The sequence below is a fragment of the Malania oleifera genome, chromosome 12 (assembly GCF_029873635.1).
Source record: "Malania oleifera isolate guangnan ecotype guangnan chromosome 12, ASM2987363v1, whole genome shotgun sequence".
Lineage (NCBI taxonomy): Eukaryota > Viridiplantae > Streptophyta > Magnoliopsida > Santalales > Ximeniaceae > Malania > Malania oleifera.
The window spans coordinates 86,129,646-86,190,593 of NC_080428.1; the positions used below are offsets into that span (position 1 = coordinate 86,129,646).

The 60,948-nt window shown below is 35.1% G+C and overlaps 3 protein-coding genes across 4 annotated transcripts; 1 reads left to right on the forward strand and 2 right to left on the reverse strand.

Moving 5' to 3' along the window:
* Window positions 1-7,959: 7,959 nt before the first annotated feature.
* Window positions 7,960-11,884, reverse strand: LOC131144803 (zinc finger protein CONSTANS-LIKE 15). Its single transcript, XM_058093674.1, has 4 exons — window positions 10,759-11,884; window positions 9,092-9,295; window positions 8,253-8,518; window positions 7,960-8,164 (listed from the first exon to the last, which is right to left on the reverse strand). Exons 1-4 carry the CDS (start codon window positions 11,623-11,625, stop codon window positions 8,056-8,058), a joined length of 1,446 nt encoding a protein of 481 aa, XP_057949657.1. The 5' UTR covers window positions 11,626-11,884; the 3' UTR covers window positions 7,960-8,055.
* Window positions 11,885-31,273: 19,389 nt separating this feature from the next.
* LOC131144826 (GSH-induced LITAF domain protein) lies at window positions 31,274-41,944 on the reverse strand. 2 transcript variants are annotated; one of them, XM_058093712.1, is made up of 4 exons: window positions 41,841-41,944; window positions 41,452-41,746; window positions 31,931-32,057; window positions 31,274-31,548 (listed from the first exon to the last, which is right to left on the reverse strand). In XM_058093712.1, exons 2-4 carry the CDS (start codon window positions 41,685-41,687, stop codon window positions 31,465-31,467), a joined length of 447 nt encoding a protein of 148 aa, XP_057949695.1. In that variant the 5' UTR covers window positions 41,688-41,746; window positions 41,841-41,944; the 3' UTR covers window positions 31,274-31,464. The 2 variants fall into 2 exon arrangements, with proteins under 2 accessions (XP_057949695.1, XP_057949694.1); XM_058093711.1 differs by having other exon boundaries at window positions 41,452-41,937.
* Window positions 41,945-47,178: 5,234 nt separating this feature from the next.
* LOC131144054 (uncharacterized) lies at window positions 47,179-48,848 on the forward strand. Its single transcript, XM_058092400.1, has 3 exons — window positions 47,179-47,325; window positions 47,829-48,596; window positions 48,677-48,848. Exons 1-3 carry the CDS (start codon window positions 47,179-47,181, stop codon window positions 48,707-48,709), a joined length of 948 nt encoding a protein of 315 aa, XP_057948383.1. The 3' UTR covers window positions 48,710-48,848.
* Window positions 48,849-60,948: the final 12,100 nt, after the last annotated feature.

The window sequence follows — 60,948 nt, forward strand, 5'->3', positions numbered from 1 at the left end:
TGGTACCTAGTGCGGGTCAAGTCGTATGAATGATAATAGGATTGTTGACGTGGTCGATTTGTGGATGTTGTTTATAATAAATGAATATTTATTTATTATTGTTGTTTTGAAAAAAATTGTATGAAAATCGGGGCGTCACAGCAGGTTATCACCAATTTTATCCTACAACGATGACAAAATGAAAAACAATTTAGGGCTCATTCTCGAATTAGATATAATAAATAACTCAATGCTCTAAAATAATTTATTAAATTCTATAGTGGCATTTTCATAAGATATTAATGGGAATCTAATAATCTAATATTGTTTATTTAAATTAGAATCCAAATAAATAAAATTATTTATAAAATAGTAAATTAGTTCCAAATCTTGTTTTTTAACATTTAGATATTGATGCACCCAAAATTGATAGGAACACTTGTAGGGTTGGACAGTTAGAGTTTTTTATGAAAATATTAAAAAAAAAAGCAAAAAACAAAAATATAAAGGAAAGGAAGAAAAAAAATACAAAAATGTGCGTCAACCGACTTTGCAAAAGTCGGTTGGGGTTAAAAAAAATTTGTTGCGGGATGGGATGGCGCACGACCATCAGCGCAAGGGAGAGAGAGGAGAGAGGAGATGTGATATTTGTCAGGATTAAAAAAAAAAAACAGAGGATGGGATGGGTGGGCCATGCGTCCAGGGAGAGGGCTTGTGGCAGAAAGATTTTTTTTTTTTGGTTGCATGCATGCATGGGAAATGAAAAATGTGAATTAAATTTTAATAAGTAATAATTTTTTTTTTTTACAAAATTAGTTATTTTTTTATTTAAAATTCGTAATACATAAATTTTATTTTAATTTTTTATTAGTAGTTTTAATTTATTTAAAATACGTATAAACATAGGTCAAAAGCAATTTCAACAAAATAAAAATAAAAATAAAAATAAAAATAAATAATATTGATTATTTTTGTTTTACTTCAAATTCAAGCACAATGCACAATTTTTTTAAAAAATATTTTTAATTTACACATAAAGTATAGTTAGTGTGATGGGCCAGTTTCGTCATGACACCGTGTAATGCCTCGAACCCACCACGTGGGGCCAAGAGTGTTATGAGACCAACATACGTCTCTAATACCTTTCACGTAGCGGAAATAATTAAATAACCTCAAACATAATACTAGAGTTCTATAATTACATAAGCAAACCCAAAAAAAAAAATACATTCACATACACCATATTACATGACCAGAATAATTAAATATAAAACTATACATATTTGTTCTTTTTATTTACTCCAAAACTACCCCGCCTTGGAACTTTCTAAACTCGATCACCTGATAAACCTGAAAAGATTAAATTGTCATCTGGGTGAGACATCTCTCAGTAAGGAAGAAATAATTTACAATAGTGTGTGACTGAAATGTTTAATATATAATTAAAATATTCATACAATTGCATTTCACCACCAATAGCATCCGAGATAACGCATTCATATGCCATGGTCAACTTCTTTATCATCTAATCACATGCTCACATACATAATTATTTTTTTATATTGATAATTCCCGAGAATAGAGAAGTCTACCCACCCATACAAGTAGATTCCCTTTGCTATAGCGCTAACACCAGGGTACTCACCTTTCTCAGTAAGCCCTCGGGTTTTGTATCCAGGTAAAGTCTCCGAGATTAGAGAAGATCACTTGCCCATACATGTGGCTACCCTTTACCCTGATATCCACAAATAATTACCAGGATACTCGCCTTCCTCAGCAAGCCCTCGGGTGGAGTAATCTACTTTACCATAAATACTTAATTAATTAAAATCACACGCAACCAATAATAATTGCTTCACAGAACTCCACACATATATGCATACCACAATCAATCCACATAGGATAATCCACACAGTCTTCAATCATACCCACACTAGGTCCATAACCATGTAGAATACAACGTTCACACAGGACTATCAAACATATAGCATACATGTCCACACAGGACTATCAACACACACAAATTACAGTACAAACCACCTTATTCATGCTAAATAGGTAAACAAACTCCTCATACTACTGTCAATGTTTACCCCCAATATAAATGCTCATATAACGACCTTCTCATACCACTGCCAACGTTATATCACAATTTACATGAACCATAACACAAATCAATAACAAATCTGACCATTTAAACACATCCACATAATTACCATAGTATACACAAACAACCAGTATTTTCAACCAACCAGAATTCGCAACTCAACAATATTCGCAATCACAATAATTCATCATTCCATAGTACTCGCAATCATTTAATTAGCAAAGTTGGTTTCATGCCACACGGTTTTTCCCAATATAATATATAATCAAAACCATATTTTCATTTCCTTCACCATTCAGTATAATTTACCTAAATATATAAAATTTTATACCCAAAAATTATTTATTTAAAAATTAATAAAAATCTGTTATAAAGTATTTTCCCTTACCTACTCCTCGGGATTCAGCCTAAATCAACAAAACGAGACCATGTATTCCAAAAATTCCAACTTTCTCAAATCTTAGAAAAATATCCATTTAATACTTCCTAGTATTATAATATAACTGTTGTTATTCTGTAAATCTGTATACATATAAATAACTGTGAAAGCTTTCCTGAAAAATTGTATGTCATGATTTACCCCACTTGATTGGTTGTGCAGCCCGTAAGCGGGACTATACACTGGTTGGCCTACTAGTGCTAGTCTAACTGTATGCATAAACATGCCTGTAGCACGAAAGGCTCACTCCACCTGGTCCAAACTCCAGAGAGCACTCTACACTACTCGTGGCACAATCGACTATTCTATACTCTATCTGAGATGTATGGTTGCACTCTGAACTAAAATAACTACGGTACCGTGCTCCGATGCTAATATGATTAATTAGGATCTGATACTGTATAATATTATTCTCTCTATATATATCTTATTGTTTCATCATGATTCTGTATAACCATAACACAGTAAAACTGATCTGAATAAATTGTATTATCTGAGCTAAAATATCTGTAATATCTGATATGTATGATCTGTAATATATGAACTGAATAAACTGTAATATCTGAGTGTTATAGTTTTGTACTTCTGAGAATCATGGTATTCTGTGAATACTGTAAAATATCTGTCTATATAAATACTGTAAATCATAATTTTATAAATTCGGTAAAACATATTTCTGTACATAAATATCGTAGATTATGATATTTTGAAAACTGCATAAATTTTTATACTGTACAATACTTACTCAAGCCACACAATTAATGCATATAACTCATGTATTGAAATTTATATAACTGTATAATATATACTCTTTATCTCATAATCAAATACTATAATTTATTGATAAAATTTCCGAATTTACTAGCATAACATAATTTCCTTACCTAACTAGTTAGGAGATCTGACTCCAATTATAATCCTATGCCCACCGCGCCAAACACAGAATCCTGTAATAATATACATTTCCTAATTCAATTAACCTATCTCAAAATAATAATCATATCTGCCTTTTCCCGAGGCTCACATTTATCTTTTATTCACAAATTTTTGAACTACTAATCATTTATCAATATTACTTGAATTATTGGGAAAACACCTGGTGGAATCCTCAACCCATGCCTGCAGTGTTTGGAAACCCAAATCCTGAAATCACAATACCTTACTTTAATCATCTCAAACACCAGTATATCAACACCTAATACAAAATATGGGTTCAGAAATACCATATAACTATGAAAACCTAAAATATCTTACTTACCCTGATTTTGGGATGGTGTCCAAATTCCTCAAACTAAAATTCTGCTCCAGTTAAGTTGTAGAGAATCTCCCCAGGATAATTGTGGAAGTTCTGATTGTCGAATCGGGGAGAAACGTGGCTGGAATCTTAGAGAGAAGGTGAGAGGGCCGAATTTTAGAGGGAGAGAGTGGAAGGAAACTGATTTCTTTGTTGAAAATCCGATTTTCACATATATATATATATATATATATATATATATATATATATATATATATATAGGTGACTTGCCACGTGGCTTCGTCGACAAGCCACATGTACTCGTCAACGAACCAATGGGTCTGAATTACCCCCTCTCAGTATCTCTTTATCGACGAAATACTGAACTTTGTCCACGAATCCCACAGGGAGTTCATCGATGAAACCAGGGCGTTTGTTGACGAACCCTACTTTGTCTTTTCTTAAAATTTTTCCTCCTTTCTATTATTTAATAATTATAATTTTCAAGTCTCTAGATGGGATGCTGACTTCATATATGGTAGTTGATACAAGCACCTTTCACGATCTCGTCATGGTCAGTATTGTTGGGGCCTCTTTAATAAATCCCAACAATATATCTCTAATTATCATTTCTTCCCCTATTGTTTAGATTCAAATTGTTATTCTGTAGCTTAAAGATATTTTTTTTTCAGGTTTTTTTATCTTGATGGAGAAAATTTTCAGGCTGATCAAAATTAGTAATTTGGTGATGGTTATAGGCTTAGAAGGAATTATTTTTGCTGAGAAATTCATTTTAACAGATTTATTTATTATTGTTTATTGTTTATACCTCCTTTAATTTTATTATTATTATTGTTGAACAGTTTTGATTACAAGATATATGGATGGTGACAAATTACGTAATCATCGTCAAATTAAATGGTGTCTTAAAAAATGAAACTATTTTTTTTATAAATTATTATATTCTTATTTTATTCAATATTAATTAAAATAAAATATCTGTGCTAATAATTTATAGTTCACATCAAATTACGATATAATAAAATAATTGTATCCACTAAAATTAATTATGAATTTTTTATGGTCAAATTTCTAAAATATTAATAGAATTATAATAATCTAATCTTATTTATTTAAATTAACCTCAAATAAAATAAAATAAAAACTCAAAAGAAATTTTAGCCCCTCGCCCAACAAAAAAAATCTTTTTGGCTGGCTCCACAGTAATTGAGTACAATCCACAACCACTCTAAATCTATTATATACATTATAAGAGGGTGTTTGGCCCACGGCATGAAAAATGTTCCCATGAAATAACCTACTTAGAAATTTCATTTTTAGATTAGGATGTCAGTCTCATGAAAATATTTTTTTTTGATTCGTGTTCAACGATTCATAAGAATGTACAAAGAATTTTTCATGTCAATATTTGGTTCAACATGACAATCCTGATATGTATATTTAATAAAATGACCATTATACCCAGACATGCGTCTGAATATATGAAAAAGAACTATAACTTTTTTTACACAAAAACCTACTAAGAGTACATACTTTAAATCTATATCTCAAACTTTTCAATAATTATAAATTTCAAATATTTTACACTTCATAAGATGTGCTTAAACTGTCTAACCTAATGATTTTTTTGCCATGTCATATTTCTATACTCAAACAAATGTGAAAATGACATGTCATAAGCATAACATTCTCAAGAATCTTGAAAGATATCGCTAACCAAATGACCCCTAAGAGGTTTTTTTTTTCTTTTTTTAATTTTTTTTATAAATTGAGTAGAGACTATAGTTTACACTCGAGTCAATATGGATTCACCTTTGATTATCACCTCAAAACAAGCATAAATATTATTTGTCAAATCTCAACTATTCAAAAACAATCTCAAAAACAATTTTATTTTAACCAACATTGAATAAAATACCATTATATAAGAATATATTAATGTATAAAAAATATTTTTCATTTAAAGGCATATTAGAGATTAGTGTTTTTTATCTTAACTAACATTGAAAAAGTATAATTATTTCTAAATTCTCTTTGCATTACAATGCACTTATTTCTTCCCCCCCCCCCCCCCCCAATTAGGGATGATTTTGTAGTGTTTTGAAAATTTTGGTTTCACTGTAAGTTTAGGCTTTGTTTGAAATTCAAAAAATATTGAAAAAAAGAAATGAAAATATATAAGGAATCCACATTTTCATATTTGATTATTGAGGAAAGTGAGAAAAAAAATAAAAATACATGCCAAATCCATAAACAAAATTTCTATTTTATACATCATTAATGTTTAATCATATTAAAATAAACTTTTTTTTTATAGTATTTAATAGAAAAAGAAAATACAAGGGAAAATATGTTTTTTTTTTTTCTTTTTTCTAAATAAAATCCTTAATCCAAACGAACCCTTAAGAATAGGTAAATTTAAGAACTCTCCTCTCTCCTAAAATTGTGATTCTTTTCATTATTATCTTCACAACATTCACATGTTTCTCAGGTAAACTTTACAATGCTAAGGTTTAATTTTCATACTTATATTTTATATCCTTAATAAAATTAACACCAATTATTTGTCATCCATAATGGCACTTAATTTTGATACTTATATTTTTAGAAAAATGTAAAATTAACACAATCATTTCAATTATTCTAAAACTCCAAATGACATCGTAACAAATTCTTATACAAAATGTGAAATAGAAGTGTGTTAAGGATTAACTATATAAACTTTTTTTATTGAATTATTTCCCATCTCAAGTTTTGAATATGAAATCTTCCATGATCAAACCACTAGGGTGTTTCACATAATCTTAAGTAATATATGAGAGCAGAGCATGAATTGAACTTAAATTTGTGCAAATTTATAAAAAACTAGAAATGGATACACACTATAAAGCATTTTGCAAACTAAAGGAAAATATTGAAGGGTAGAAAAACAACTTTCCATTTTTTCAAGAATGGATAAACATAGCCCCCAGGGCGTGGCTCAGGTGGTCGAGCGGATGCCGGGAGTGCCTTTCACTTGGTCAGGGATTTCTCCCCTCCCGGGTTCGATTCCTCCCCTGGGCTCCTGCTTTACCCTCCTCGTGGTGATGTGGGGCCGGATCCACGGGGCGTGGGATTAGTCACGACCGGTGCGGTGGACCGTAAAACGGACGTCGTTAACGGTTGTGGACACCCGGCGATATTCAAAAAAAAAAAAAAAAGAATGTATAAACATAGACTCTTGAATTTTCCCTCTCTTTAGAGTTGTGAGATTAACTTTAAAGGTTATGTGGACCGTAAAACGGACACATGAAATCGTGAATACCCGGTGCATAATCCAAAAAAAAAAAAATGGATAGACATAGATTGTATTGTATTCTTTTACATTTATACCCTTGAATGTTCATTTTTTTTTTAACAAATGTAGGTTTTAGAAAGATGGCACCAAATATGAAAATCCATTTTATAGTAATTTTTTTATTTTTTAAATTGAATATAATTTTATATTACATTTTATTTAGATCTACATAAATCCAAAGGCCCAAATCTCTATTGCTAAACATAAAATTAAAGATAATATGCTTGAAATGTCTTTTATGACCTCAAAGAATTGCACAATATATGAAAAAGTGTGTTAAAATATTTTGGGCACTTGCGTATCATGCGCTCACAATTACCTGCACAAACAGGAACCAACACCTAGTTTATAAGTTGCAGAATCATTTGGACCTCTATTCAATTTTCTGCGAGTAAATAGCATAGAAGCCTCAGAAGGGGAGAAAAACTTTCGGAAAGAAGAATGGTTAGAAAAGACGACTTCGGAGAAATCGAAGAAAAGAAGACTTCGGAGAAATCAAATCATTTGCTTAGAAAGTCTTGCCCTTACGTAACATGCGCACAAGCCGCACCCAAAGAGGGAAGAAGTGACGCCAGGCACTCACCCATTTATCCACCTCAGCTACTTCAATATTAAATTAAACTAACCATATCATGTTTTAACTTTTCCGCGACAATTGGCATCATTAGATTGCGAGTTTGGTGGTTCTCTATTCCTATTACCGCTTGAGATTTCAAAATCTGATTGTCTAACATCAGATGGGTATAGAATTATTAACCTAATAATCTCTCAAGCCAAACACAAAGGCCACTAACATCTGCATTCGTGGGAGGGGGGAAGGGGTAATTGTTGATGCCATACTATTAGGGCTAATCAAATTATAAATTCAACGTGGAGACATGTAAGAAATATATACAGGCAGATAAAGCAAGATCAAGAATTGAAGGTTATCTCAGCAGTCAGCACAAACCATCTGGAGCCTCACAAGCCTTCACAAAGCGACCTTTCACTCGCTTCCTGGTATCAGCTCTTGCCTTCCTCGACTCGTACCGAATGTGTTTCTCATATCTGTGCAAAATTACTCTCAAAAATTCAGAAAATACATATTTTGAGGGGATAAATTATGCAAACTCGAGTGAAAGATGAAAAGAAATACCGTCGAGTTTTTTTCTTTTCCCTGTAACGTAGCATCGCGCTGCCTCTTTTCTGTGCCATAAGCTCCATATCGGCCTTCGTCGTTACTGCTGTCATAGCATTTTCACCAGTCGCCTGAGCAGACTGATCTATGAACAGAACATTTTTTGAGCTGCCATAGCCTTTAGGTTTACTGAGGGAAGAACCCACTGATGGCCTTGCTGTGGGCTCGTTGTTGCTCTCAGATGTGGCTGGTCCCTGGCTCAATGTTGGGTGGTTCAAGTTATTCTGCATTAATCATTACAACATGTCAAATAGTATTTGAGCATGCCTATAAAAGACAAGCACATTTTAAGTGCAAGCAATAAGATAAGTGGTACTACACAGCATGTTCATTGTAAATGTGCAACAAATCAGATGGTTCAAATTCAATCATCAAATCCTGCTTTGCAAATGTACCAAACGCACACAGTAGTTACACCTACACACACACTATAAGCATTGCTTTTTCTCAGTATTACCTGGATTTCAATCACTATACATGATACCACAACCAGTAGCTATTACACAGTAAAGTGATAACTGCTTAAAATATTGTACCATTGTGTTGCACCTCAAGTTAACTGGAACGTAATTAGCTAATTTGGTTGAAGTGGTTTGACCAACAGAAGACACAATCTTAAAAATGCAAAGATGCGTTTCATTATGCTTGAGTTATTATTTTTTATATGTTAATTACGGAAAAGGTAAAAAAGCAAGAGGAAGAATATTAGGAAATCTCCCGGATTGTTAATGATGTGGCAATTAATTGCTTTAGATGGGTTTTAAACAATAGACAGCAACACAACACAAACTGCTTACATTAAATGATGCAAAATCCTCATGGGCCATGGAGTAATTCATCTCATATATTTCTCGTAGTGCTTTTGAAGTTGGTGAGGATGCCTCTTTGATAAGTTCACTATAATTCTTGATCATGAATCCTGCATCCCCGGCATCATATCCAACTTTCAATGGATCAGATTCTTCATGACATCTCGACTGTCCTAAATAGAAATCCCATATCTACAAGGAAGCAAGTAACCATGATAATTAGTGATAAATGCTATCAAATTGATACCAGCATTAAATAAAATAGAATCAATGAAAAAGCAAGAGAAAAAACAAAGATGAATCAAGGAGGCCGGCAATTTTTAAAAACCTCCTACATAGCATTTCCATTTTTTTAAGGTTTAGATAGAACAAGTTTTATGGCCAAACAATCTTGATATAAGTATACTTGAGGATAACCATGAGAAACAGGGGGATCACCAGGCATCAACTCTCCAACTCAGAGATCCTCAAAAAGAATTTTCCCTCACCATTAAATGCCTATAATAATTTCAAATCCGCCTGTGTTCATCACTGCATTGAATACACAAATGCTGAGAGACAGTAAGATCTCTCTCTCTCTCTCTCTCTGGATGCACGATCATGAGAATCTCTTAATAAAAAATTGGCCACGGCCTAAACCTTCTTAAGATAAACAGGGAAAACTCCGACGCGTCTGATTGTAAAAAAGGCCCTTTCAGAGGTCACATCCATTACAAGAATGCAATGGAATTACATGGTCTTACCAGATCATTTTCTAGTGCACCTTCATAATTGGAAGTCATCTTCATTAGCAATCTCCACGGAGGCAGTTGACACATTGAATGAACCAAAAAAATAAGAACTAAGAGATGTCAAGGTAACATTGACTACCATGCTGCTGTCAAACTAAAACATGCACATTCAAGATCTCGGTTGATGATTAAGAGAAATAAATGGACAGCCTATGCATTGGAGGTAAAATTATGTTCCGAAATTTAAAAGGGAGGAAGTGAAAGAGCTCTTAAAGGGCAGGCATTGAAGGGGAAGGAATGGAAGAGTAGGATGATTACCTTGGACATTTTAATAAAAAACAGAAGGAAATAAGATGGTGACTGTTAAGTTTACTCTTGAATTCCCTCAGGAAATCGAAAACCAGCTTAGTATTCTAGCGATTTCGTACATAAGGGGAGGGAAAAAGTAGGCCAAGGATTATCTCTTAAGCAAGGATGCAGAATCTGCATATTTATGCCCATAATTATTCATATGACAAGCGTCTACCATGGATGATGGGCCAACAAATGATAAACCACATTATCGTTGTCATATTTTTACAAATTTATCACTGTCCATTCAATTACTCATGACAAAGGCATGACATATGAATACGTTTGCAGAGGACCTTCCCCCGCGCCCATGCCAAGAGATAACTCTTTAGCCAGAGTGACTAACCATCAGATCCTAAACTTACCTTCCTAATAAACTATAGAACTGCCAAATGAAGGTATTTCTAAAACCCTCACCCCCATTCTCTTTCCTTCCGTCCCTTTCCCTCCTGCCAAACAAACATTGCACACAGACGAGCACAGAACGACACTTAAAAAGTTAAAACCAGAACAAGAGAAAGCATCTCAATTCTCAAAGCCCAAAACAGGAAGACAAGGTGTTTGAAACAATACCAGACTGGGAGGCTGATCACTCGGCTTCTTGTCTCTGTCCCACAATACGTCCGCTTCAGCGATGCCACCATCCTCTTTCGAATCCACATGGGTTGGCAACATAAGCAAAGACATGAACGGCGCTTGCTGCTGCATTACCTCATCCCCATCGCCCGAATTTCCCAAACCAAATGACTCTTCCACCGCATTCCTCTTCCAAACACTCTGATTCGGAGTCCCAGGCACCGAACTTCCGCCGCCGCCGCCATCTTCACCCACCAAACCCCTCTTGAACAGCTCCACCAGCTGCTTCAGTATCACCTGCTTCTGCTTCCCGCATCCCGCACCGTGTCTCTTCAAAACCCCCCCAATCTCACTCGAATAAACCGTCGCGCTCTCATTCGGCACCATAAAGTCCTGAATCGCCCCCGCGGACCTGCACACCCAGGAATCGATGTCCTGAGAAGCCCAATTCGGCGGAGCCGTCGCCTGGATGATGTTATTACTCTGAGATTTCTTGTCTTCGAGATCGAGTCCCCAGAGGTCGGCGAGCTCGGAGGGCGACGGGCAGCCGGAGAAGCCCTCGACGGAGGTCCGGTCATGCGCGGCAGAGACGGAGCAGCTGCCGTGGGCGTCCCAGTCGCACTCCTGGCATAGCACGAGGTTGTCGGTGGCGCACCGGACGGAGACCGGCTCGGAGCCACAGTTGTCGCAGATCTGCGACCGAAGGTGCTTCCGGGAGAGGGCGTTGGCGGAGTGCACGTGCTGGTCGCAGAACAAGCAGAGCTTGGCGGAATCAGCTCGGCAGTAGAGAACCGCAACCTGGTCGCTGCAAAAATCGCAGGGAAGGGTCTTGCCGTGTGCGGACTTGGGACTGAGGGTGGCCATGGCGACGGAACTAGCCTTCTCTGTTTCAACTTCGGGAAGAAACTCTAAGCCCTCTGGGAATTAGATTAAGAACCCTAGCTACGACAGTAGGACAGGGAAGAGAGGACGTGAGGTTTTGGGAGCGAGAGAGGGCAAGAGCGTGGTCTGTCACTTCTCTGGTCTGAAACTTGAAGAGAGTGAAAGAGGAAAAACAACTCTTCAGAGCAGTACAGGGACACTTTCAACCTTTTGAATATTAAACACAAATTGAATGCATGACAAATGTTTTTCAATATTTATTTTTCTAATTATTTACTGATATTCTTAATTTTCTTTTTTATTTTATTTTTTTGCCTCTCCTATAAATTTATTTTCCCTCGGCTCACAACTTCTCAGGCAAACGAATTATAGAAAACTTTAACTATAAGAAAACACATGAAAAAAATGGATATTTTTTACAAAACGAATAAATTTTTTTGAACATAAACCATTATGGAGAGTAATTATACAAATAGTTTATAATTAAAAATATTATTAATCTTTCCGCAGGAGTTTGAATTTTATGTTTTAAATCTAAATTTGAATAGATTTATAAAAAATTTAATATAATTTTGCATTATATTTTATTTAAATTTTTATAAATTTTAATTTTAATTTTAAATTTTAAATCTAAAATTATAATTAACTTAAAAATTAATAAAGTGCTCTAAGAAGAAGTATAAATATACATGCTTTAAGCAACGAATTTAAAATTAATATTTTAGACAAAAGCGGCTAATTTTTTTATGTTTGATTAAAAAACTCATAATTGTTATAAAACTTTAATTATAGGGACCAATTTAGACATTTATATTTTTATATAGTTATATATCATTCATTATGAGGAGAAATTATATAGGGGACCTCATTCTCTACGTGACAAATAGGTGTTTTATTTACTAATATTATACATGTGAAAGTAAGACTCATTCTCAATATATATATAATTTAGGAAACAATCATACAAACATGTGAATGAAAGGTTCTCTGTATAAATTCTTAACATTAAAGATAAAATAAGAAATAAACATATACGCAATAATTTAAGTATAACACTGGTTGAAAAACAAGATAAGGAAGATGTGACTTCGATGGTTGGGGCATTTGAAATACAGGTCTAATAGAGTACCTGTGAAGATGTGTGAGTTAATTATTATTCTTAACATTAAAAGAGGTAAGAGGATACGGGTAGATCTACAATAACTTTGAATGAGATAGTGAGAAAGGATTTAGTAAACTTACTCTAATAGAGGAAAATGCTCTGAATAAGGTAAATCAGCAGAAAATGATTGAACTAGTCAACCCCCGCCTTGTGGACTTAAAACTTATTGTTGTTGTTGTATATCTCTTCTATTAATTTATGTCAAGTTTAAGAAATGAATCAAAGTATCTTAAACAATCAAATGTCGCAACCTATGGTAAAATTTTTTAAACTTTAAGATGGTATTTAGTTTATGATAGAGAAAATATTTTCATAAAATAATATTATTGAATTTTTTTTTTTTTGAAGAATATGATGTCTATCATATAGGAACATTTTTATTTAGTTTGTATTGTAAATATTGTAGGAATGCACATAAGATTTTCATGTCAATGTTTAGTTCAACATGATATGTAATTTAAGAAGGTTATCATTATACTCTTAACGTCTGTGTGGAAAGCATATAGAGAATAATTATATTTTCCAACACAAAAACCTACTAAGAATACGTATTTAATTAAATATATATACTAAATTTTTTCAACAAGTATAAATTTAAAATATGCAAACAGTTAATAATGGATTAATTTACCTAAATAATTAAGACCAATATAGTGTCTAAATATTAACTGAAAATAATAATATAACTTTTGTTTAATAAGTCAATTTAAAGGTTAATTAACATAAATATTAAGATTTCTAATAGAAAATTTAAATATTATATAATTAAAAATTAATTAATATTTTTAGATTAACATTTGCAATTGGCATTTTTAATATTTTATAATTAATGAACTAACTAATGTTTATGTTACTTGAAATTTATAATTACTATTTAATATTTTTAATTAAAATTTGTAATTAATATCTCTCATTAACATATTTATATATTTTATAATTTAAAAATGTTAAATTTAAAATTTTTAAAATTTTGTTTTATTAATTATTTATTAATTTAAATATAATAATAGATTATGATTATATTATATTGTAGGAACATTACTATTCAAAAGTCAAAATTGTAAGCGTGATTTGTTATAAAAAGTAAGATTCCTAGAGAATAACATTTTCATCATATGGAAAGTAAGAATAATATGTGTATATTCTTGAAAATCCTTTCATTCTTAAGATATGTTTGCACCAAGAATTTTTGTTGAAATGGGTGTATTTCAAGAGGGGGGTGAATTGGATTTTAAGATTTTTTTTTTCTAAATATAACTATTCCAACAACAGTATACCACAACCTAGGGTTTGTCTAGAACATATATCAATTCAATATAAAAACTACTGAGCAAATATTTAAACTAATAAATCAATTTCAGTATTACCAATCATTCAATGCATATAAACAGTATAATCAGAATAATGAAAAATATCATACAGGGGCGCAAAATAAATTGCAGATAAATAAAACTAACACTAGATATGATATCGGGGTTTGGTCAATACTACCTACGTCCCCGCCTCTAATTTGCAAGTCCGAGAATTCCACTAAAACTCACTTGCGGGTAGAGCGATACTGATTACAACTTCCCTATTTTTACTGGGCAAGGGAAACCTCAAGTCAGATTAACAGGGTTGACCCCAACCTTTAGAATTCACTCGTTCACAGGGTAGAGTACACCATCTTCAGGCCACGCCTGGAGTATAATAATCAATACAAATTTTATGTATAATTTATGTGCTTCTCCAATAAGCAAATATGTACCAATACGCACAACACAACTAATGCACTCACAGATGATAAGTATTTATGCTCAAAGTGAGATTGGTCAAGTTATATATCAGCTCTCAATACTATGTGTATATATGTATGTGCAAGAGAGTGTGTTCTTTGATACAATAGAATATTATAATATATTAACAATTAAAGGAATGTTGAAACCCTAATTAGATATCTCAAAAAATATATTTTCAGTATTCAAGCACAATAGAGATTAGGATCAAACTTGCAAAAATATATTTTATCAAATAGCACAAGCAAGCACTTGAATCTGGCAATAAGGATGCCAAGACTCAGAAATAAGAATGAGTTCCTCCCAAATGATATTTATCAATCAAATACAATAGGAATAACTTTAGCTTACTCTCTAAAAATAAATTTCAGATAATGCAAAATGAGAGAGTTGTAAGCTTCAAGAAGATGTATGAAATGTGCACAATAATCAAAAATCAAACTCCCTTTCAAGTTGCAATTAGCTTGCAACCAAGGAGTATAACAAATGATTCTCTTCAAAAATAATTTTTCAAATCAAAGTGTAAAGAGAATGAGTAGTATGCTTTGAAAGATTTGAAGAATTTAAGCAATAAGAGGAGTATGAGTATCAAAAAATTTCAAAAAAAAAATGCTTAATGATTTTTTTTATCTATGGCCAATTAAGACAAATGAGAGAGTGTATATAGATATTCATAAAAAAAATAACCGTTGGGGACACAGAGGTCTTTTTGAAAAAGATTAATGATATTTAATTAAAATTAACCTCCTTTATCTACGGTAAAAATATTCCAACCCGAGAGTTTCGGTCGTCCGACGCCTAGGGTCGGTCGCCCGAACACTCACATAAATTCACAACCACTTTTCAAGTTTGGTCGATCATAGACATACTTGGTCGGCTGAGCCTAAGTGAATTTCCAAAGTTATGTGGTTTTGGTCGCCCGATGAGTGGTTTGGTTTGCTGAGTTTTGAACTTCGGTCGACCGGGGTCAATTTAAACTTACAATTCTGTCGGCTGAGAAAGATGAAGAAAGACACATCTCTGCTTCGATCGACAGAGGAAGATAAGTTCAAATCATGTTTAGTCGACTGAGGAAGATGGAGAAAGTCACATCTCAACTTTGATCGGCTAAGGCATATTCAAACTATTGACCTTTAACCTATTTGGTCAACCGAGACATTTATAATGTCAAAGGGTTCAGTTGACTGAGACCGCTTAAAATTTGCGTTTAAGTTTTGTTTGGTCTTTGTGCTATTTCAACCCTGTATGGATAAGCATATGACATTTAAGTTCGAAAGGTGTAGTTCCTATGGTCATTCTAAAGTCTCATTGAGCATAAACCTATCATGTATGCAATGCATTATTACAATCCATTATTATAGACTCAAAATATAAAATCCAAATGCATTTACAATTAAAATTAAATGTTTTCAATCTTCTTGCTTGTGTGTCTTCATGGAATGTGCTAGATACATATGATCTTGGAGTTTCTTTTGGCCTCAAAGTCCCTTGATCTTATGTGTGTTATAATTCAGACTTGTTCACATACTTTAAACACACTTAAGATATTGGCGCTTTGTCAACATTAAAATAAAGATCAGATTAAAAAAAGTCAACAATTTTACTTGCAAAAAGAAAAGGAAAAAAGAATTTTTTTTTTCATTTTTCATTATATTTTTTTATTAAATACTATAAAATGAAATTTTATTTTAATATAACTAAAAATTAAGAAAATATATATATTAATGTTGTAAAAAATCAAATTTTTGTTTATAATTTTAGTATATTTTTTAAAATAGAAATTATTTGACATTTCCTTTTCCTTTTTCTAATATTTTTTTTAAGTTCCAAATGGAGACTTATGACTCATTTGGAACTCGAAAAATATTGGGAAAAAGGAAGGAAAATTAGAAGGATTTTACTTTTCATTATCAAGGAAAGTGAGAAATAAAATACAAAATATATATCAAATCCATGAACAAAATTATAATTTTACACATCCTTAACATTTGATCTTTCTTAATTCTTGATCATATTGGAATAATTTTTTATTTTAAATGATATTTGATATAGAGAGAAAATATAGTAAAAAATAAATTTTCTTCATATTTTTCTTTCGTTTTGCTTTTTTCAAATAAAATTCTTGATCCAAACTAGTCATTAGGAATGATTGCATTCTTGTTATATTTTTTATTCTCAATTCTCAAACAAATTTAAGAAAAAGATATCATGAATATCATATTACCGACAATTTTAGAAGATAACTAAACAAAACAATTCTTAAATAAAAATCTTATCTTTTTATCAAATTTATCAAAAATTACATAAATAATTAATTTAAAATTACTAAAATCCTTTCCAATAAGATAATCCTAATGCTCTTCAAAAAATTAGAATTCTTAATTTTATTATTTTTATATATTTATTTTTTGCGATTTAAGTTATATGACAACCTTGTACTTATGAACTGTAATTTTTTTTTTTTTTTACAAAAAAAAACACAGACAAATACGCTGACGACAGTAGTTTTTAAGGTAAAACAGACATGCATGGTGAAGTAGCGCGTGATAAGCATGGGTAAGTTAAGACTTCAGAAAGAGTGGAGCCCACTTTCATGTGGGAAAATATCTTTCACCTTTTAGGCTGAGCTGGCACCTTCCCTCAGGTAGGCCCCACCTCCTTTCCTTTTCTTTACTCGAATCTCCAATAATATTGTCCCTCGTCCCATTGGGCCGGCTCAGGTGGCAACCGCGAAGGTGCATCGGCGCTCCATCATGGACGGTGCTGATGGGAGATCCCTCCCTTGGTTTGGCAGACTTCTCTGACTTTGATGTAGGCTTTGGGTTGGCCAGTGTGTCGGCCGTGTTTGCGTGTCAGTGTGAACGTGGATCGATGGGGCCCACAGGTGTTGGGCGTTGTGGTGGTCCAGTCCACTGCTAGAGTCCGGCTTCTATTATGAAGTATGATGGGCAGTGGGACTTTGATTTGAATGGGCTCGATTGACATGCTTCGTCAGCCGAAAGGCCAGATCCATATCTTCATGTGGGTCCCTTTGAGTTTGACCTAAAAGGTAGGTTTGATTTAATATTTTTCTCTGATATATTTGAAAATAATTTTTAGAAAAAAATTATTTTGAAAATTTGAAAATGCTAAAATATATTATTCATTTTTTATTTTATATGTTTTTATGTAAATATTTTAAAACTATGGGACACTAATGATTTCTCTTTTTTTTTTTTTAAATCAAATTACATATCTTTAATGCAATAGTTAAGAGTTTAAGCTCTTTCACTCATGCTTAAAAAAAAATGAGACAAAAAAATTAACTCAAATACTTAACTTCTTGTTGGACAAACTTTTTAAGAGGTATCTTAAGTTGTTTTCGGTTTTGAAAAAGATAAGCATGACTGATTGTAAAATCGTAATAGAAATTTTTTTTTTAAACAAAAAATTAACATTATGTCCGAGAGCATGAATATTATACCTTAAATTTGGATTTAAATAAATTTAGATAAATTTTAATATAATTTTGTATTATATCTCATCCAAATTTAATACAACTCTAAGTTCAAGACCTCTTCAATCAATAGGTAAATGAGTTTTAAAGGGAATTGTTATATGTAGACAGATTGTCATTAATGAAATTTGCATTACATGTTAATAATTTGATTACTTAATGAGGTGATCAAATATCTTGGAAAAAAGTTCAAAATTTTTTCATGAAAGGGCAATTAATTTGAATACTAGATCATGCAAAGTTAAATGGGAAGAGGTTTGCAAGCCAATTGATGAACAAGGTTTGGGTTTGAAGCTGATTGTGTTGGGTTTCCCTCCTTGTGGGGGACATGCATTAAATGGGTTACTTTTTTCAATTGGTTTTTTTTGGCTTCTCAAGGTGCATGCCTTGTCTCCTATTAATTTTTCAAATTCTTTCGGGTGAGTTCCCCTCCAGCTGTAGTATTGAGCACATATAGCAAGCAGTTGGCCCTTCATCATTTTCTCTCTATTTTTGGATTATTTCTACTCACACAGAACCTCATAGCTCCTTACGCCCACGCCTGCAGCGGAGAAGCCAATGCGGGTCGCCTTCTCCGTTGTAGGCTGCTGCTCTTATCTACTCTGGCAGTGTATTATTTACAGCATATTAGTATTTTTTTCTAATTGTGCTCTACTTTGGCTGGTTGGTTTTCTTGGAGCTTTGTTCAGAATATTTGGTGAGACTTTTTCATCTTACTATATTTGTTTATACACTCTTATGTATTAGTAAGACTTATGCCTTTTGTATCCACTTTGTATAACATATTTGGTGATAGTGGATTTGGATCGTCATGTCCCGTGGACGTATCTCAACATTTGAGGGAACCACGTTAAATTTCTTCTGTTTCATTTTTTTTTATTATTATTTGCGTTACTCCATTGATTTACTTGTGGGAATTGTTCGTATATATTATATTTTTCCCAACAAGTGGTATTAGAGCCTTGTTATTTGTACGCATTAAATTTATGTAAATCATGGATGGTAATGTTGGCCGTATGATTAGTTTCAATGGAAGCAATTGGGTAACTTGGAAAACAAAAATGTTAGATCTTTTATTTTGCAAAGATTTGGATAGGCCTATTGAGGGTGATAGCCGAAAGTCTAAAGACATGAGTGATGATGAGTGGAATAGGCTTAATAGGAAAACAGTTGGTGTTATCTGACAATGGATTGATGATAGTGTTTTTCATCATGTTTCTACCGAAACTTCGGCACATGAATTGTGGAAAAAATTAAAAGGTCTTTATGATAGAAAGTCAGCTACAAATAAAGTTTTTCTTTTCTGAAAATTGATGAATTTGAAATATAAAGATGGTGGTCTTATTACTGAACATTTGAATGAGATGAAAAATATTATCAATCAGTTTGCTACTATGAAAATAGTTTTTGATGATAAATTGCAGGCCTTAATGCTTCTTAACTCTTTGCCGGAAAGTTGGGAAACTTTGGTTATGACAGTTAGTAATTCGGCTCCCGATGGAATTGTTATTATGAACCAAGTACCTAGCAGCTTGTTGAATGAAGAAATTAGAAGAAAATCAGTCGGCTCTTCTCATTCAGAGGCACTTGTGACAGAAAACGGGGGAGAGGCAGAAGCAAAAGTAGATATTCTCACCGCAATGATAAATCAAGAGGCTGGTCCAGCTCAGTTTTGAAAAAAGATATTGAGTGCCACTATTGTCATAAAAAGGGGCATATAAAGTGTAAGAACCCGAACCGTAGTATATGGATTTAATATTTGAAAAAAGGGTAAAAAGGTAATTGCGTAGACTTCGTCGATGAGGTCATCATTCGTCGACGAAGGCTGAAGGCTCCTTGTTGATGAATTTCATAGGCTCGTCGACGAGGGAATGCCGAGAGGTTCAGAAAAAAAATGGAAATATCTAACTGGTCGACGAGGCCTCCGTTTCTTCGACGAAGGTAATGGCGGACTCGTCGACAAGGACGCCAATTCGTCGACGAATCCACCCGAGTCAAGGGCTATAAATATTTGTTCCATTGGTTCTAAGCTAAGTAATCTTAAATATCCTCTCCCTCTCTTTCTAGAACTCTCTCTCTCTCTGTCTCTCTCTCTCTCTCTCTCTCTCTCTCTCTCTCTCTCTCTCTCTCTCTCTCCTTGATTTCTTCGCCGTTCGTCACTTGATTCGTAAATCGGATGTTACCATGAGGATCAGGGAAGGATTCTCTATGTTTCTAGCGGATCGGAATTTCGTTTCGAGCAATTTCGGGTTTCAGGCTAAAATCGAGGTAAGACTCGATTTTCGTTTCTGATTCAGAATATGTGTAGTAGTACGAATTGTAAGCATGTATTGTACTATGGTTTGTAGGTTTTGGAGTCTCGATTCGTAATTTTGGAGACCGTAGAGTTCGTAGTTGAAATTTGGGTTAAGGTAAGGGGATTCAGTCTATATTAGTTTATTTTTGAAATTGGGATCGGTAAGCTTGTAGGCTATGATCGTATGTATGTTTTGACTACTTGTTTGGGGAAATCTATTGGGTAAAAATGCAGGATTTTTGGGTTACAGTTTTCGAAAAAATTGGGGATTTCGGGTATCATCTCTACTTTGGTTGGAAAACTGTTGGTTATGTTGATATTGTATTATTGAGGTGACCATAATCCATATTTGCATAAACTGTATACTTGAATTTGAAAATGATATGATTTGCCATAAACCAAATAAGTGTGGTATGTATGGTTGTATGAAATTGTTCCAGATATTTTGTAAAACAGCTATGTGGCGGCTAATTACCATACGCTAATATGTATAGGAGTGTGAGCTCCAAAATGATTCCAGGTTTTGTGAAATCGGCTAGTGGCGGCTAATTACCGTACACTGCGCCATGTACCGATGTGAAAACCATGGGCGAGAGTTTCTGACTCTATATCTGAGGGTGTGAAATATCACTATGTCATCTGGCTGGTTACCAAAGGGTGTGAGCCACCCTGTATGGCAATGTAATCGCTGTGAAACTTGAGTTCATGGAGTAGTTCCAAAGGAAATTATGGAGTTGTTCAGATGGGAAATAAAGGTTTGTAAAAAATTGTTGGCATGAGAAATGTTTGTTTGGAAACAAATTTGGGATGCAAGTTGGTGTTCAAAGATGTGAAACATGTACCCAATATTCGACTAAATTTGACATCTATCAGAAAGCTTGATGATGAAGGGTTTGACAACCATTTTGGTGATAAAAAATGGAAGCTCACAAAGGGTAATTTGGTGGTAGCTAAAAGCAAGAAGACTGGTACACTTTCTATGATGCAAGGTAAAATTGGTAATGGTGTTGTGAATGCAATTGAAAGCCACTCTTCCATTGATTTGCGGCATAAGCGGCTTGGGCACATGAGTGAAAAAGGAATGCAATTTTTGTTAAAAAAGAAGCTCCAACCCGGAATGAAAGGTATTTCTCTTAAAGCTTGTGTTCACAGTTTGGCCGGTAAGCAACATAGAGCTCCTTTTCATACAAAGTTTGTTACTAAAAAGTCTAATTGTAGTGACCCGAAAAATAATAGTATTTAAATAATAAGAGAGAGAGATATAGATACAGAAATAGAAGGAGGCCGTAGACTTCGTCGACGACATTGCATTTTGAGGGAAATAAAAATTTTAGAAATTTCCAGGACTTCGTTGACGAACACAGGGTTTCGTCTACGAAGGTATAAAGGATTTCGTCGACGAACATAGGGCTTCGTCGAAGAGAAAATACCGAGAGACGATTAGGGCTGCTTTGAATTTTGTCGACGAATACAGGGTTTCATCGACGAATTTTATGAAAGACTCGTCGACGAGGTGACACGTCTCCTTGACGAACCTGACCCTATAAATAGAGGAAACTCGAGATTTTTATTATTTTCACTGCACCTCTCTCTCTCTACGTCTCCCTCTCCCTTCTCTCTTCGATTCCGGCCCCACCAGTCACCGGAACGACGATCCGAAGTTACCACAACGCTCCTGGCAGAGTTCTCTACAAATCTGCTAGAGCGGATCGTCAGGAAAATAGAGTTGGAATTCATCCCAAATTCAGGGTAAGATCTTTTAGTCCCTTTTTGGCCTTATGGTAGTTATAGAAAATAATGTAGGCGGAGAAATACTGATATTATGTTCTAGCGAATATTATTTTCAGGGTGTTTTGTAGGAGGCCCTGCGGGTGTTAGGCTAATATTCCGTAGGGGCTTTCCAGTAGTCAGGTAAGGGAAATATGCTATGTTAGGCATTTCTTAAAATATGATACAATTTATGTAATTACGAAAATTATGTATTTAGTATGGTGTGACTTGTGAATATGTATATGGTACCGGGATATGTTTTACGAATTTCAGTATCATGATTATGCGAATTTCAGTACCATGATTTTATGGATTTTAATACCATGATTATACAAATCTCAGTACCATGATTACACGAATATCAGTATTATGACTATGTAGTTTCAGTGTTATGATTATTCAGTTCTCAATATTACGATATATGAATTACAGTACAGTTTATGCAGCATCATGGTTATTACGATTACTTCAGAATCATGTTAAATCAGATAGATATGTATAGAAATATATTAATATGATATCAGACCCTGTTGGACTTGCAGTTACAGAGCACGGTACCATTGCTACAGATATTATGTTACTTTATTAGTGCAACCACCTATTTAGATACGTGGTAAGGTCGATCACCTAGGCCCTTGAAGAAGTTAGGCTCCCCATCCAGATATGGGTTAAGGTGGGCAGATTGACTGACGGAGTTCAGTGATTTATTCCTGGTTGGCCAGTCAGGGTAAATCCAGTCTACGGGCCGTACAACCTTGTCATGATTGGGGCAAGTCATGACACACAGATAGCCATAGGAAACAGTTTCAGTTATTATTACATACGTACGGATTTACAGAAACAAAGATTATATTTATGTACACTAGAAGTACTTTGAATTATAATCATAATACTGTTATGTTAAGCAATAGGGAAAAGGGGAGATGTATTTTATTATTAGTACGGTATTTTCGTATTCAGTTAATCATGTTTATATGGAAACAGATTTCATGATATATAGTAGTTCATTTGCCACACACTAGTAATAACATATTTTGTCTTACTGAGCGTTGGCTCATCCCAGTGTTCAAATATTTTTTTCAGGTGATCCAGGTAGGTGAGCAGATCAGGCTCGCAGATAGAGGGGCTTCAGTAGTGCCCTGCTAGAGAGTGAGTATCATTTTTGGGAGCGTTTTTGTATAGCCCTCACCAGTGAGGTTATTTTGGGAACAGCGATATGTGTATATTTTTAGGAACATGTAGTACTTTGGTATTGGTTTTTGTATTGTATATATATTTATATATGGATATGGTTATTTAGTTATGCTTCTTGCTGCTTAGGTTTATGGTTGGGTTATCCCAGTATTGTATCAGAGTATGTTGAATGTTATGGTATATAAAATAAAAAAAAAAGGTTTATTTAGCAGGTCGTTACACTAATATTTTAGATTTGATACATTCAGATGTATGTGGTCCTTTGAAAGTTAAATCTCATGGGGGTGCACTTTACTTTGTTACCTTTATTGATGTTTGTTCAAGAAAAGTTTGGGCTTACACTTTGAAAACTAAAGATCAAGTTTTGGATGTGTTTAAGCATTTTCAGGTTAAAGTTGAAAGGGAGACTGGAAAGAAGGTGAAATGTGTGCGTTCGGATAATGGTGGAGAGTACATTGGCCCATTTGATGAATATTGTTATAGCCAAGGCATTAGACATCAAAAGACCGTCAAGAAAACCACACAACAAAATGGAATTGCTGAAAGGATGAACCGCAACCATACTGGAGAGAATGAGATGTATGCTCTCTCATGCAAAGTTGTCAAAATCATTTTGGGGTGAAGCAATGAGGACGGCGGTGGACTTGATTAATTTGTCTCCTTCAACCTTTACTTGGTGAAGTTCCTGAAAAAATTTGGAAAGGTAAGGATGTCACTTATGATCACTTGAAAGTGTTTGGTTGTCATGCATTTGTTCACATTCCAAAAGATGAATGATCCAAACTTGATGACAAGACAATGCAATGTATTTTTCTTGGCTATGGGCATGATGAATTTGGATACAGATTGTAGGATCCGGTTGACAAGAAAATTGTTAGAAGCTAAGATGTTGTATTTTTTGAAGATCAAATAATTGAAGATTTTGGCATGGTTGAGCAACCACAATCTAATGGGAATGATTTTGTTGATTTAGACTTACCTTCTTCACCTTTGGCATATGATGAAAATTTAGAAGATGTTCTTCCACCTCTTGAAGATGTTGGAAATGATGAAATTCTTAGTGATGTTGAAGATGAAAATGAAGGGGAGCAACAAGTTCAAGAGCAAGTTCCGTTGAGAAGATCTTCGAGAGAGCCAAGACCTTCAACGAAATATCCATCAAGTGATTATGTTACTCTAACGGATCAAGGGGAACCCGAAAGCTAAGCCATGAATCATGAAAACAAAGTTGAATGGATGAAGGCTATGCAAAAGGAAATGAATTCCATTGTTGACAATCATACTTATGATTTGGTTAAAATTCCTCCTAGAAAGAAAGTTTTGAAAAATAAATGGGTGTTTGGGTTGAAAAATGATGGAAAGAATCTTCGGTACAAGGTTAGGCTTGTGGTAAAAGGCTTTGGTCAAAAAAAGGGAATTGACTTTGATGAAATATTCTCACTGATTGTGAAGATGTCATCTATTCGTGTTGTTCTTGGCATGACAACATACTTGAATTTAGAAGTTGAGCAATTAGATGTGAAAACCACTTTCTTACACGGTGACTTGGAAAATGAAATTTACATAGAACAATCGGAAGGCTTCAAACAAAAAGGGAAAGAGAATTTAGTGTGCAAATTAAAGAAAAATTTGTATGGGTTGAAGCAAGCACCACAGAGATGGTACAAGAAATTTGATTCTTTCATGATTGATCATGGTTACTCAAAAACCTCTTCGGATGATTGTGTGTTTGTGAAAAAATTTTCAGATGGAACTTATATTATTCTCTTACTCTATGTTGATGATATGCTTATTGTAGGATAGGACTTCTCCAAGATTGACAAGTTGAAGTTGGAGTTGAGTAAGTCTTTTGCTATGCAAGACTTGGGACCAACAAAGCAAATTCTTGGCATGAGAATTGTTCGTGATGTGAAAAAGGGCAAATTTGGTTGTCTCAAGAAAGTTACATTGAAAAAGTGCTTGAGAGGTTCAATATGGATAAGGCAGAACCCGTTGGTTGCCCACTTGCTAGTCACTTCAAATTTAGTACAAAACAAAGTCCTACAAGTGAGAAAGACAAGGAAGAGATGAAGAAAATTCCTTATGTTTCGGCCGTTGGTTCCTTAATGTATGCAATGGTTTGCACAAGACCGAATTTAACTTATGTTGTTGGAGATGTTAATCGGTTTCTCTCTAATCCAGCAAAGCAACATTGGTTAGTGGTAAAATGGATTCTCCGATACCTTAGAAGCACTTCAAAGGTGTGTTTGTGTTTTGGAAATGGTAAATCTACGCTCCATGTATTCATGAATGCCGATATGGCCAGTGATGTTGATTCTAGAAAATCCACTTTGGGTTATTTGATGACTTTTGTAAGGGGAGTTGTGGCATGGCAATCAAAATTACATAAATGTGTTGCTCTATCTACTATGGAAGCCGAGTTTATTACTATTATGGAAGCTTGCAAAGAATTGCTTTGGTTGAAGAGATTCTTGAAAGAGTTGGGGATGGAACAGGAAATGTATGTTCTTTATTGTGATAACCAAAGTGCAATTCATTTGAGTAAGAATTCTATCTTTCATTCAAAGTCAAAACATATTGATGTTAGATTCGGGATGTGTTGGATAAGAAATTATTGCAGCTGGACAAAGTTCACACAAATGATAATGGTTCGGATATAATGACAAAAAACATTATCTAGAGATATGCATGTGAAGTGTCGAATTTTGGCTGGATTAGTGGAGTCGTTTCCATAAGTCGAGAGGGGGAGATTTGTTGGGTTTCCCTCCTTGTGGGGGACATGCATTAAATGGGTTACTTTTTCCAATTGTTTTTTTTTTGGCTTCTCAAGGTGCATGCCTTGTCTCCTAATAATTTTTTAAATTCTTCTGGGTGAGTTCCCCTCCAGCCGTAGTATTGAGCGCATATAGCAAGCAGCTGGACCTTCATCATTTTCTCTCTAGTTTTGGATTATTTCTACTCACACAGAACCTCACAACTCCTTACGCCCACGCCTGCAGCCAGTGCGGGTCATCTTCTCCATTGCAAGCTGCTGCTCTTCTCTACTCTGGCAGTGTATTATTTACAGTATATTGCTATTTTTTTCTAGTTATGCTCTACTTTGGCTGGTTGGTTTTCTTAAAGTTTTGTTCATAATATTTGGTGAGGTCTTTCATCTTATTACATTTGTTTATACACTCTTGTGTATTTGTAAGATTTATACCTTTTGTACCACTTTGTACAACATATTTGGTGATAGTGGATTTGGGCCGCTGTGCTCTGTGGACGTACCTCAATATTTGAGGGAATCACGTTAAATTTCTTATGTCTCATTTTTATTTATTTATTGTTTGCATTACTCCATTGATTTACTTGTGGGAATTGTTTGTATATATTATATTTTTCCCAACAGATTGCTGGTTATGGTAAAATTAAATTAATCTGATGAAACTTATGGCAAATATGTATATCAAAGCAATTCTTATGAATTATTTGGGTTCATGCTTATAAGATCAAAGGGAGAATATTTGAAAAACATAAAAACTATCGTATGATACATGGCTATGGAAGAAACTTCTAAGATTCAAAACTGTGATGTGTCCTTAATAAAATACCAAGTTAATTCAAGTTGTTCTGTATGTTTTTCATATGACAATTGACATCCTCAAAATCCCCTAATTCAGTAATATCAAATTCAACTCTAATATGATATTGGTACTCTTAAATTTGATAAGTTAGATAATTTCATACATTGTGGTGTTTGGATAATGATTGAGGAGAATATTACGATATGCTCGGGCAATTATCAAAAGTATTGATTTTTGTCTTTCTATAGCAGATGTTTTAAATTTAGCATGACAAATAATATGAAATTCATTGTTGCTTTAACACATGAATTCATTAGAGAATAATGAAAAAAATGGTATTTTGGATCAAACATGAAACTACTAAACACGATTTTGAACAGACTGTCAAAGTCGAAAATACTTAGGAAATGGGGAAAATAAATAAAAGTTGCTGCCAATTATGTAATTCTAATTTGGAATTAAGAGATCACTTGTTTTTTGAGTGCGAGTAAAAATATGTTATAGTTTACAGCCTATACTTGATTAATTATAAGAGGGCCTATTGAGAGTTGGGGTGAAAATTTGGACAAACTAAAAATAGTTGATAAATTTATGAAGCTCATATTTAAAAACTCACATGGTCTATGATATAAATTCAATAGTGAAATTTATAGTAGACGACATTTAGCTAAATTGTATTAATAGATCTGGTTTTGAATTTTTAAATTTTTTATTTTGTAGAAATTATTTTCTGTTGGTTCTTTGTTGTAAACTATACTTATCTTGGTACTTGTATTCTCCTCTTTGATAATATATGATGCTTATTTATTTAAAAAAATTCTTTAAAAACTAAAAAGCAAGAACAATTTTTGTAATTCTTAAAATTTAGATATAAAAAATTATATGTGAAAACTATTTCTCTTTTGGGCTTAGTTTTATATATAATTTGAAAAAAATTTATTTGTGTTGTAGTATGTAATTCATATCGAGTGGAACATGTGTACAGAGAAAGCAGGTTGGGGGTGCGGTTTGCCCCCATAGTACGGTACATGGGTCTTTGAAGAATTTTTCTAATACCTTTGCATGGTTAGGATTAGTATAAATACATATGATGTAACCCTACTTTTGACAATAGTGAATATCCGCCGCCGCTCACTCTTGTGGATGTAAGTATACTACCGAACTACGTTATATCCATATATTTTTCTTACTTTCTTTATTTCTATATTTTTTCATAATATTCATCATAATTGTAGCACTTTTCACACCAATTTGTCAATTATCTCTTTTCATAATTAAAAATCTAATTCTCAAATGCAAAAAACCATTTAAAATATATCAAAACATTAATTATTGAGAACGATATATATTCACTATGGCTTTATAATTATTACTTTTATTTTAAATTACATACTAATTTTAAGCACGAGCCCTTTATCAGACTCAAATGAGAGACATTGAAAAGATCGGCTCTCGATTCATAAATCAAGACAATATTTAAAAGTAAATTTAAAAAATTAATAGATTGAAAATTAATTTGGCTTTCTCCTTTCTTTATTCCTATGGATAAGAAAAAGGACCTAAGGAGCTCACCACATTGAACAAATCATTTTCCATCTAAGATTCTCCTATCAATCAAAACAACATGTAGATTAATTAATTTCTCATGTTTAATTTGTAATATTTATATTTTTAAGATTAACTTTCGTTAATTCTAAAATCCAACAAAAATGTATTTTTTTATTAGTTCACAATAGTAAATGCATATTTTAAAAACTTTTACTTGTTTTCTAATTACTCCATATAAATACTAATTTTTTTTAAAAAAAACTGATATAATTTTATAATTATTTAAAATATTTAAAAATTAGTACAAAATAATTTTAAAATTGCATAGATCTTCAAAAATTATTTCTATATTTTATTATATAATTTTTTATTTTATGTTATTTTATATAAAATAAAATAAGTTTTTTATATTTTTATAATTTTGTTTACTCCACAGTAAAAATATTTCTCATCTTAGATTTTAACCAGGAGGAGAGGAGAGGAGCGACAGGATAGCCCCAGCATATCGGATATTTTTATTTTCTTTTAGGATAAAAAAGAAGATTGTGATAAAGGTTGGGGGTACGGGGGAAAAGCAGTGGGGCCCACAGGACATGTGATGCCGGACAACTCCTCCCTCCTGGAAAGCTTTTAAGGGGGAGAAAAGTGAAATTATTGTTTAATGAGGTCAACCCTCACACGTGCTTAACGCCTGCACGTGATCTGAATATATTTTTTTTATTCTCTTTTGTTTTTGTTTTTTTTTTTGGTTTACAATTGTGCACCTAAAAACTATTTAAAGTAATTTTAATTGTGCAGGTTTAAACAAAATTTATTATAATATTAAATAAAATTTCATTTAAACTCTCTGCATTTTAAATTCAAACTTTCGAATTCAATTTTCCTTTTTATTGAGATGTATTGATACTCATTACAAGCACAAGTAAGGAACCAAATTGCTTTTTTGTTAGGTATGTTTAGTTTTGCTGTCCTAATTAGGTTGGTTACTAGTGTTGGTTTTTTGGGAGAATTTTTCTGTACTCTCCCTTTTGTTTTATCTTGTAATCATGGTATTTCTTCGCTAAAAGTGAGGGTTTATTAATAAATAAAAGGATGTGCCGCCCTCTTTTAGTAAAAAATAAATAAATAAAAATTACTTACAAGTGAATTAGGAATTTAGTTTGGTAGTAAGATTCACTTATTATATAAGTAAATGATTTTCAAGTTCAGTTTTGGAACTCATTTGATAAGTTGAACCTGAACATAAATGAACATGATTCATTTTGACTCGTGAGTAGTTCAATTAGAGGCTTGGTTAGCCTTGTTTAATATACTTAATTAATATCGTTTATAGCCTTGTTTAATAATGTTGAAATAGGTTTGATAGGCTACAATAGGCTTAAAAAGTTTATTTAACCAAACTTTATCACCTGAATTTAGTGATAGGAACCAAGGCCAATAGATTGAATTGATAGGGGGAAGAAACTAATAGGCAATATTAGTGAGAGCCCCTCTGCACCTTTCGCCTAACAAAAGTACAAGCGTCTCTTGTCTCTCGTAGTGAGACTCATGAGCATCTTAATAGTTTGATTCAGGAAAGGCTCATCAATTCATTCATTTGCATAATAAACAAGTTTGAGTAAGTATATACAAAACCATTTATGCACGACTATAACTGAGATTGAGTTCAATTAAAAATATATTAAATTTATTTGAGTGCGGTAGAGTTCAGTTTGACTAAACTCTTATGCAGCTTTTATTACAATTGTGTGAGCATCATTATTTATGCGAAGCAATTATGAAATATTTGTAATATATATGATTACATTTTAAGCAAATAAGATGTGCATGTTTTTAATTCATAATTGAGATAATTCATATGAGACAATACCTGACCAAGAAACTGTCTAGGGATGTCTTTAATCTCTTCCGGAGCCTCTTTAACCCTAACTCTATGTTTGGTATACTACAATGGAAGGACTGAGAGAGTAGAATGAAATAAAAAACTGTACGATGAATTTGCAAAATTATAAAGATCAATTCCATTCCGTTTTATTCCATTAACAAAATAAAATGCAGGTAGAAGTTGGGATATAATGAACATGCTTTCTCCCTACTTAAATAATGAGTTTGTGAGTTTGTAAAGACTATTGCTTAAGCAATTAAATTATAAAAAATACTTGCAAACAACATATTCTCTTTGCAAAATTTAGTTGTTGCAACCATTTACGACTTCAATGGTATCTTTCGTCTCCCAAAACATTGACAGCGATCTGCTAGATATAAATGTTTCTTTTGTTTACATATAGAATTTTCCCTTCTTTTCTTATAATCCTTCATTTAAATCTTTACAAATTTGGTTTTTGTGTGTGTATATTCAATTAGTATTTTCGAAATGTGTCTCGAGAGTCGAGAGTCGCCCAGACATGCACATTTTCGGATTGAGATCCACATCAGAGTACAGCGAGGGTCCAATCTGAATAATCTCGGGATTATTTTCATGTGTTCGCATGTTAATCAGTTAATATATTTAGCTTAAAGAAAGGTTTTTTTTTTTTTTCAAAAAGAAATATCTTCTGCATGAGAGAGAACAAACAAGAAACGCATTGGTTTGTACAGACCCTGAAATGAAATATCAACGAGAAGTCTGCCAAACAACTTTATAAATATTGTAGAAGATGAGGCCCAAAAGAGTATTATGTGAAACTCGAGATGCAATGGCGCTTGAGAAGGCTAACATTTGTCGTGAAATATTGGGTACATGTATATATATATATATATATATATATTCAAGAATGATTTACAAACAAGTAAAGAGGCATTGAAGAATCATTTACAAACTAGTTTAGTTGAAAGGTATAAACAGCCATTATTATATAGTAATGAAATATCTGTGGTAAAGCTTTTAAAAAACAAACAACTTTCAACATTATATATGCATGTTCACTCCATTTACATATAAAAGAGGATAGTTGATTTGGTTTCCATAAAAGAGAGCCTAAAATCAAACAGCAGTATGAGAAATTAAAAACTTATCATGCAGGCAATGCAAAGCTCTCTTGTGTCCAGTGTGGAGGATCCATCACTGCACATGCATCTGATTTCTCAAAATCAGCAACCTAGCAACCGAAAAAGAAAAAGAAAAAAGAAAAAAGTGCATTAGAACACGATCTGTATTCTTCAATTACAAATTCTATGGAGATTTTAGTCCCTTCAAGCCAAAGATATGCCCTGTGGATCAATGCAAAGACTAGTTTTTAAAATTGGCTTGATATAGGCTCTGATGTTTGCATGTAATCAGTTCAACCCATTCAGGCAATTTGAACTCGGGTTAAACCGATCACAACATTCTGAATAATAGTGGCTATATTGCATCAATTGAAAGACTACTGGTTTTTACCGATCCACGAGGCATAATCAGGAGGATTTGAAGGACTTAATCTACACACACATATATCAAGCATATAATCAAAAAGGATTATTTGAGAGAATGATTTCAACCTTTTGACTGCAGCTTGGACAATAGTGATATTTATGCCAAAGGCAGTCCATTGAAGGGCAGAGAAAACAGACTCCAAGCATAAATGGCATCATGCAGCCAACAACAGCTGCTAGGCTTGGTTTTGATCTGGATTGCACAAGAAAACAAATAATATTAAAGATGGAGAAAACGAGAGGTGCACTGTGCACCGAGAAAAAAAAATTTTCAGAATGTTGCAGCAGATACTCAGCAACCAAATTTGTGTGATTTAATTAACTGGTGGAGAAACAGAACTTACCCTTTTATGATTATAATAAAAAGATTGCATAAGAATTAGAAACAGTAACAAGTTCTCAAAAAACCAACTTACCATGCTAGGTCAGAATAATGAAATTATCATAATGATGGGCCAACCACAGAATTCTGTAAATATTGAAATATAAACCAAAATAACTAAATTGAGATCTCTTTGTGAGCGAAGTGAGCATTGTGAACATCATTGGCCACTTAAATCAGTTTTGCTGCCTCAGTCTTGAACCATATGAATCTTGCCCAAAAATAAACATGACAAAAAGAAGAAAGAAACGTAAATCGAGCTTAACTGCAACAAGTCTTATGACAAGCCCCAAATCACAAGCTCCCCACTACTATTCCCACCAGGCATAATAGCTTTCCACCAATGTAGGGCATTACTCAACTTTTCTTCATTTTCTATATCATAAACAGTTCAATATGACGATACAATGTAGCTGGAAGAAACAGAAGGAAAAATTGCAAATTTGAGAATCCACAGAGATGAGACCTGTTTAAGCCGAGATTCACAAAACAGATGGCAGAAGCATTAAATTTCTTAAAATTTATTGCGGCCAGCATCAACTCAAACAAGAGTTCAAATCATATCCTACAACTAAATTTTAGTCATAGTGATGTCTTAAAAGCCATGTAAAATGGGAAAAATTCCACCTTATTTCTAACAGCATTCAAAGTGATTTCATTTTTCGTTCTTAATTGGAAAAAATCAGGATTCTACAATTTAGTTTCAGTATTACTCTTCTTGAAAATAGAACAATTTTATTTCCTTGATAATTGCTGAATATAGGATCAATTTAAAACATGCCATAAGGTCACAAACCTAAGAAGTTGAAGGCTGTGAAGTTAAAAGTTAAAGTCATTTCAATGGGTACAATGTGAAGATAATAATGAAAGACCAGAGGTGGGGGGTGGTGGGGGAAGAACTCTGAGTTGACTCAATGGCAGTCGATGGTTCTATCACAAAGAAATTGCAATCCATCCTGACTAAATCATAAGCCTCACAAACTTTTAAGTCAAGTAAATAATCAGATTCCAAAGCAAAAATGACCACTACTAAGCCAAGCACGGTGGTACTCTAGATGTACAATTGAGACTTCGTGCCAACAGCATGTCCCAGAATGCTTTTTATTTGTAGAATGTAGACAATAAAATTTTTAAAAATTTTAAGATGATTATTTCCTATTAAAATCATGTGCTGTTGACTTTTTGAGTTTGATCTCTGTTTTGATGCTAACAAAACACTAGTTTTTTATGTGTGTATTTAGCATGTGAACAGGTTTATAATTCAGATCACACATACGAGAAAAGGGAAGATGGAAACCAGGACGAAACTTAAAGCGATACAGTCTGGCGTATTCCATGGAAGACAGAAGAGCAAAGAAAAATGAAGACATTTGATTATTTCATTTGTAATTGCTTTTTTAGTTTTGGTCTATAATAATGCATTTCATGCATAATGTGATTGAAAACTTAGGATGACCATAGACCGACAGTACGGAATCAAACAAAGACCATAGAAAAACCTTAGGGGATCAAATCTTTAATCAAAAACCCTTTTCATAAAAGTTAAAATCATATAAGGTTTTTGAAATTATCTTGAAAAATGGGGGTAAAATTCATTCTTGCAAAGGCCTTGGTCGACTGGCCTTCTCAAGCTTTAATTGCTTCAGTCACCGACCATTCCTCGAGGGCAATACTGTATTTTTATTCAAGCTTGGCCGACCGACCATTTTTATAACCGATAAGCCCAGCCGATTGACCCTTCATATTTGGCTTATTTTAAAGTGCCTCGGCCGGCCGACCGACCCTTTAGAGCTTTTATATACTCAGCCGACCGGCCTTGCCCTTTTGGCTAGATTCACATGCCTCAGCCGATCGGCCTTTTAGTTCAAAATAAGCCACAGCCGACCAGTCACCAAGACCGGCAAACCGGCCTTAAGCCTCGGCCAACCGAACTCACGAAGCCCTGGAGAATAGCCCGAGGTCAGCCGATCGGCGATGCCCACGGTCGACCAAACCTCTCGGGTTGGTCCAATTTTCAACGCTAAAACAGGCTTAATTTTTTATTAAACATTTTTGATAATCCCCAACGTGTCCCAAACGGTCATATTTCTCTCAGACTCTATAAATATCCCTTCATAACCTAATTTTCAAATTAATGCTCATATTGAAAACTCTCCCAAAACATTTTTGTATTTTATACTCCCTTACACTTCTCACTTCATAAATACTTTTGAGAGAGCATTCATTTTTCTTTCATCTCTTTCATTTGTAAATTGATTGCACTTGAAGGTTATTGAAAGGAGCATATATTTTGGGCATTCACTCTATCATTTTAAGGCACTTACTCTCACTTAAGCTTTTATTTTTAAAAATCATTTTGAGAGTAAGCTTAAAGTTTCTCCCAGCTATTTCCTTGATAAATATTTGTTTTGGGAGAACTTGTTTTATTGCTTGTTAATCTTTGCACATCTATTGCAAGATTCAAAAGTTCACTTGGTCTTCATTGCAAAAATCTATTTGAGCTAAAAACCCTAGCTTCCCTTAAACTTTATTTTTAAATATCACTATTTGGGAAAATTTCTTAAAGATTTAAGATCTTTGAAGTATTCATTGCATACTCCATTTTATATCAAAGATCATATACTTTTCTTTGGGCAAAAATTATTTGAAAACAAAATCCTAGGTCCTCCTGCACCTTTCATTGAAAAATATTTTGGAGAAATATTTATTAGGGTTAAATCTTTGAATGCTTATTATATATATCATTTTCAAAGATTGCAGAATTATTTTGAGAAAAACACACATACTCACTTGAGCTTAAATTCATATGTTGTGTGAGTGCATTCTAGAGCTTCAAATTGTACATCTTTGCTTATTTTAGAAGCAATTTATTTGTACAAAAATATTATTTGTTGTATTCGAGGCGTAGTCTGAAGAGGGAGACTTGCCCTATGAAGAGTCTTAGTTTGGCTCAAACCCGGTTAGGTGAGCTAGGATTTGCACCATCCTGTAAAGTGTGCACAGTTTGACTCAGCTTGGTAATTGAGTTGAGGTGTCTCCGTCTCGTAAGGAGAATTGGTTGTAACTCAGCCCTATAATTGAGCTGGGGAGTCTTCGCCCCGTAAGGAGAGTGTAAGTGGCATCGCTCCGCCCAGTTAAAGTGAGCACTTAGTGAATCCTTGAACTGCTGGCTCAAGGCGGGAACGTAGGCAGGATTGGCCAAATCTCGATAAAAAATTGTGTCGGCTCTTTAGTTTTCGCACTTTAAATTTCTGCACATGTATGTTTAATTACTTATTATCTTGATCGTTTTATATACATGCTTTAAATATCAACGAAATTGGTATCTTCTTAGAAAGACCCTAGGTTGTGTAATACCGATTGTGATTTGAACCTAACCTAGGAAGAAATTTTTAAATACCCAATTCACCCCCCTCTTGGGAATACACCATTCCTACCATGTGCATCTTTCTTTAATGTATTTTTAGCTTGCTTAGAGTTTGATGCATTATGCAAGCAAGATGAAGTGTTTTTTCAAAAAAAAATTTATTTCCATTTTCTTTATTTCAGTTAATTAATTACATAATAATCTTAAGATTTTGGATATATTCTTAATATTCTAGGATAGTACTATTTAAGAAACTCAGTATTTTAGTTTATTTCTTAAAATAGTTACCTCTTCCAAGCATTATAAGCCTATAAAAGGCCCCTATGTATTTTTTATCCATTATCTTTGTGTTTACGGATTTACATCCACATTAAATGCACCGATAATAGCCATAGTTCTCATAAAAAATTTTGTTCATATATGCCACGCCATGTCTATGCCAAAGCAAGGCCATGGAATACTCAATTTAAATACTGAAACAAAAAACAGAGAGTGCCCCACATTCAAGGTTAAGCAAAATATTTTTCATTTTAATGCAAAGAAATAAAAAAAACAGAAAAAGAAAGCAACATAAAATTGAAATTGTTGCTTTGGCATCTGAAAGACACGCCCAAGATTCAAAACTTTCATCCCAATTCCCAAGGCAACAAGTTCTTTTGGTGAATAAAGTTGGGATATTCTAGTTCAAAGAGAAGCTCCAAAACTCATATTGTATTGCAACTATTCTTGCGTAGCATGAGAACAAACATATACCGTCAAGGACAAGAAGTTAATGTCTCCAAGAGAGATGGTCCATGGCAAAAATCTCTTACCACTCACCTATTGCTTTCGTCATAAATTTTGGTTTAGGTGACAAAGTTGAAATGTTAGGCCTGGGATAACTAACTTATGGAAGGGAACTAACTTCAGATAAAACATCCCAAAGAACCAAAAACATTATTCTAACCAGCTCTACCCATCCACTGCCAACACTGCTGCCACCATCGCTATCGTCCCTCTCACCAAAAAACTGCAGTTGTACATATAACTGCCGTTACAGTCCATCCTTAAGTTGATTCTACACATGCCAAACAAGCAAATGTTATGTTTCCATCCTTCCCAAACTATCCCTTGACTACTTTCGTCCATTTTATATGGAACTTTCTCTTCCAACAACTAAAAGTTTTCAACGGTCTAAATTTGCACCATTCTCAGTCTATGAGAGTATTCCTTTGCTCAAGGCTGTCACTTGTCTGACTTGACATTCAGAATGTTGATTTTTGGGGGGGGCTGCGGCATCAAATTGAAGCCTGTGAATGTGTGCTTCTACAAACCAACAGATGTATGTGTACTTGTGTAATGCAACACAAAATACATGTAACCTTTTGACCTACATGTGTAATTTGGGATTCAAGTCACAGGTTGAGTTAATTTTGGTAGTCTGTGCTATGATAAAGAAAATAGTTTTTTAAAAAAATCAAGTCAACAATAAATAACAACAAATTGTTGCATAAATAAGTCAAATGAGATTTTTTTTGACATCACAAATATGCCGCAAAGGCGCAAAGCCAACATTGAGGATTGAAGTTCCTCTAATGCTATTCTACCACTACAATCACCCTGACATAGAACATTAGGGGGTATACAGGGGAGAGAGAGAGAGAGAGAAGAGAAGAGAATAGAAGCGAAGGGAAGAAGAAGAAGAAGGAAGAATAAGAAGGTGGAGAAGGCTATACCCAGAGAGAGAGAGAGAGAAGGAAAACACAATTTCTGAATTCAAATTGATAACTGTCAAATCATCTTATAAAACACAAAGAATTGGCACATCCAACACTAAATTACAAAATAACCCACAAGGTTCTTGATAAAATTTAAACTACTGATTGTTTATACAAGAAGAAGCACTAATAAGATCTTATCACCACACCAATTTTCAAATAAAAGAAAAAAAAAATAATATTAAGATAAAGAAGCAATTAAGAGGTGCAGAGGAGTAGATGTCCTCCCAAAGAATTGAAAATCAGAAAACAGAGTTTTTTTTTTGGGAAAGTGGGCCCGGGGGGGAGGGGGGACGCTCTCTGATCTTGTTGCACATCAAACAGCTTATTCTTGATATTTGTGCTTTGTGCAAACAAAATCAAAATCTTCTGCGTGGCCTCGTTGCTTCAGGATAAGGGAACTATTCAGCAATCCTAAGAAAAGTTAGGTAAGTCGAGCTAGAGATATGTTTCTTTTGAACCCTTATGGTTTCCAACACACGAAATGCAGGATCATCTGGAGTTGTGCTTTGTTCAGCAATGTTCAAAGATGAATTTCTTACTTCTAATCTGTTATGAATATTTTTTTTATGAGTTTTAGTTCTTCTTCCTCCTACTTAACTATGATTTTGGGCATTTGGAAGGGGGGGGGGGGGTAACCGAGCTATATGCTCTAAACATATAGTCGCAGGCACATGCAATGCACGTGCTCCGCAGGTTTTGAGTGATAATTGTTTATTATCTATAAATATAATAAAATAAAATAAATTAATAAATAATATTTCAAAAATAAATAAATAAATAAATAAATAAATTTATATATCAATATATGAAATTAATAGAGAACTATTAAATATTAATTTAAAAAAAAAAAACTATTTACAGTAGTTATGGATAGTTATATGATATCTTTGGAATATCTGTGTGTAATTATAAAAATATTTTTAGAATATTTAGGGGTAGTTATAGTGGCATTTTGAAAATTTTAAAAACAAAACCAAGAAAGGGAGAATCCCCTTCCAATAGTAGAATTATATTGCTGAAAATATGTAATGGGATACTAAGGTGTTTTTAAATCTAGAAGAGAACAGTGTTCATGAAATAGATTAATAATTATTTAAACTAGAATTATAATGTAGTAATTCTCTACTTTAACTCATAAAAAATATGCTATGTAAAAAACATGTAAAAATATTGAATTAAACTTTTTGAATCATTAGATTTAACGATCTGGAACAAAAGAGTATCACATTTTGAAACTTTGTAGAAGTACCAATTCATCATCTACTAAGGTGTTAGCGGTTTTGGGTGACAATGGGTTGGGTGTGTTGAGTTGCAGTGAAGATCGGCAGCCACCAACCCCAGCCGCTTATGCTGAATTGTTGAGTTGTAGTAAAGATCGGCAGCCACCAACCCCAGTTGCTTATGCTGAATTGTTGATTTCCAGTGGAGACCGGCAGCCGCCTTCACCAACCCAGTCCACCTTTGTTGAAATTAAGCCAACTACTCTTGAATTACACCCTCCATCCATGACTATATATAGGAGATGTGTGTGTGTAATCTATGCGAGGAACAGAGTGAAATTGTGTTGAAGGTGCGAGAGAAAGGTGTGTGTGAGAGAGAGAGTTGAGTTGAGCGGTGCCTCCTCCTCTTTGTAATTTTTTCTCCTAATTTTTAGTGAGATTGGTGTGTTCCGTGGACGTAGGTCAAATTGGACCGAACCACGTTAAATCTAGTGTTCCATTTTTTGTTTGTCTATGTTTTACTTGTGTGTGATTGTTGTTTCTAAATTCCCAACAATTGGTATCAAAGCTAGATCAAAGCAAAATCGCCATATCGAATCCTCGCCAGATTGTTGAAATTGTTCAGATGTCTACTAAAACTTTCACCTGCAGACATGTTCATGGTAAATAACCTTTTCATTAAGTGTACCTTATTGGCAGTTGATGGCTGCTTGTACATGTTGGAAAGCGCATTCATAAGAAACTTGGTGATTGTCATGTGCTTGATATTGAAGGCAACAGACTTTGCCAACGTCATCCTGATAGCTCCAAGAGTTTTTCGATCAAGCAACTCCCACTTGCCCTCCTTCATGGATTCTGTCTTTCCCATCAATGGTAAGTGTAACTCCTTACCAAACAAGTAGTCCTCAATCTGCATCTTCCAGAAACTGAAATTGGTGCCGTCAAACATCTCGATCTTTGAGCTCTTTTCGTTCGACATCTTGATTTGCCTATCTAGAGTTGGAATCAGCTCAAACGGACAGCATAGTTGGATCCGGAACGACTGAAAACCTTAGAAATTGTTCAAGTTGTTCGAAAAATGAACATGAAATGGCTTCGAAAACCTGGTCAAACTCTATTAAACTTAATGGAATATTCTCCTCCTTAACGAAATATGCCTGACGCCGTTACTGACGTCGTTTGCTGACGTGGCAATGTGAGGCCCACCTGCTGACGTGGCAAATGTGGGTGCCGATGTTGACGTGGCACCTGGTATGGTAGTGGGTCTCGGCTACTGACGTAGCAGCTGACAGCGTTGACGTGGCGCGTGAGGTGGCCAAATGACTGGGCTGCTAACAGGGTGCTGACGTGGCGCTACTGTGGTGCTGACACAGGCATTGATGTCACGCTGACGTCAGCTCTTTTTCAACCTTCAACTCTTGCCGTGAGCTCGCCGGTGCGTGAGGTCACATGCCAACTACTGGGACAAGCATGAAGGTGCGTGACAACGACGGCGGACTACTGGAGGCGCTTGTAGGGGTGTACACAGTTCGGTTCGGTTCGGTTTTGGCCAAAACTGAAAACTAAACCGAAATTTTCGGTTTTGGGATTTCCGAACCGAAACCGAAACCGAACCGAAAATATGCTTTAATTGAAAACCAAAAATTTGGCGGTTCGGTTGCGGTTTTTTGGTTTTAAACAGATTTTTTTTTACAAAAAAAAAAAAAAACCTTTATTTTTTATAAAGTTGTTAAAAATTTATTGAGCATTTTAATTTTTTATAGGGACTCATAATTTTAACAAAATAAAATATGTGGGACACTTTTAACAAAAATAACCTTTATTTTTCATAAAATTCTTAAAAATTTATTGAGGATTTTTTTTTTTTCTATCGTGGCTATATGGCTATATTGCATGCTATATTTTTACTAGCCATATTATATATATCGTATATAAATCAGTTTTTCGGTTTTTTTCGGTTCGGTTTCAACATAAAACCAAAACCGAAACCAAACCTTTTTATTTTTGAAAACCGAAACCAAAATCGAAAACCGAAAAACCGAACCGTTTATGGTTTCGGTTCGGTTTCGGTCCGGTTTTCGGTAATTTTTGTACACCCCTAGGCGCTTGTGTGCGCGTGCAGCGTCGTGGGACCTCCGTTCGAGCTCTGATTTGCACCATTGGTTTCGTCTCGTTGAGAGGAACACGTTGATGGGCTCAAAACTCAGTTTTGAGTTACTGAGTAGAGGCTCCGATCTAGCCATTTTGCTCTAACCTAACTCTAATACAAATTATTGGGGATCTAGGAACAACAATCCCACACAAGCAAAATATAAACAAGCAAAAAATGGAGCACCAGATTTAACATGGTTCGGTCCAATTTGACCTACGTCCACAGAGCACACCAATCCCAAAAAAAATTGGAAGAAAAAATTACGAGGAGGCGGCATTGCTCAACTCGTGGTGGAGGACTTCATGTCCTCGTCAATCTATTCTTAAATTGTCATAAACCATCTTACCACTTATATATAGAGGTTAAACAAATTTGGCGTCACAAAGCTAGCTTGAACTCAAAAGAACAATCCAAGCCTCTAGTATTGTAAAGGACTTCAGTATCCAGGCAAGACTACTGCCAATATATTTGCTTTCAAACAGGAATAAAATGATAAGGAAACAGTTGCCATAACCCATAAATAGTATTTTAGGTATTATGAATTGTGAGCCTCTGAATTATACGTAATGTCAAAATCAATAATAAATGAATCAAGATTTCTCTATAAATATTTACAGAAACAAAGCATCAATCTTCATCGGCTCATGGAAGAAAATTAAAAACAAAAGAAATAATAAACCAAGCATTGGTGTTTAATATTTAGTACCTCACAGTTGTGACTCCGGAATTACCACAGTACAAACAATTAAAAGGAGCGGGGGTATCTCTGTAGATCGTCTGCTGTAGGGGAATCCCCTTTGGATCGCCGACGACGGCATTTGGGGGTACGGCTCCGACTTGGTAGGGGTTCTCTCCGACGTAGTACTGAGCGGGCGGCGGAGGAACCTGGTAGGCCGCGGCGTAGGGAATCCCCACCGCTGGTTCCTGATCAGTCTTCGACATCTCACGGGCGCTAAAAACGATCGGCTATTGACCGGCACAAAAAAAAAAAAAAGGGTCTCCTGCAATTTCAATGGCCGATTATCGGAAACGATCACGAGCAGATTGAGAAGGGCAGGGGATCAAGAAGAATTATTGATGAAAAAATATAAAGACCTGGAAGCCGGCAGGAAGTAGGAACACGATCTGACCAAGACGCAGCGGTCGCCTATGGTAATGCTGGCATTGGTAGGTACGGTCCATGATGTACAAATAGTAAAACTCTTTTCTTTTCTTTTTTTAAATTAGTAAATTAAATTTTTTTCCCAAACGACTTCTATCATAATTATCCTAAAAATTTATCCAAATTTTAATATAATTTTATGCTATATTTTTTTTTCTAAACTTAATACAAGTTTAAGAAGGTAATTTGGTTAATTACAACTACTAAACCTTCCTTATTTTCAAAAGTGAATTAAATCATAATTTTATTAATTTTATTATTGATAAAACACCCGTGCAAAAATTAATCAAATTAGGCTAATAATTAATTTAATTAATATTCATAAAAAGTGAAAGATTTAATTCTTTTTTACCAACAATCGTATCAATGTTCATATCCAACCTACAAGCTCTCTCTCTTTTTTTTAATGACCCGACAACTCTAGCTGTTATTGTGACACATTGGACACCTTGGTACGGCACCAAATCCGAAGATATTTAGCAAACCCCACCACACCAACATCCTGTTAATATCTTAAGTATGATCTCAGGGGCAGTGGGCTCGAACCCTCGACCATGTGGTAGATAAGACCCTCAAATCCTACGCACTCATGTTATGATTAAATAAAAATGCATATGATAAAGAAGGTTGAGTAGAGATAAGGGAAATTAATTTATAAAAAATAGTAATCCTTGCCCTCATTCCATCTCAAAATTTCTCTAAGTTTTACTTTTGGGTGGAATTTAGGATGCATTTGCTATTATTTGTGAAAATTATTTATGAAAATTATATGCAAACTAAAAAAAATAAAATTAACAAACCATTTTGTTACTCAAAATTAACCTATTTTACTAAATTATTATATTTTAAAGATCATGTGATAATTTTGTGTAGGTTGAAATATAGTGAAAGTTATTTTTAAAAAAAATTAAAATAAAATTTATCAATATTTTATTTACATTTTTAGTTTACAAAAATAATATCCACAATGATTGTCTTCCCCAAAAAAAATAAAATAAAATATTGTGGCTTGCTTGCTAGCATGAAAAGTAAAATTGAAATAATATTTCAGAAACTAAAAATCAATAATGTTGACAAATATGTTGTTTCAACTTCTTTATCATGATGAATATGACCTCCAACAATTATCTTTTTTAAAAGTAAAATTTGAATATAACATATTTAAAAAAACAAATTTTTTAACTAAAAAAAAAGGTTAATTTTTAACTTTTTTTTTTTTAAGTTAATAAATTATGACTTTGAAACTTTTAAAAACTAAAAAGCTCAATTTTTTATTCTTTCAATCTAATTTATTCATGGTGGTCAACATACTCCACCATCTAGAAGATGACTATTCTAGGCTTGTATTTCAAGCCCACTTTTTCATGTTTTTGACCTCTCTCTCTCTCTCACACACACACACACACACACACACACACATTTTAAAAAATATATCTTTTAAAGTCAAAAAATAATTTATAGTACATATACAAACGCCTCATTTGAAAGCAAAATTTTGAGCCTTAAATTAAAATTTAAATAAATTTTAATATGACTTTTGTTAAAATTTATTAACTAACACATACCTCTTCTAAACTTTTTTAAAAAACTATATAAAATTTCCTCCAATATTTATCTTTTGAAACACTTTTAACTCTTAACCAAATATGAAGGGAGTTTTACGTCTTCCTAAAAAATTTCAAAGGAAGTATATATAACTTCTTAAACTTCATGGCAGGGTTTTAAAATTTTTAAAATTTTAGAAGAAATGCTTATCTTTAATTTTTACCATAACAAAAGAAAGACCAATATCTTCTATTCTAAAATTAAATTTTTATTAATGTAAAATAATTAAATTAGGAAGTGGCAATATTATAAATTTTGAGAAAGCTTCTATCAAAAATAAAAACACCAATAAAAATAAACTCGTATATATATACAAACACACACATTGTAGTGATTCGAAAATTATAATAATGAAAGAAATTAAAAAAGAGATTTTTGGCTAAGGCATCAGAAAATCGACGACAGTTTTATGAAGGAATCAAAAAACCAACGACGGTTTTGAGTTTTTACCGCGGTCGGGTGAAGGTAAAATGGTAAATTCTAAAGCCGGTTAATAGAAAATCAGCGATGATTTTTTGAGAAGCACAGAAAATCGTCAACGATTTTCTGGCCAGTGCTAAAAATTATAAAGAATCGAGAGCTTCATTTTGTTTAACCCAAATAAAATTACTCTCTTTCTCTCTCTCTCCAGAAACCCATTATGACGACCTGCTTAATTTCCCCATATATTTTTTTTTCAAAATATAATAAAATCAATATCACAAATCTCGACAGATCATAATCCACCTGGACCCGTGAATACCAGGGATACATCAGAACACATAACGAAAGCCTAAACAGTAAGAAACATACAATCACAATATTATAAAGACAAAAACATCCATCACATTACCATAAATACCAAAGTCACTATATTCACTGTATTTCAGTATACACATCCCAAAAATAAGATCTAGGGACACTTCCCAAAAAATCCAACTGTTCCTACTAAAACTTACCCTTCAAATAGGGTAGACAAACAACACTAGATCAGCGGGGCTTTCCCGCTCTCCTATCTAGGGCTCCTGAAAAATTTATAAAATTTTGGGGTAAGATACCTTTCAGTAAGGGAAATAAACTAATACTAATGTGTGGCAACATGAGTATTCCATGTTATATATATACCATACAAAACATATTCAGTAAATTATTATGTCAAATATGGGAAAACATATATATCATCAAAACATGGTAGAACATACTGTATTTTCATAAACATATACCATCTCATATAATAATAATACAAAAACGTTCTTGGTAGGTTAGTTGACTATTGTCATGTATTACCCCTATATAATTGGGTTGTGTGGCCCGAAAACGAGACCTGACAATGGTTAGCCGACCACTGTCAAGTCAAGTCAAAAGTACAGCCTGTAAGTCTGATGGGTCTGCCAGACCTGGTCTGTACACTAGAGGCGCTCACACCTTCTTAAAAACCACATTGACCATCCAATCTCACACCACTCCGTACAGCGGCGTTAACACAGATATCATGATCATGAAGACCATAGACACATAGCAACGGTACCGTGCAAGTGCTAGTTTAGACCAAGCCAACCAGGTTCTGATATCATATAACATATACTGAAACTGTGATACATGGATATTTTATATCATTAATTATCAAATCAATCATATCATTTTGCATATACGTATATCATGAAAATCATTGGCCCGTACGCCGACAAATCATATACATAACTTAGTCCGTACGCTGGCAAATCACATTCATAGCATGGACCGTACGTCGACAAAATTTATCCATAATTCAGCTCGTACGCTGTCAAATGATACACATAGCACGACCCATACGCCGGCAAAACATATAAAAATCTCGGTCTGTATGCCGATTTTTCATTATAAAAATCCGTATCATTAATACATTCCCAGAAAACAGTATTTCATAACAATTTCTACTCATGCCACACTAATAGGTTTTCCATATATTTAACATACCATCATTTTTAACAGTATTTTTTCAAATATAAATTATATATATATATATATATTTATTTTCCTGAAATCAAATGCTATAACAATATACATATTTTTCATAAAATACTAGTTTAGTTTATCCCCTTACCTGATTCTTGAAAAACCCTTAAGAAAATCTGTCCCACACTCATACGGTTCCCAACTCAACACCCTGGAAATAGCATTCCCCATAACTAAAGTTTAGTATTTTTACGCGTATAACAATTCCTACAACTGTTAAACAACCAAATACTGAGTAGAAGGTCTTACCCTGGAGTTGGGATGGTTTCCAACTCAGTCCCACCGATGATCCGTTCTGATAGACTTGCAGAGAACTTTCCCAGGAGCGTTGTGGTGGCTTCAGATCGTCAAACCAGCGAAAATCTGGCCCAAAATCTTAGTGAGAAAGAGGAGAAACCGTGTAAGGAGAGAGAGAGAGAGAGAGAGAGAGAGAGAGAGAGAGAGAGAGAGAGAGAAAGAGAGATTCGGCGCAAGAAAATGACTGAAAATTCTCATTTAACTCTATTTATATTGTGGGATTCGTCGACGAGCCACGTCACCTCGTTGACGAGTCTTATAGAAAGTTCGTCGACGAATTTCAACTCTCGTCGACGAATTTCAGGTTTCCATAAATTCTCTCTCGGAATCTTCTTGTCGACGAGCTTCTCCTATACCCTCGTCGATGAGTCCCCTATGTTCGTCGATAAGGAGCTGAAAAATTCCTTGGGATTATCCTTTCCAAAATGCAACGTCGTCGACTGCCTCCTTCTGTTTCCGGTTTCCATTTCTCTTTCTTTTTATTATTTAAATACCATTATTCTTCGGGTCGTTACACCCACGACCCCTCTCCATTCTCTTTACAATTTCTGCTCTATTAAGTCCCATTTTAACGATTAGGAACCACCACGGGGTTCCTAGGAAGATTCTCTACAGCATAGACGAAACAGAATTTCAATTTGGAGTTTTGGGGTACCATCCAAAAACTAAGGTAAGGATATTATTTGAGTGTTTTAGGTTGATTATTAATTTATTTAACGTATAAGCTTAGATGTGAATATATTCCTAAGGTTAAATTGAGAGATTGAGATTTTGTATAATTCAGGGTTGGTATATACACGATAGACAGACTAGGTTTTCAGTGGGTGTTTTTCCTCAGGGACTCAGGTAAATGATAAGTAGTTTATGATTTAGGAAATGTGAGTATGAAACTATTCTAGGAAATTCAGTTGATTGACAGGGATATATATATATACATCTGTGTGTGTGTGTGTATAATTTCAAGATTATGGAATTATGGACGCCATGGGCGTAAGTTAGCAAGTTAGCAGACAAGCTTAGCTTGCTAGGTAAGGAAAATATGCTACGCTAGGAATTTTAAAAATTTATCAGTAAATTATAGTATTTGTTTATTAAGATACAGGGTATCAATTATACAGTTTTACAGATTTCATAACATGAGTTTTATTAATTGTGTCGACACCCCAATTTTAACCAGGCTACCCCGAGAGGACACGACACAAAAAGTTAACTTCATACCCCGAAAATTGAAGGACCCTTCTGAGAGACCTAATCGAGTCCTGATTTGTTTTCAATGAGCCTCGTTGTGTTCGTCGAATCCAGATTTTCATCTTCAATGAGTCTCGTCGTTTTTGTAGAATCCCGGTTTGGTTTCGTTGAGTCCCGGTGTGTCTACTAAGTCCCATTTTGTCTTCCATGAACCTCGGAGTTTCAATTGAGTCACGGTGCGTCTACCGAGTCCTGATTTGTCCTTTGCGAGTCTCGGAGTTTCAATCGAGTCCTGATTTGTCCTTTGTGAGTCTCAGAGTTTTAGTTGAATCCCAGTTTGTCTACCGGTTTCCGGTTTGTTTACTGAGTCCCGATTTGTCTTCATCAAGTCCTATTTTGTCTTCAATGAGTCCCGATTTGTTTTTGCCGAGTCTTGGTGCCTCTATCGAGTTCCAATTCGTTTCCAGTGAATCCGTTTGTTTTTACCGAGTTTCAGTTCATTTTCAGTAAGTCCGCTCATTTGTACCGAGTCCCGACGCGTCTTAACCGAATTCCGAGCATTTTAGGAAAAATTGAGTCCGGGTCCTTCGATTTTCAAGAAGTCAAGTTTCAATGTTCGGTTGAGTCTCTCTTTTCGGAGGATAGGGTTGATAAAAAATAAAAAAATTAAAAAACAATCAAAATACAAAAATTCTAAATAGTAGTATATTATTATTATTACTATTAGTATATTATTACTATTACTATAACTATTATCATTTTTGGTAAAATTATTATTATTATTATTATTATTATTATTTTCAAAAACAAAACAAAACAAAAAAACAAAAAACAAAAAGGCACTCTTCATCTCCCAGCTCTCTCTTCGGGCTCCCCATTTGATACCTCTCTCTCTCGCCTCTGATTTTCTCTCTCGCCGAGCCCCAGCAACACCAGAAGCTACCCATCTCCTCTCTCGGGTCCCTTTTGCAAGCACCAGACCACATCTCCATAACCACCTGCCGCCACCACAGCTCCACCTGAGAGCCCCAACACCAGAACGCCCGAGCCTCTCGCCCAGATCCGGACTGAGCACCTGCAACCAGGACCACCCTCTTCCTCCATCGCAACCCAGTAGCTCCCACCACCTGTCACCTCTCAAACTCCCGAGCACCACCCACCATCACCACGTACCTGCAACACCAACTCCGACAACACCCTATCAGCAGCCAAACCTCAATCGCCCTGTCTCTCTCACTCTCTCATCTCTCGGATTCTGTCACAACAGCCACCACACGGCCCACACCAGCCCTCCATTTCTCTCCATCTCTCTCTCAGCCTCTCCTTCACCATCTCCTTTTCTTCCTCTAAACTCCTTCGCAAGCCCCAACCACCATCCTCAACACCATCACCTGCCATACCTCCCTGTAGATCTAGCCACCAACCTCCCTCTTCTCACCACCTCTCGGTTCCAGTCCCCGAACACCAATCTCCAGCCGAAGCTGCATCCTCATCCAAGCGCCACTGAACCAGCAGCACCTGCAGACACACCCGAGCTCTACTCTCCCCGGCCACACCTCTCGGGTCTCCTCTGGCACCACCGAAGCCACCATTGCCAGTCACCCTTCGCAGATCCCACTCTCTTGGTGTGCTCTCCATCTTCCCCTCTTACATTTCGTTTTTTTTTTTCAATGGGACTCTTGTTAATGTTGGGTTGTGTTTGCAGGGTCGTAAGGTGCTTGTGAGAATGTCTGAATGAAAACACAGCTTGCGCACACCATCACACACACACACATTGTTCACACACCACACACACTGTGGCACCCACTACTACGCACACACTCACCTCACTGCATGCTACACACACCCTCACCCATGCTTGCTCACTCACACTCACACAAGCACACACTACAACACACTAATACCCCTCTCTCTACACAACACACACTACCAACCCATTAACCCACATACACTGTTTGCACATGTCCACTCATACTCCACACATTGTTTGAACACAGCACCACAGACACTATTAACAATGCACACCAAGTGTTTGACATAAGTCCCTTGTGGCTTTTCGCAACTCACTAACACAATACTCACTCACCATGACACACACTGCTCATTCACCATTACACACTGCTTACCCACTTTTTCACACACCTTCACATGCTAACATTTTGTTTCTTTATTTGCATTCATACTAACCTTAACTCATGCATTTATTAACTCATGCTAACATTTAATTTCTTGCTCTCTAACTTTTAAATTCCTGCACTCTAACATTTAAATTTCTATATACTAACTTTTAAATTCCTGTATACTAACATTTAAATTCCGATATACTAACTTTTAAATTCCTGTATACTAACATTTAATTTTCTGTATACTAACATTTAATTTCTTGTATACTAACCCTTAATTTCTTGTATACTAACATTTAATTTCTTGCATTCCAATTTGCACACTAACACTTGTATTTTATTTCATTTACTCACTTTGCATATGTCCTTTACACTCCTTTATGCACACACCTTTTTGCATATGTTATTTGCATACATTCATACACTTTCACATACCCACATGCATATGTACATGCGTTCATGCATGCACGCATGCATTGCGTCATCACCCACGACTTCATTCATACACATGCATACGCATGCCCATTTATGCCATGCATGCATTCCCATCCTCACACATACACATGCATTCATATACACTCACTTGCACATGCGTACACATGCATGTATGCATTCACATACACCCACGTCCAAATGCACGCATACACACGCATGTCATTTCACATGCATTCATATACCCATGCATGCAGTCGCACATTCACACACCTTCACATTCATGCACATGCGTGCATGCCCTCATATACACACACACACACGTGTAGGCACGCGTCCATATATACTCATGCACATGCATACACATGCATGCATGCATTCACGTGCACATGCACTCGCCCACACATGTATACACGCATGCACACATACATACATGCATACATATGCATGCCCATTCACATACCATGAACATGTGTGCCCATTTATGCCTTACATGCATACAGACATTTATGTGTCAGTGTCGTTGTTTGCATGCCGACATGTGCGTATTCATTCACACATCGTGCATACCTGCTCATTTCCATCCATGCACACGTACACTTAGGCATTCCGACACCACCTATGACATCGTCATTTGGGTTATTGTCTATCCATGCGGGCACGCGTATTCATACATGTGCACATCCATGCCCGCACACTCATTCATACGCGTGCTCATTCATGCATGCACGCACATTCATACGCGTGCTCATTTATGCGTACACGCACATACATTCATGCACTTAATCATTCACACATGTGCACATTCTTGCATGTACTCATTCACACACGCACACGCTTATTCATGCATGTACTTATTCACACATGTGCACTTCATTCATGCATGCACGCACATTTATGCATGTACTCATTCACACACGTGCACATTCATGCACGTACAGATTCATACACGTGCACATCCATACACGTACGCATCCATACACATGCATGTCATGCATGCACACATTCATGCACGCACATTCGTGTACATGCTCATTCATGCATGCACGTGCGTTCACACGCGCTTATCCATGCATACACACGGTCATGCATTCGTGATCACACATGTATTATGCGTCATTCATGCACGCTAGCATACACCTAAAAACACATAGCCCACACGTCAGGCAACTCGTATTGATTCATGGTCTCGACCAAGACCTTAAACTGGTTTCTCCCGTACCGATCAACGTTTGACTGGTCCACAATTCCCGGAACCGGTTCACGTCAATTTTCTCCATGCTATTTGTATACTATTATTATATCCAAAAAATTCACAAAAATCACAAAATTCTCAAAAATTTCAAAAATATTTTCATACTTTGATTTCCATTGATTTTATTTGTGTTATTTTTGAAGTTCGGGAAAAATTACTAAAAAATCACAAAAATATTTTCCATCCCAAACAAACTTCAAAAACCCCTCGGAATACTATTTTCCTACTTAGAAAAACCTACAAATTTCAAAACCCCCGAGAGCGTATTTTGTATCCTATTTTTGATTTTCTATTTCGATGATTGCAACCAAGGGCATAGACTCTTTGGAGTATTGATTTGCCCCAGTTATGAGAGAATAACTATAGTATTTTCATTCTTTGGTTTTTGGAAGGGAGTAATCTTTAAAGACTTATTACATTTATTTCGGAATAATTTTTTATTAATCTAGTACAGTTTGTAAGAACGGATGTGTAGGGGGTGCTAATACCTTCCCCTCGCGTAACCGAACTCCCGACCCCGAATATGGTTGCGCAGACCAATTCTACTGCTCCCTAATATTCTGGGTAAAGGTGACTGGTTTGACGAGGTAGATGTCAGTACCGAGCCTTTGGAGAGATTGCAGTAAGGTCGGACTGAGGATTGGTAGAGTATCAATTGACTTACCCTAGTGAACCAACCAGAGTTAAGTCCTGCCTATGAGCCACATAACCCTATCATGAGGGGTTAAATCATGATATACAAATTTTCAGAGTAGTTTTCACGATTATTTATATATATATATATATATATATATATATATATATATATAGATTTACAGGATGACAATAAATATATTATAATACTAGCAGTATGATTAAATAGAAAACTTAGATATTACAGATGTATTTTAATCCACATAGGTGTGACTTACACAATATTATATTTTATATGATATTTCAGTTCAGTTATTTATCAGTAAATTATTTATGTAAACTCAGTTGTCACACACTAGTAATAGCATATTTCTTCTTATTGAGAGTTGTCTCATCCTAATAACTTAACATTTTTCAAGTGATTCAATTAGATGAGCAGATCAGGCTCGCAGGTAGAAAGGACGTCTACACTACCCTGTCTATAGAGTAAATGTTATCAAGGGATTGTCTTTTGAGTAGCATTCAAGAGTTTTTGGGTAAATGATGCTGGGATTATGTAATCATGTATGTATGTTTTGTGAGAATACTGGATTCTGGTATTATAAATATGGATGTATGACTTTATGTTTTCCATTGCATAGATATATTATTCTGTGAACAGAAATTTCCTCAATACCCACCTGGGGCCTGAGATGTTATAGCACATATTATAGGGGAATCAGAGTATATTATTTTGCAATATATTTAAAGAAAAAAAATGGTATGAAATTTCAAGTCGTTACACACATGACACAAATTCAATATGCAAATTAAAAATAATTAAAATATATTTTAGCCACATTTCCTTATTTTAAAATTTAATCACATCCAAAAATATTGTAAAATTTCTAAAATTGCGTCATCAATTAAATCTAAAATTGTAAAGTCAAGTACTGCCTATTAATAATAAAATTAAATCTGTAAAAGGCCACATTATATACAAATTCTTGAATGTGAAAATTAAAAAGAAAAAGAAAAACATAGATGTATATATGTTTTTCTTTTCTTGTTAACATGCGCGCGCGCACAACACTCTCAAAAATCAAGATTGCATTTAGAAAAAGATTTTGCTTGGCAAAAGAATGGCAACATCGAAAGATATCCATTATATTTTGTAGGTAAAGATGTGTAATGATAGTGTGATGTATAATTGATGAATTATAGACAGGAAAATTGACTGAATGGAATGAATGAATGGAGATTTACTGACTACAATTCAAAGAAAAAATGGAAGTAGTGAAGCTACAGGTTGGCTGGTTTGAGAGAGCCACTCTCCAAAGACAACAAACAAATTCCCAATTTTCTCTCCCTCCCCTCATTCCCGCTGGCCACTATATACCCTTAAATACTTCTAACAACCTGCTTCTAGAATACCCATATAGGCTTTTTTAAGCACAACAAATAATATCCCTAATGGACTTCTACTTGGGCCACCAGTCGGTCCACTTCCACACACCCTAATAGCAAAAGATAAAATTGGTAATAAAAGATAAAATGGGCTTCAACCCACAGCAATACCCTCCCCTTTGGAGCACCTTGCCCACAAGGTGAGGAAACTTCTTCTTCAACGTATGATACCACTACCACGTTGCATCTTCCTTATCCTGCCCCTCCCACCGAACCAGTACCTTCGTTGCCGAAATGTTCCCCTTTTTCTTCATGCATCTCTCTAAAGTCTAAGTAGTCGTACCAATAATCTAAAAGAATGTACTGTGAATGGAAGAATCACAGAGAAAAATGTCTCAAATAACCATGCCCAGTTTCTATGAGTATGGAATTGACAAAATGCATTTTTTTCATGGCTTCAAGCACCTTCAACGTCACTTTCCAACGAACATCTGTTGCTTTGTATTTCCAGTACTCGTGATTAACTAAAGCATAATGAAGAGAGAATATGACAAGATCAATGACGAAATCATTTTCAACACCTGTCTCCACAAGCTACATGGTGGACTCTAGCATTGAAGTAGTTAATGGGCAATAGTTGTCATTCTGCTCGCGGTCTATTAAGAGAAATTTTGCAAGTCTTCCAAAAAGATACCATGAGGCACTTCTTGAAGCATTATAGCCAACATCAAAGGTATTCGTTGCTAAATTCACCTCAAATATATTTGTCTTCAAAGCCACTGCAGTCACATGAGATGGTGAACATTTCAACATCTTTGCCAAAATGCTAACACTTACGGACATTATAGCACTACCATGCAAATTAGGTGATAACTTTCTGATTAATGTGCCTACAATCCCTACGACATCAACCCACAATTTTGTTTCCATTTGGCCATCTGTATGAGTTGCCGAAACAAGCAATGGGTTGCCAACATTTATCAAATTAACACGTACAGCAGTGTTGAAGGACACCAGTCCACAAAGCAGATCAAGAGTAACAAGGACTTCCTCATTGCTATCAATATAAAGCTCCTGAGCCAGGTGAAGTAGTAGTACAAACACCCCAGATTGAGCATACTCCCACCATACAAGAGCAACATTTTGGTCAATTACTTTCAAAACATGACCACATGTTTCACTAGGAATAATCAAACCTTCAACTCCAGGAATGTGCAAAGGCAAATGCATTTCGACAATCTGAGAAATATTATCCACCAAAGTAATGCTGCTAATCTCAAACAAAGATGATATACCAACATATTTATCTAGAAAATTATACACACATTCTGCAGGCCAAGCTCCTTCAAAGAGGGCAGATTAAAAGCGAATAAATTCAACAATCTTGAATGGGAGTTCACCCTCCAAGTTGCAAAGAAGACAACAAATAGGACCATTAATGAAACTGTCCTTGTCCCAAAACTGCACACAAAGTGATGCAAAGGGTGTCCAAAATCAACTTGAGGGTATTATCTTCTACCTGAAGATTGATCTCATAAGACGATATGAATGCAAAAACAAATGTTCTAATAACTCTTCTGTAACTAGCAACAGATACATCAAAATCCTTCAATACATCACTTTGAAGGATCTCAAGAAAATTGTTCAATGATGCTGCCCCAAAAGCTTGATAAACATAACATATATGGTCAATCTCCATTAGCAGATTAGTTTCCTGTTTTCCTGGAAATGATGAAATTAAACAAAGAAACACAACCCAAGTAAGAATCAAAGGCCCAACTTCTTTTGTTTGAAACACATCAAAACTAGAAATTATAGCATCCAGCTCTTGCACATCAGTCGCAAAAAACACAAAGGAACCATGCTTGAACGGTGTTTCATCATGAATCATTTGAAGAAAATTGTCGAAGTCCAAGGTTTCTATAAAGATAAGTAAAAGTCGAACTTTGGCATGATAAATTGACTGTATTGCTTTAGTGGATACTTTAGTGGATACTGTCAGCTTTCCAAAGTTAAATGACCAAACATGATTCCCTTATAAATTGAGCACAATTTTTTCCATTGCTCACTGTTGCAACCGCAAAATGACTCATAATAAGCAAGGAAAAGGATGTCTAATACCAAATTTTCTTCCATCAATCTTTCCTCAGCCCACAAAGTGAACAAATCAACATCTATATGCTCAGGATGGCTAGAAGATAAAAGGTTCTGGAGAACAAATAACAAGTTGCCTTCCAATCCATCAGAAACCAGACTCAGTACCTCCTCTTTAATGGCACTGTTTTCTTTGGAGCAAATTCCATGATAGAGAGCATGCATAAGAATCTGCTTGGTGCATTTCACCGCTAAAAAAGAACGAAACAATACACTCACGGTCAAGGCAGTAAAAATAGCCTGCGCGTCCTCCAAACAAAAATTCAGTAATCGCACAAGCCAATTGCTCCTCTCCAGCCCCTTTCAATCAAACTACTCAAAAATCTCAGCAAACTATTTAGAAATCTCCACATATTTCTTATCATCTTCATCCTCATAACACATTGTTCCCCCTTTATCCACTTCCTCAACTACCAAAACCTCAGTAGCAAGAAGTGGCTTCGACCCTTGCAAAAACTCCATTATAGGGGAATCCTTAAACAAATAAATTCCAAAAGCCCCCATAGAAATCGCTCCCGAAACACCCACATGCAAAAGCTTGAGTAAGAGTTCTTCGTTGTTGCTACCCTCTCTAGTCCTAGCAGCAACTTCAACATAAACTCTCTTCAAAACTTCCCCTACTCCAACCTCTTCGAGCCGGAGCTTAGATAACAGCAAAGCCACCTTCTCTTCTTCATCCCCAGCCCATGGAACAACTTCTAAGTACTGTTAGGGATCTAGGAACAATAATCACACATAGAGCAAAATAATCACACAAAATAAGAACACCAAATTTACGTGGTTCGGTCTAATCTGACCTACGTCCACAAAGCATACTTAATATACTATAATCTGGGAGAAAAATAAGAGGAGGAGAACACACTCAACTCAACTCTTCTCACATTTTTCTCTCTCTCACCTTCAACACTCTCACACTCCTCGCTCACTCACTTCACTTGCACACTTTACACAATACAAATGTTCTTATTTATAGATACATAGGATAAATATAGAAGGAAAGAAGTTATTGCATTCTAATAGATAATAAGCACATGATTTCTAATGGATTATTTGAGCACGTGATAATTGTGTTTTTTTTTATGGAATGAATTTGGCACGCTCATTCTCCTCCGCTGCAGCTCATCCTCTTCAAGGCATTTCCATTTTCTTTGTTTCTATATTTTCTTCATTTCCATTTCAGCTTAACAATCTCCCACTTAGAGACGGAGATCCTATCTCAACCAGTATATAGATAATAATGTGCTCAAATCTGTCTTCAAGTATGAAGATCAACTGAAGTTGAGCACAACTTCAACTTCTCTGTAGTCACCACCTTTGTCAACATACCTGTTGGATTCCTACTACCTTAGATTTTTTTTAGTGTCAACACTCCATCCTCTAATAAAGATCTGACGAAATGATAACGTAATCCAATGTGTTTGGTTCTAGAATAAAATGCAAAGTTCTTTGCCAGATGTATCGCATTCTGACTATTGCTATGCAAAATATTTCTTTCCTGCTTTATTCCGAGCTCTGTTAACAAACCATGAAGCCAAATCATCTCTTTATTGACTTCTGTCACTACTACATACTCATCTTCTATAGTGGATGAAACAACAATCTTTTGTATCTGTGACATCCAACTAACAACTGTTATGCCAACAATGAACACATATCCAATGGTGCTTTTGCGATGATCAATTTCACTTGCAAAATCAACATCAACATATCCTTGAATTTTCAAATCTCCTTTGTCGAAACATAGACACTTATCAATAGTGTCACGCAAATATCTCAAAATCCACTTCACTGCTTCCTAGTGAGTCTTCCCTGGATTTGACATAAACTTGCTGACAGCTCCCACTGCTTGACTAATGTCTGGTCTAGTACCAACCATGACGTACATGAGACTTCCAATGGTTGAGACGTAAGGTACCTTAGCCATGAAGTCCCTCTCTTCATCTGTTTGGGGAGCCTGATCCTTGGAGAGACGAAAGTGACCAGCCAATAGTGTATTTACTGCTTTGGCCGTACTCATATTGAATCTCTGTACAACACAACTAATATACTCCGACTGAGATAACCACAACGTTCTTTGTTGCTTATCTCTGGAGATCCGCATCCCAAGTATCTGCTTGGCTGAACCCAAGTGCTTCATGTCAAACTTCTCTGACATTTGCTGCTTCAATTTCCTGATTTCTCCTATATCTGGTCCTGCAACTAACATGTCATCAACATATAGCAATAGTATGATATAGCTAGAATGATACCTCTTGAAGTAGCAATAATGGTCGGCATTGCACTTCTGAAAATATTATCTGTGCATAAAGCTATCAAATTTTCTGTACCATTGCCTAGGAGCTTGTTTGAGACCATACATGCTCTTTTTCAATCTGCACACAAGATCCTCTTTACCTTTTACTGAGAGTCCTTCTAGTTGGTGCATGTAAATCTCCTAATCAAGATCATTGTGAAGAAATGTTGTCTTCACATCCAACTGCTCGAGATGTAGACCCTCTGAGGCAACAATGCTCAAAACTGATCTGATGATTGTTAATTTCACAACCAGTGCAAAAATGTCAGTGTAGTCAATTCCTTCCTTCTGCTCGAAGCCTTTGACTACCAATCGGGCTTTGTATCTCTTGGATCCGTCATGCTCCTCTTTGATCTTGTATACCCACTTGTTGTGAAGAATCTTCTTACCTTTGGGCAACTTAACCAGTTCTCACATTTTATTGGAGTTAAGAGACTTCATCTCATCCTTCATTGCAAGCTCCCACTTGCTCGAATCTCTCGCCTAACATGCTTCATCATAGTATTCAAGTTCTCCTCCATTTGTAAGAAGTAAATAATTCATATACCTCTTATTTGGTACATGCTGTCGAGAAGATCTCCTAAGATCCAGAGATGGAGTAGGAGACGGTGGTGCAACAATCTACTCCACAGGTTCCTCTGCCTGAGGAATCTAGGTATTTTGTTGTTGTGTCTCCTCTGCCTGAGGATTCTCGATGTTTCGCTGTTGTGTCCTGACACCTTCTAGGACATCATCCAAGTCTACATAGGTTGTTTCATTTTGAACTGGTTCTGCAGATTCTGTTAGTTCTTTTGTGTGTCTATCTTTGTACATCACCTTTTCATTAAAGATCACATCTCTACATTTGATCACCTTCTTGTTTTCATAATCCCAAATACGATACCCATACTCATCTTCACCGTAACTGACGAAGGTGCATTTTCGAGACTTTGAATCAAGCTTAATTCTGACATGATCATTAACATACACATATGCTACACAACCAAAAACTTTCAAATGTGAAAGTCTCACCTATTTTCCGCTCCATACCTCTTCTAGTAGATTGTTGTCCAATGGTACTAATGGACTCATGTTAATCAAGTATGCTTTTGTATTGATTGCTTCTGCCCAAAATTGCTTTGGTAAGCCTGACTACATACACATGCTTCTGACTCTTTTAGTCAATGTTCAGTTCATCAGCTCGGCTACGCCGTTGTGCTGAGGCATACCTGGCACAGTTCTTTCCATCATGATACTATGCTCATAGCAAAATTTCTTAAACCCGATGTCATCATACTCACCACCATCATCGGTTCTCAACTTCTTGATTTTCAAATCAGTTTCATTTTCAACCATTGCTTTCCAAATTTTAAAAGCATCAAAGACATCAGATTTGTATTTCAGGAAGTAAACTCATACCTTCCGAGAATGATCGTCAATAAATATCACGAAGTAATTCCTTAGACCTGGGGATGAGATGGTCATTGGTCCCCATATATCTGAGTGGACTAGTTCAAGTCTCTCATTCTTTGGGGTACTAGTGAATGTCTGGAAACTAACCCTCTTTTGTTTCCTGAGTATACAATCTTCGCACACATCAATCTCTACTGACCGTAGATCACTCAACTTTCCTTTTGAGTGCATCACCTTGAGTCTCTTCTCACTGATGTGACCAAGTCATTGATGTCAAATGTTGCTATCGACATCAACTGAAATAGACATACATGCATTAGAAGTCACATAAAGTGTTCAACTTTTCTTACCTCGTGCAATTGTCAATGCACCCTTTGAAATCTTCCATTCATCGCCAATGAATGTTGTGATGTATCCCTCATCTGCTAGTTGACCAACTGAGATCAAGTTCTTTTTCAAATCTAGAATATATCTGAGTTGGTCAATCTAGGCAATCTTTACTGCAAGTAGCATGAAATGAGACTCTAGAATCTAAGACCCAAAACTCCTTCTTGCTTTCCAAAGAGCATATCAACATATCACCTTCTTCTGAAGCAACATTTGATTCTGTTTTTGCCTCATATTCCTTTCTTGGACCTTTGCACTGGTTTTTGAAATGATCGAACTTTCCACATATCCAGCACTCAATGTTCTTTGTGCCTTGAGAACCTTTGAGATTTTTGAATTTGGATCGCCTGGACCTAGATCTGCCGCGATTGTTTGATCGGTCATGCCCGCTTCCTTTCCATGAATCTCTCCCTCGACTTTCCACATTCAATGCTAAACTTGAAGTGAAAGCAGTGTTTGACATCCTGATTTCTTCTGTCAAAATCATACTGACGACTTCATTAAAATTCTACTTTGATTTTTCTGCGAAACTACTAATCGTAGTAACAATACCTTTCCAACTCTCAGGCAACTAACTAAGAATCAATAAGGCACGAATCTCACTATCAAACTTGATTTCAATTTAGGCTAGTTGATTTGATAGCTTGTTGAAATTATTTAGATGTCTACTGAAATTTTCACCATCAGACATGTTCATGGTAAATAACTTCTTCATTAAGTGTACCTTATTGGCAACTGATGGCTGCTCATACATATTGGAGAGCGCATCCATAAAAGATTTGGTGGTTGTCATGTGCTTGATATTAAAGACAACAAACTTTGCCAGCATCATCTTGATAGCTCCGAGATCTTTTCGATCAAGCAACTCCCACTCGTCCTCCTTCATGGAATCTAGCTTTCCCTTTAATGGTAAGTACAACTCCTTACCAAACAAGTAGTCTTTGATATGCATCTTCCAGAAATCGAAGTTGGTGTCGTTAAACATCTCGATCTTTGAGCTATTTTCATTCGACATCTCGATTCGTCAATCTAGAGATGGAATTAACTCAAATGGACAGCACGGTTGGATTCAGAACGGCTGAAAACCTTAGAAATGGTTCAAGTCATTCAAAGAAATCTAGTCAACCCTTCTTGTCAAAATTGGTCAACTTTCCGTTAAACTTAACGGAATATACTCCTACTTAACAGAATATTCTGATGTCGTTACTGATGACGTTAATTAATGCTGTTAACAAACTGCTGTTGTGATAGGTGGGACCCAGTGATGACATGGCACTTACGTGGCAAGTGGTGCTGACGTGGCAATGGGGCCTAGTGCTGACGTGTCTGTTGACGTGGCAGTGAAGCCTAGTGATGATTGTGCTAAATTACACCAGGTAAATTCCCACGGAAGTAGGGGATCACAATAGACCGCTTAAGTCCCACTTTCCTAAACATAATTTTTCTTAGACACGTAATTAGCACAATATAGCTCTTAGGACCTCCAATTTGCTTCAACCTAGAAATTTTGCTCTAATTTAGCGACTTTGCTCCAACTTGACTCTGATACCACTTCTTAGGGATCCAAGAACAATAACCACACACAAGAGCAAAATAATCACACAAAATAAGAACACCAGATTTACGTGGTTTGGTCTAATCGGACCTACATCCACGGAGCACACCGAATATACTATAATCTGGGAGAAAAACAAGAGGAGTAGACACACACTCAACTCAAATCTTCTCACACTTTTCTCTCTCTCACCTTCAGCACTCTCACACTCATCACTCACTCACTTCACTTGCACACTTCACACCATATAAATATTCTTATTTATAGATATATAAGATAGATATAGAAGGAAAGAAATTATTGTATTCTAATGGATAATGAGCATATGGTTTGTAATGGATTATTTGAGTACGTGATAATTATGTTT

What these genes read in the sequence shown, in the direction of transcription:
- LOC131144803 (XM_058093674.1), bottom strand. Translation starts at nt 11,625, where the DNA reads ATGGCCACCCTCAGTCCCAAGTCCGCACACGGCAAGACCCTTCCCTGC. An exon ending in AGGATTTTGCATCATTTAAT is followed by an intron (nt 8,519 to 9,091) that starts GTAAGCAGTTTG and finishes TGATTAATGCAG; the next exon opens with AATAACTTGAACCACCCAAC. An exon ending in GAAAAGAAAAAAACTCGACG is followed by an intron (nt 8,165 to 8,252) that starts GTATTTCTTTTC and finishes AATTTTGCACAG; the next exon opens with ATATGAGAAACACATTCGGT.
- LOC131144054 (XM_058092400.1), top strand. Translation starts at nt 47,179, where the DNA reads ATGAACCTCGGAGTTTCAATTGAGTCACGGTGCGTCTACCGAGTCCTG. An exon ending in AGTTTGTCTACCGGTTTCCG is followed by an intron (nt 47,326 to 47,828) that starts GTTTGTTTACTG and finishes TTCATCTCCCAG; the next exon opens with CTCTCTCTTCGGGCTCCCCA. An exon ending in TCGCAGATCCCACTCTCTTG is followed by an intron (nt 48,597 to 48,676) that starts GTGTGCTCTCCA and finishes TTGTGTTTGCAG; the next exon opens with GGTCGTAAGGTGCTTGTGAG.
- LOC131144826 (XM_058093712.1), bottom strand. Translation starts at nt 41,687, where the DNA reads ATGTCGAAGACTGATCAGGAACCAGCGGTGGGGATTCCCTACGCCGCG. An exon ending in TCCGGAGTCACAACTGTGAG is followed by an intron (nt 32,058 to 41,451) that starts GTACTAAATATT and finishes TGTGCAATCCAG; the next exon opens with ATCAAAACCAAGCCTAGCAG. An exon ending in GTCCAAGCTGCAGTCAAAAG is followed by an intron (nt 31,549 to 31,930) that starts GTTGAAATCATT and finishes TTCGGTTGCTAG; the next exon opens with GTTGCTGATTTTGAGAAATC.